Source organism: Rattus norvegicus, chromosome 5 (genome assembly GCF_021556685.1).
Source record: "Rattus norvegicus strain SHRSP/BbbUtx chromosome 5, alternate assembly SHRSP_T2T, whole genome shotgun sequence".
Classification (NCBI taxonomy): domain Eukaryota; kingdom Metazoa; phylum Chordata; class Mammalia; order Rodentia; family Muridae; genus Rattus; species Rattus norvegicus.
The window spans coordinates 61,195,572-61,266,876 of record NC_141538.1 but is presented as its reverse complement, the minus strand read 5'-3'; the positions used below and the strand labels follow the sequence as shown (position 1 = coordinate 61,266,876).

Here is a 71,305-nt window from a genome sequence, read left to right as displayed (position 1 = left end):
GGTTTTTAAAGTCACTGGCCAGGTCTCTAAGGCTTCTCTGCCTCTCTATCCTTGCCCCCTCCCCCCCAAACATCCCCCACCTTCCTACCCTGCTTGCAAACATATTGAGGCTGCCAGACTCAGCGGTAGAATCTTACAGCCTTTTTGGCAGGAGCCCGGCTGGCTCCAGAGAGCAGGCTAGAGGGAAATGTAGTGGATCACATTTCTCCGGCTTGTACCAAATATTATTCAGATGTAGCTTTGTCAGACACACAAATTGCTCATCCAACAAACACAGAAGGGCTAATCCCAAGGCATTTGTCAGAGCCGGGAAAGCCTAGGAAGAGAATAGCCACCAGAGGCCTTTGAGGCCTGGCCAGGTGAGGTTGGCCTGAGGGGAGATGGTGAGACCTATGTGTATTCCTGGGGTTTTTATTCCACAGAGGGCCTGAAACCTAGCACCAGGGCTTTGGGACTTGCTGTCATCACGGCATTCAAAGCCTACACTGGCGTGTACACTTCCCAACGATGAATGGCAATGGGGAAGTCCACACGCACCAGGCTGCCTTTGTAGGTAGACAGACCTTGCCCAAGTAACAATGGTCAGGTAGAATAGCTGGCTGTAAGGACTGTGTAAGCTACCACCACAAAACACACACTGCACTTATGCCTTTTGTAACTCCTCAGAACTCCCCGTCTCTCTTTAGCTTTGGCTGGCACGTGTGAATATGGTGGCTAGGATAGCAGGTTAAGGGACTGGTCTACACAGTGGCAAGCGGCAGAGACATGAGGTCTTCTGTTCATGCCAGAAGACTGGTCGTGCAGCTCGAGTCTTGCCAGCTCCTTCCTGCTGAGGCCTTATAACGCACTCTGGGAGCTCTCCCCTCTAGGGACTCAGCCCAGAAATGAGAGAAACCGGGCCTTATTCTCAGACCCAACATCTGCAGCCAGAGAGAGCAAGATGAGAGGAGGCTTCTGGAGACAGCCTGTGTCTTTCTCATGGCCTTGCCACAGGGTCTGCCTCACTACTGGTATCTTGACATATACTGAGGGGTCGGGGAGGGAGAGGCCTCTCCTGGAAGGAGGAGGCAGTGACTACAGCAAGGTAAGCAAATGAAAATGATTGCTTGGTTAGACATGGTAGTGCATTCATTTAATCCCGGCACTCTGATGACAGAGGCAGACAGAACTCTGATTTTGAAGCCAGTCCTGTCTGTCTAGAAAGTTCTGGGTTTGCCAAAGCTGCATGTTGAGACCTTGTTTTAAAAACAAACAAACCAAAAGGAAACCACAAAAAAAAAAAAAAAAAAAAAGCACACTCCACACCTGTGACCACCACCAGAATAATTGCTGACTTTTCTCTCGTTGAAATATCTTAAGGACTATATACCCTTTGGCAGCAATAAGGTAGAGAGAGCACTGTGGCCTGCAGATCTGGGGGAGGCAAGGGGTGTCCTGGTGCAGGTGATTCTGACCCAGTCAGGAAGACCAGGAGGGATTCCCAAGGTTGTTTCTACAGGACAGGGGTGGGTATGCTGTTCTTATTACTGCTCAGAGAGAAGAGATAGTATTTTAGTCTCTGTTCTATTGCCATGAGGAGGCACCATGGCCAAGGCAACTCTTAGCAAGAAAGCACTGAACTGGACCTGGCTTACAGTTTCAGAGGCTCAGTCCTTTACCATCTTGGCGGGGAAGGTGGGGGCACTCATGGTGCTGGGGGAGGTTTACAGAGCAATTTCCAGGACAGCCAGGATTGCACAGAGAAACCCTGTACTATATCCTGATCTATAGGCTTGGCATGGGCTTTTTAAACCTTAAAACCTACCATTGGTGACACACTTCGTCTAACAAGGTCATATCTCCCAATCCTTTCACAATAGGGGCAGTTCCTAGTGACCAAGCATTCAGATATATGAGTCTATAAGGCCTTTTCATCCAAACCACCACAGGGACTGAAAAGCCTGAGGGTAGGATTTGGTATGGCTCAGTATTTACCCCATGTGTGTGAATCCCAGGGTTTACTCTTTGGTGCTTTGTAAAGCAAAGAAGAATTATGTCCAAATAAGGCTCCGAGAAGCGGGGTCATTTGTTCAACTGAGGTCAGCCAAGTTCTGATGTGAGGCTTCTGAACTCATGCTCTGTTTAATCTTCCTTCCTCCCCCTAATCCTTAGGTTTTTTTGTTTGTTTGTTTGTTTGTTGTTTGTTTTTGGGTTTTGGAGACAGGATTCCTCTGGGAAGCCTTGAATTTCCTGGGGCTTACTCTTTATAGACCAGGCTGGCCTCAAACTCACAGAGATCTGCCTGCTTCTATCTCCTGAGTGCTTGGATTAAAGGGACGTGCCACCAGCACCCTTGGAGACACGATCTCATATAATGCAGGCTGGTCTCAAACTCTCTTCAAACACTAGTGCGGAAGAATCTATGCTGCTCTTAGTCTGACCGTGCCATGCCTGCTCTATTGTTACAAACTTCTGTAGAGATGTAGTTAGTAGATTCAGGAATCAGTTTAAAACTACCCAGAGGGGCTAGGGATTTAGCCTCGTCAAAGAACAACTGCCTAGCATGTGTAGGCTGAAATGTTTAGTTCCCAGTACTACAGAAATTCCCAGTTATATGACAATTCTTAGAATAGCGGGTTTGGGGTTTTGCTGGTCTTGAGCTTGGAATGATACCGTTTAGGGGACAATATTCAGGCAGGTTTCTCCCGACACCCTCAAGCTGTTGTAATCATCTTAGTTTTCCTGATTCGGAGAAGAAAATGGGATGTTGGGCTTTCTCCCTTAAAAGCAGGGTGGTTCTGGGTAAACCAGGACAAATTGTTTATCTGTCGTGGAAAAATCTTCAGTTCTGAAGCTCAGTTAAGCTTCGTCCCCCTCCACCTGTCTCAGTATAGGGACTCAGAAGGTGATATATTGATTATAGATGATAGGCAGAGCACCAACCCCTTGGGCATAGCTCTTTATAGGTACTTGGGAAAGCCAGGCTGTAACTGCATGTGGCAACAAGGTCCCCAGGGCTTGATGAAAACAAGGTGCCTTTTAGAATGGCTGGTGTTAACAAATCCAGAAGAACTGATGGGAGTTACCAGTGCTAACTGCCCACAGGAGGTCAGAAGAAACCTGGTAACACCATAAAGAAAGCCCAGAAATAGGGTGTAGTCATCTCTGTCTGTGGGAAGGAGCAGAGCCTAGCAACTGTCTTCCTTGGTGTCTGAAACTTTACCCCAGTCAGGAATTGCTCCCACATTCTCACCCGAGGGACCCATGTTGATGTGTGCTCCGAGGCTTGATCCACTTCTCCTCAGAGTTTGTTCCCATCTGTGAGATTCTATCTATTTATCATTCTCTCTGGATTTGAAGATTTGAAACTCCCTGACACGACACCGGCGGCATTTTAATACAAGGAGGTGATATATAATGTGCGTGTGCTGATAGGAATCAAATCCAGGGTCTTGCCCCTGCTAGGCAAGCCCTCTACATTTGAGCTCTATGTTTATCCAGGAGATTGGGTGCTGAAGCTCAAAGTCCGTGGGCAGAAAGGTTGCTAGGCCTCAAGAAGAAAAGGGGGAGGTGGGGACCAAGCAAACTTCAGGAAAACAGGCAAGGGCCTCTCTCTTCCTTCTCATGCCCACTTGGCTTCAAGGTCTGTTTCTGTCTCTCAGCTTTCTTTGCTCTCTGCACACTGGCAGAAGAGGTTTTTCATCTACATGACCATCCACAATGGCTGTCCTGAATTTCAAATCCGAAGACACGGTATCGAAGGACTGACCATCTGATTGGCCTAGCTTAGATTAGATACCCTCCCCTAGTATGATCAGCTGTGGTTGGGAGTGTGAGGTGAAAAGGGAGAGAGAGGAGGAGGGAGGGAAGAAGGGAGGGACAGATCGACAGACAGAAACAGATAAAGACAGAAAACTACCAAGACCCTTTCTCAGAAGAGAGCAAGCTTTAAGAGAAAGCATGTGCCCTGAGTTTCAGGACATGATTCCTCTGTCACATTACCTAGAACGTCTACATAACTGTGCCTTCACTTCTCAGAATGTCTCCATTTTCTCTTGGGTGCCAGTGACTGAACCCAGCAGGGCCTTGTGCACAGTTAAGGGAGGGTCCTGTTGCTCAGTTGCAGAGCCAGTTCTTCCTTGTGTCAGCATTTCCTCGTGTCTCCGTCAGTGCTTGGCCAAGTGTTAGTCTCACTTCAGAGTATTTTATGGTAGTTGCTGTAAGCTCTTCAGCAAGCTGGTTCTTAAGCCCTGTGATGCATTACTTAGAGCACCCTGTTATTTTCTTCTCCGTTTTACGGTTTAGGGCCTTGTAACTTTATCATCCACGGACACCTAAGTGTCACCTAAGTAGTGTTAGTAGCGCAGAAGTCCAGTCTGTAATCCCAGCACTTGTGAGGCTAAGGCAGGGGAATCTCAAGTTTGAGGTTAGCCTGAGATACCCAGTAAGTTTCAGGGTAGCCTGGGATATACAATGAGATCCCAACTCAATAAAATAAATGAGCGAGGCTGGAGGGATGGCTCAGCATTAGCAGCTAAGAGCACTTGTGGTTCTTGCAGAGGACTTGAGCTCCATTCCTAGCACCCACATAGTGACTACAACCACTCACAGCTCCAGTTTCAGGGGAATCAGTGCCCTCTTTTGATGTCCCTGGGCCCCAGGAATGCACGTGAGTCATACAGACACACACACAGGTAAAACACTCATACATATATAATAAAATAAAGAATTTTTCAAAAAATTCAAAGCAAGTAAAATCAAAGCAAAACAAGGAAATGAACAAAAGATGCTGAAGAATTCTTCCCGGGCCTAGGGAACATTGTCTGCATTTAAAAAAAAATAGTGTTACATTTTTACTTATTTGAGATTGTGTGGAGGTCAGAAAACAACTTGCAAGAGTATATAGATTCCTTGCTCCCACTGTCTGGAGTCTGAGGACTGAAGAAGGCAGATAGATGTGGGGGCAAGGAACCTGCCGAGCCACCTAGCTGGCTTTTGGTGATGTTTTAAGGAAGGTGACAGAAGCATGGGGCATTGCTCTTCTCTCTGCTTGGGATACTTTTCAAGCCTAACAAGAAAGAAAGAGCAAGGGCTAAAACACTGTCAGGGCTCAGTCTTCTAGCTGCTCAAAATAAATATGTTTTATAGCCAAATGAAGTAATCCAAGGCACTAAGCCAACTTGCCAGTGAAATTGCTCAGTCCTGTTGGGGGATTTGGGAAGTGAGAATAGCAGAGGAAGTCTGGAGCACTGGCCATGGCAAAGATTTTCCTAATTCTACCCAAGGAAACATTGTAGCTTGTTATACTGTTACTTCTGATCAACTTAATGAAAAAGGGGAGGGCAATTCTTGTAACAAGTGGACTTCAGGGAGTCCCCCATGGCCTAGCAGGGCACTCTTCTCTTGCCTCTTTGTTGGCTTTGTTCTTGTTGGGCTCCTTCTACAAGGTGGCTGTAGTTGGTTACATAGTGAATTTCCAAATTTTACCTTATTGAAGACTTCAGAATTGCATTCATCTGAAAAGACCATCTTTGCAAATGCATTTGTTAGTTGAGGATGATGTCATGCTAGATTAGGGTAGACCTCCTCAAACATCCTTATTAAGTAAACGTGAAACTGGGTGTGTTGTGAACAGCTTTAATCCCAGAGCTCAGGAGACTGATTTGGGCTGAAGGACAGCTGGGTTTACGGAGAAGACCCTGTCTAAACAAAGCAAGAACTCGAGCAAGAGTAAGAAATGGGGGGTGGGGGTGGGGTGGAAAGAGTAAGAAATAAAAAAGAAAGGGACAGAGAAAGGAGCCAAGGACACAGCAGCAGAGTTCTTCCCAAGAGTTACCCAAGAGTTCACGATTCAGCATGCTGTGGTGGGGTGTCGAGTTAAGGGTTGGGGACTGTGATGATTAATCTCCATTGTCAGCTTGGTTGGATTTAAAAATGTCCTCGGAGGCAGGAATCTCACCGGGCCTGGGAGGGTGCTTCCCTGTGGAGGAAAGACCCATCCTGATTACGGGCAACAGTCCCAGACTGAATAAAAAAGAAAAGTCAAGCTGGAGACCACCATTCTCCCCTCTCTGCTTCCTGCCTGTGGAAGCACGTGACCAGTCTCATGCTCCCGCTGCCCTGCCCACCTTGCCATGGGGGACTCCACCCTCAAATTGTGAGCCCAAAGTTGCTTTTGTCGGATACCTTGTCACAGCTATGAGAAAACTAATTCAAGAACCATAAACAGGAAGAAGCCGGTGGACATGAAGACAGAGGAAGAGCCTAGAAGACTGAAGCTACAAATCACAGAAAGCCAAGGATCCCTGAGAGCCACCGGAAGCTAGAAGATGCATGAGGGGGTTGTTTTTTAAAATTATTATTGTTTTAGATTTATTTGCCTGTAGGGGTGTTTTGCCTGAATGTGCACCATGTGTATACCTGCTTACCCAAGAGTTCAGAAGACAGCATTGGAGTCTCTGGACTGGAGTTACGGATGATCGTACCAGCATGTGGGTTCTAGGAACCCAACCCAGGTTCCTTTGAAAAAGCAACATGCATTTTTTTTCTTTTCTTTTTTTCGGAGCTGGGGATTGAACCCAGGGCCTTGCACTTGCTAGGCAAGTGCTCTACCGCTGAGCTAAATCCCCAACCCTGCAACATGCATTCTTAACTCTGAGCCATTCTCTCCAGCCCAAAGGATTCCTTGTCATGTTTAAAAGGACTACGGTCTTGCTGCCACCTTGACCTCAGACTAGACTTCCAGAACTGTGGAAGAATTATTTCTGGGTTCTGCTTTTGAGACAAGGTCTTACTGTGTAGCCCTGGCTGGCCTGGAGCTTGCTTTGTAAACCAGGTTGATCTTGAACTCAGAGATCCACTTGCCTCTGCCTCCTGAGTGCTGGGACTAAAGGCCTGCGGTACCATTGAATTTCTGTTGTTTTAAACCAGCAAGTGTGTAGCAATTTGTCTCAGGGATCCTAGAAAGACAATGTAACACTCCACTTTCTCAATACTAGTTGCAGAAATTCTAAGGAAAGAATGGGCATTGCTTGTCAATCATCCTTGTGCATCCATGGTTGTTCCCTGAATTAATTACTATTGTCTGAGGGAGTTAGCATTCTATGTAATGTAGGTTGCCTGATCCATTCAGAAATCTATGCTCCGGCTGGAAATTTGGCTCAGTGGTTAAGAGCACTGATTGCTCTTCCAGAGGTCCTGAGTTCAAATCCCAGCAACCACATGGTGGCTCACAAACATCTGTAATGAGATCTGATGCCTTCTTCTGCTGTGTCTGAAGACAGTTACAGTGGACTTACATATAATAAGTAAATAAATCTTTAAAAAAAGAAAAAGAAAGAAATCTATGCTCAACCTGTCCTAACCATATGGAGAAGAGAGAGGTCTCTCTTTAAAAACGAGTATTGTTTTATGTGTATGGGTGTTCTGCCTGCATGTATGTCTGTGTACCCATGTGTGCCTGTACTGTAGAGACTAGAAGAGCACATTGGATCTCTTGGAACTAGAGCTACAGATAGTCGTAAGCCACCTTGTGGGTGCTGGGGCTAGAACCTAGGTTCTCTGTAAGAGAAGACAGTGCTCTTGACTGTGGAGCCCTCTCCTCAGTCCTGAAGAGAGGATCTATTAGTAGAAGAAGTAATAAATAGAAGTCAGACAAGGCCGATACAATGCAAAAACAATACTTGTCCTTTCTAGGGAATGAGTTAGTCAATTTTATGTTACCGTTACAAATACCAAAGATTCCGCTTATAAATAGAAAGCTCATTCTGGCTTAAAAATTTGGAGATTTCAGCCAGCAATTTTTTGTTGTTGTTGAGACAGGGCCTCATGTAGCCTAGGCTGGCCTTGGATTCACTATGACGAGAGAATGACACTGAACTCCTGATCCTCCACCAGCAGAGGTCACAGATGTGAGCCTTATGCCGAGCTCTCAGTCTGAGCTCTCAATCCGTAACCGACTGGACGTATTCCTGTGGGTCTACGGCAAGGCAGCAGGTCATAGAAGTTCATGGCCGAACAAAATCACAAACCTCATCTCCAGGAGTGAAAGAGGATGATGGAGGGGCCAGGGTCTCATAAATCTTCCAGGCCAACTCCAATTGCCTGGAGACTTCTAAGTAGGCCCTACCTTCTAAAGTTCTTACCTCCTGCCAGTAGCACTGAGCTAGGGGCTAAGTTGTCTCATACACGGACATTTTGGGGATGGATCCATACTAAAGTGGGAAGAAAAACTGATTCTGCAAACTTTACTCTTATAGGAAAGTAGGTTTTGAAAGATATCAAGGGAGCTGGAGGATGGCTTAGTGGCTAAGAGCACTGACTGCTCTTCTAGAGGTCTTGAGTTCAATTCCCAGCAACCACATGGTGGCTCACAACCATCTGTAATGAGATCTGATGAGATCTTCTGGTGTGTCTGAAGCCAGCTACTGTGTACTCACATACATAAAATAAATCTTTTTAAAAAATCTTGTCTCAAAAAATGTTAGTACAATGCTAAAAGGCTTTATATTTTTAAAGGAAGAAAGAAAGAAAGATATCAAGGAAGTGGAGAGTTCTCAGAATAAGCCAGAGCAAACATAATCACACTTCCTACTTGACAGGTCCCTGAAAGGACAGACCACAAAGGTCTATTTGTTTATCTGTTTGCAATCAGATGTGTTCATCTATTGACAGGGCTCTTTATCTCCGGCATGGTATTCTAACAAGTAAAATAAGAGAATTGGACCATGCTATAATTAAGAGGAAAAATAGTGGTGAATGCCTGCAATCTCAGAACTTGGGAGGTGAAGGCAGGAGGATCAGGAGTTCAAGGTCAGCCTTGGTCACATAGCCTGGTGTTATATGAGACTCCCATCACAAAACACCAGCTGAGAAGGGGCTTAAGAGATTGCTCAGGTGGGCATAGTGATGCACAACACCTTTGATCCCAGCATTCAGAAGGCAGAAGCAGGTGGATCACTGAGTTTAAGGTCAGCCTGGCCTACAGAGCAAATTCCCAGACTGCCAGGGCTATTTAAGCAATTTGTACCTTCCACACATTCCATAATTTCAGAAACACTATATGAAACAGAAAGACACCTGGCAATGCACAGACTCAAGAATTACTTAGTACTATTGTTTTAAGAAACTCACTTTTGGAGTCAGGCATAGTGGAACATGCCTCTTATATCAGGCAGAGGCAGGAGGATCTCCAAGTATGAGCCCAGCCTGCTATAGAGGGAGTTCTAGGACAGCCAGGGCCATGCAAAGAAACTCTGTCTTGAAAAGTCAAAGGAACCAGGGACTAAGCCACTACCTAAAGACTATACATGGACTGACCCTGGACTCTGACCTCATAGGTAGCAATGATCCTAGTAAGATCACCAGTGTAAGGGGAAGCCCTTGGTCCTGCTAAGACTGAACCCCCAGTGAACGTGATTGTTGGGGGGAGGGCGGCAATGGGGGGAGGGTGGGGAGGGGAACACCCATAAAGAAGGGGAGGGGCAGGGGGAGGGGTTAGGGGGATGTTTGCCCGGAAACCGGGAAAGGGAATAACATTCGAAATGTAAATAAGAAACACTCAAGTTAATAAAAAAAATTGGCGCAAAAAAAAAAGAAATACTCAAGTTAATAAAGATAAAAAATTAAAAAAAAAGTCAAAGGAAAAGGAAGGAAGGAAGGAAGACAGAAAGACAGACAGACAGACAGACAGACAGACAGAAAGAAAGAAAGAAAGAAAGAGAGAAAAGGAAGAAAGACTTGAATTTATTTTTGAGCTATCTATGATGGCAGCACTTACAGGTTAAGGCAGGAAGATCAAGAGTTTTGAGGCCAGTCTGGGCCTCAAATAGAGTATTCAAAACCAACAGTTTTTGGGATGGGGATCATTTGGGTCAGAATTTTTCTTTGTTTGGTTTTGTTTTACATAGAGATAAATCAAAGGTTGACAAACTTTTTTTTCTGAGGAAGATGAGATAGTGCAATAAGTATTTTTGGCTTTATAGGCATATGGTCTCCGTTACAACTCCCTAATTCTGCAGTGATGGTTTGAAAGTCCCTGCAGACAAAATACAAACAGAAGTGCACAGCTGAACTCTAATGCATTTATCAGTTACAAAAATAGGTGGCGGAGGCTCAGTGTACGGGACCTAATTTCCAAAGCTCCCTAGTAGAAAACGGACATGGAAACTGCAGCCGAGAAGGGACGCTTCCATAATCAAATCCTAAAGCGTGACAACTGACTTTGGGACTGGGAAGTTGGCAGAGTTCTGAAGAGTAGTGAGGACTGATTGATCAAAGTCTGGAGCTCAAACTGTTACTTGTGGTTATTAACTTAATTACACGTTGATATCATGCCTTAGCCCGAGAGTTTGTGGTCTGAATTCATAGGGATTTCCAAGTACAATATTCCAAGTTCCAGCTGAGGCCTTTTAGCAGCCCACAGACGAGTAGAGCCGTGAGATCAGGCCACACTCTACCCTAGCTTACTACATGCTGTGTAGAGCAGGGAGCTTTGCTGTTTGCTTGTCTCGTTTGGTTTCTGATATGAATTGCTCTAGGAGAGTTCATTTTACAGGCAGCTTTCTTCTCATTTTGAGGGAAATGGTTGACTACAGTCACTCAAGTGGCCCTAGATTGCCCTATCTGCCACTTACCACCCATCCAGAATGAACTGATTAGTGACTTACCTCTGGGACTAGAAAGGGGGGCACCTTGTACTTTTATTGAGACATATGGCCTATTAAAATTGTACTGGGTAAACTAGATTCAAGAACTTATGGGGCACACAGGATCGGAGAAAGGGTTTAATAGCTTCCTTTTCTTAACTCCACAAAGTAGTAGGTACCCAGCAGCACAGTGGCATGGTGCCATGCCGGCCTAGCACCCGATATCTTGTGTATACCGAGGACTCCCTGACTGAGCTCATTCTCCTACTGTTGAATAGCCTAGTGAATGACGCATCTGCTGGTCTGCCTCTTCCTCTATCTGGACCTGGATCTGACCTGCCATTTCCTGCTCTGGACTCAGGAAGCTGAACTCTGCAGCTTCTGCAGCCATTTCTCCCAGCATTGGTCTGGATCACCAGCCATTTCTCCCAGCATTGGTCTGGATCACCATCTTATCAATACCAACCCAATATCAATATCAGTATCAACATCAATATCAACTCACTTCTAATCTCTTGACCTCTATTAGCCTCCTTTGACATATATGCATAGTGCTATATGGGCATGTTTGCTGTGTGATTGAGAGAGTTAATATTCATAACTAAAGTTGGGATAAAGGAACTTATATTACCCTTGGCCAGGTGACTAGTGGAGAGATCTTTATCCCAAATTATTGTCATCTAAACTTCTAAACCTTATAAACTTACTGTCATTGAGTAACTTCGACATTGTGCAAGATGCAAAAAATGTGTTCATCTATGTTTTTAGCTTATTGGTGTTCATGACAACAGGAAGGGAAAACCTAATGGTTTGGCAAAATTTAAAGGAAGTAAAGAGGGCTCAGCCAGTACATTCTCCAGAGCTGGGGGGAAAGTAACTTAAAATTAGGGCAGAATAGGATGTGGCAACAATCTCTAGGGAGGTGGGGGCAGGAGAATCAAGAATTTATATATACAGTTCATGAAAAAAGAGGCCATGAATTTGAAAGTGAGGAGGGGTATATGGGGAGGTTCGGGGGGAGAAAAATGGAAGAGAGAAATGTAATAAAATTACAATCTCAAAGACTAAAAGAAAGCCTGGTCTACAGAGGAGTTCCAGGACAGCCAGGGCAACACGGAGAAACCCTGTCTTGAAAACAAAGAAAAAATCTATTTGGATACATTGAATTATATCTTTATGTTACATGTACATTATTATAAATATGTATTAAGGTTTTTTCTCTATGGGTTTATTGAAAGGAGAGGATGATATAATTGGTTTTCTGATATTAAACAATCCTTACATGCAGCAATCTCAGCAGACATGGTATATTTTTAAAAAAAAAGAGAAAAAGAATTCATAGATAGCCCAAGCTAATAACAAGATCCTGTCTCTAAAAGCCAAAAGAGACTTTTGTTAATTTATTAAAGATTAATTTATTGATTCTATGCACATGGTTTTTACCTGCATGTGTGTATATGTACCATGTGCGTGCTTGGTAACTTTGAAGTTCAGAAGAGAATATCAGATTTCCTGGAATCCAAGCTATAGATGGTTGTAAACCACCATGTTGGTGCTGGGAATTGAACATGGGTCCTCTGTAAGTACAAGTGCACTTAACTCCTGTTCCATTTCTCCACCCCTCTGGCAAAAAAAAAAAAAAAAAAAAAAAGGAAGAAAAAAAGAAAGAATCTTAAGGGAGCCTGATGTTGTGTCTCAGCTGGTACAATGTTTGCCTTGCTTGCATAAGGCCCTGGTTCAGTCCCCAGAGCTACATAAAACCCAGTGTGGTGAGGTCTGGACAGATTGCCTTGTGGTTAAGAGCCTTTGCTGCTCTTCCAGAGGATCCAAGTTCAGCTCCTGGTACTTATGTCTGAAGGTGTAGTGTGCAGTTTCTACTACCCCACTTTAAGCTCCGGGTGGACTGTGCTACTAACCTTAGTCCTGGTTCCCTTGGATCCATGGATGAAAGATGAACAACACACGTTAGCTTATTTTGAATATGCTTTTTAGCTTAATGGACAGGCTTTTTTAAGCCTTCTGTGGCTAATCTGCCCTTACTCCCAACTCAACGTCTCTAATTCTGCCCTCAACTTAGTTGCCTGGTTACCTTCTTCAAGCTCAGCACCTTAAACCTGCCCTCAGCTTAGTTACGTTTCTAATCCGCTGTCTGCTACCCAGGCCCAGTAGAGAAATCAGCCAATGGCCACTCCACCCAAGATCTCACATGACTGGCGACTCTCTCTCTCTCTCCCCCTCCGAAGCATGGCCAATTACATTCCTTCTTTGTGTCTCCTAGCTTGCCGTGGGAACATGGAAGTGCCCCCTCTTCCACCTAGTCATTAACTGCTAGCATCTTTATTGATCCATCAAGAACCAATTGGGGAACAGGACCTTCAGCATTCTCATGCAGATTCTCGATCAAAGCATCAGAACCACTCCCTACGAGAAGGCTTACCACCAGGGATGCAACACCGTCTTCTGATGTCCTCAGGTAAAGGCACACATGTAGTGTGTGTACAAGTCCCAGGCAAATACACAGGCATAAGACAAAAATAAATCTTAAGCAAACCATCAGTTGTGGGGATGCGTGTCTGTAATCTCAGCACTTGTGAGGGAGAAGCATGAGAAGATAAGAAGTTCCAGGTCATCCTTAGCTATCTAGCAAGTTCCGGGCCAGCACTGGATGCTTGAAGATTCTATTAAAAAAAACAAACAAACTGAAAGATACATGAACAAAAACCTCAAGTGTTTTGAAATTCACTCTCTGATTCGCAACCTAGCCTAAAAGAGGGAACAATTTCTCTTGAGATTTGAGGCTTTAGTTTTTATCTAATGAAGGAAGTGCAATAAAACTCAGAAAATCAAACCCCTACACACACGCACACACTCGTGAGTGCTCACACGGACTAAACAGGTTGCTGGATGAAAACATAGACTATTTCTTAGGAAAAAGGGGGAATCACTCAAAGAATTAGCTGCTTTCTGAGCCAAGCATGCAGCCATGAGCAGAAAGGGCAGAGGTAAGAGCCACGGAAAAACAGAATCACTGCCTCTGTAGCAGAGCCCAGGGGATTGTCCAAAGGAACATGATTGGTTTTCAGATTTACTAATGGCTGTTATGTGCTTCTAAATAACTTCTTTCTAAATGGAAGTTTCAATTGCGGTTTGCCTATTGTCTGTTTTCCCATTATATGCTGGATGTGCGAGAAAGATTCGTTACAGAAAAGTTTAAATATAAATGCAAATAATGTTGTGAACTGCTCGAGAGTGAGTTTGACATGATCCATATTATCCCCAAGGCCCTTTTAAGGAATTAAAATTCTTTACAATTTCAGACTCCTGTATAATGGATTTTGGTCATTTTCACAGCTCCTTGCCTCTCGTGCCCCTCTCACTCCCCCTAAGTTCCCTTCTACTTCCCTGTTTTCCTGTCTTTGTTGTTGTTCTGTGACTGCTGAGTTTAATTAGGTTTTCTTGCATGAGCATGGATATGTATTGGTTCTTGGAGCATAGGCAACTTTCTAGGCAATTGGTTGTACCAATGAAGAAAAAGTATCTTACCACTACCCCCAAATCTTTAATATAACCTTAATATAAATAATATAGTGATATGTTATGCATTATGTATTTATTGCAAATATGTATATATGTATATATATATAATCATAAAATTAACATCGATACAAGATTTTCAATTCTGTCCTTAGTCCACTCAGTTTCATTGTGGATATCAATACTATACTTGAGCAGAGGATTCACCTGAGTCCTGTGGTACATTTACTTGTCATTCCTCTTGATTTTTTCTTCAGTTAGAATGGGAGCAGCTTTCCAGATTTTCTTACCTATTGTGAGGTTGACATTCTGGAAGGCTCTAGGAAGTGGCCATTTCATAAAACATTTGGATTGCTCTGTTTCCCTTGGAAATGTTGGTATTTCGCGGAGCAGTACTTTGAGATGATCTACCAGACCTCCATGTGCTTATTTCTGTGAGTATGGGCTCCCGGTTTCCATTCTTCAGCTGATCACAAGCTCTTTCTGTGGACCTTTAACTTGATGCTCACCTCGTTCTGTACTCTTTGAACTAATGTCCTTTCACATATCTTCGTCTTTGATTTGATATGATTCATCTTCCTTTTCTGGACTGAGAGTTTTCAGTCCTATCTTGCCATTGTTCTGCTCTGTCAGAGTTAGGCGTTTAGGAGAAACGCCTGGTCCTTTTATGGGTTCCGAGTGACTAAACGCACTCCATCACTTTGGTGAAATTTCTGCTTCCAGGCACTCACCCCCCTTTTGTTTGTTTTTACTTTTTAGGGTTTTGTTTGTTTGTGTAGCCCTGGCCGTCCTGAAACACTGTAGACAAGGCTGGCCTCAAACTCACAGAGATCCTCCTGCCTCTGTCTCCTGAATTCTAGGATTAAAGGCCTGTGTCACCACTGTCCAGCTATTATAGGTGTTGGCACCATGCCTGGGTTATTCAGTGCTGAGGATGGAAACCCAGGGTTTCAAGCACACTAGGTAAGCACTGTACCCACTGAGCTACCCACGTCCCAGCCCTGCATTCATAGTCCTTCATTTTCCTTTTCCAGATAGGGTCTCATATAACCCAGGCTGGCCAGGAATTCACTGGACAACTCAAAACCTTAAACTCTGGATCCTCTGGCCTCCACCTTTCGAGCACTGCGATTACGTTTAAAATTACAACATACATTTGCTGCTGTCTCTTATCAATTTCATTCTCTACCTTTCACTTGAGGGGATGGGAGGCGCAGCTCACTGATAGAAACTTTGCTCAGCATGCCGGAGGTTCTGGGCTTCCAACACCGGCAAACGAAAACGTAGTATCTCTAGACGGGGAGTCGTGAACTCTTATCAGCTTCTCTCATTCCAAGCAAGTATCGAAAGATTTGTTTTAGCTTTTGCTCTCTGCAGTTACCGCCCACTGGCATACGGTTGAGGACGTGAGTAGCTCTCCTTACCTACATGCTTACGGGGCTTCTTTTTAAAATGGGCTGCCTGTATTTAATGATGTCCTTTCCTCCCTTGGGCTACACACCCTGATTTGGATTGCTCTACTTTGTACAGGCGTTTCTGTCAGATCTCACACACACACACACACCACACATACACACACACACCACACATACACATATACACCACACACACACACACCCCCCACACATACACACACCACACATACACACACACCACACATACACACACACACCACACATACACACACACCACACATACACACACACACCACACACCACACACACACACCACACATACACACACACCACACATACACACACACCACACATACACACACACAGCACACATACACACACACCACACATACACACACACCACACATACACACACACCACACACCACACACACACACACCACACACACACACCACACATATACACACACACACCACACGCACCACACATACACACCGCACGCACCACACACACACACACACCACACATACACACACACCACACACCACACACACACACATACCACAGGTCCTGAGACCCTGTGGTGCTCCCTTTATTCTGCTTGGCATTTGCATTGTGTAGGCTGCTGTCCTCCTTACCCAGCTCCGTCCTCCTCATCCTGGTTGGCGTTTGCCAGCCTGCTCATGCCATTGAGACTACCTATCTTGTTTAACTCTAGTGATTTCTAGGTCAAATTTCTCAGAAGGGTGTGAAGAGGAAGAGGAAGGGGATTTACTTTATAATTCATAGGTTCCTGAACTTGAGGGACTATACCTGGAACTGGTTTGGATGATGAAATTTTGCACTTGAATGAGCTTTGGGGGCAGGGAGAGTGAAGGCCAGGACTTGAAACCTTATATATACAATACTACATATTTCAAATGTGAGAAGAATCTAAAATAATTGGTAACTACTAGAAAATCTGATGTATGAACGATGCCTGTAAAATTCTTGCTTGTCCTATATCCATCAAGATGTCTCTTTCTTTCTTTCTTTCTTCCTTCCTTCCTTTTTTTTTTTTTTAAATTTAAACTGTCCAGTAATTTTCCTGTTCAATTTGAGACAGGGTCTTCTGTAGCCAGGTCCAGATGAGAACTTGCTATTTATTTAAGGATGGTCCTCTTGCTTCTGCCTCCCAAGTTCTGATATTACAGGTGCATGCCACCATGCCTAAGTTGAACAAAACAAAACAAAACTTGAGAGGAGAGTGAGAGCGAGAGCGAGAGAGCGAGAGAGCGAGAGAGCGAGAGAGCGAGAGAGCGAGAGAGAGAGAGAGAGAGAGAGAGAGAGAGAGAACACCCTTGACTGGCCTCAAATTCCATTTTCCTCTCTTCACCTTTTAAGTACTGCTAGAATTACAGGCACTGTGTGACCATGTCTAGCTCTGAAATTTATATTCAAAGAATTCTCTAAAATGTGATATTTTGGGGACTAACAACAGGTGAAAGTGCTTTCCATCCAGACCCAATGATCTGAGTTCAGTTGTCAGATCCCACAGTGGAAGAACTGACTTCTGAAAGCTGTACTGTGAACTTCAAACACTCGTGACATGTTTGAACACACACACACACACACACACACACACACTCACACACACGCACACAGGAGACAAATAAAAATTTTAAAAAGAAGTGATATTTCAAGGCCAAGTCTTAGGAAATATTCCTCCCTTTGTTTTGGGACACTTTTGATTTGTTTTTTTTTTGTTTTTTTTTTTTGTTTTTTTTTTGTTTTGTTTTTTTTTTTTGTTTTGTTTTGTTTTGGAGCTGGGGACCGAACCCAGGGCCTTGTGCTTGCTAGGCAAGTGCTCTACCACTGAGCTAAATCCCCAACCCCGCTTGGGACACTTTTGAAATGTGTCCTCCACTCTGTGAGGATACCTAAACCATTGCCAGCCTATGCCATTACATGGAAAGGCCTTTGGGGAGGGAGTTGAGGGGGTTGAGATGGAAGTTCTTATAACTCAACCTTATGAGCTCCCAGCCTCCAGCACCAATCACCAGGGCATACACAAGAGCTTGGAGAAGCACTGTGGGAAGCTGTTTTGAAGTTTCCAACTGTGCTAGTGCAGGGTTATTGCTACAGGAATCAGAACTGCCAGCCAGCAGCCTAGCATGAATGCTGCCTGGGAGCTGCGCTACTGTTAGAGATCTGTGACATAATTGCTTGCGTATCCTCCTCCTTCTGGTCTACTGTGGTGAAACAGTGATGCAAACTGGCAGGCATAAAAAGCCTTAGTCCTGGTGGGCTCTTTGTCATCCCATTCAATAGACAACTAGTAGGTGTCATTTTTCCTGTATTTCTCTGGCCCAAAGGGTCTTGGGATATACCTGTGGCCCTAATTCTCTAGTCTCCTGGTCATCATCTATACCTAGAAAGACTCGTCTCCATTTCCCTCTGCTCGTTTTTCAGGTATGGAATTCATATGCCTCACTCCCGAGCAGTTTCCCCAGCAGCATAGGATGGCAGCGTTAGTTCTTTACCCTGACCGACTCTCAGAAGATGATTCGTGACTTTGTGCCCTACAGTAACTTAGCAATAAAGGTTCTCTTTCCCTTTCCCTGTACTAAGATAACCGTTTCTAGAAACCAGGAATGGTGGCTCACACCTACAATCCCGGCACTTGGGAGGTTGAGGTAGAAGGATTGTTTATGAAAGCTCAAGGCCACTTAGGTTTCATAGAGAGTTTTAGGCTAACCTAGGCTAAAACTAGGAGGTGTTGTCTCCTGTTGAAAAGAAAGAAAGACAAGGAGAAAAGAAAAGAAGAAGAAGAAGAAGAAGAAGAAGAAGAAGAAGGAGGAGGAGGAAGAGGAGGAGGAGGAGGAGGAGGAGGAGAAGGAGAAGGAGGAGGAGGAAAAGAAGAAGACAGATGTTCACAGATATTCCTGGTCGTGATAATGGAGGCCTAATTATAATGTCAGTTTGTGATACTGAGGCAGGAAGATGTCAAGTTTGAGACCATCTTGAGCTATGCAGAGAGACCCTAATCTCAAACCAAACCAAACCACAAGCAGGTGGAGCAGATTTTGCAAGACTTATAGTGTAGTCCAAGAAGGTCTTTTCCAGAACAGGCTTTGATGTTGGGGAACTGGAAGAACAACGGTGCTTCTCTTTGAGGTGGATGAGGATGGAGGTAGGATGTAGGGGTTAGGTTACTGTGGGCGGGACTCATTCGGCTGACATGATACCAGAAGGCGGGGTGTTAGGGAAGAAATGTGGGCTGGAGAGAGAAAGTTTTGGTGTGTCATCAGCCTTTAGGTAATAGAACCACACCTAAGGAACAAGTGTAGACATAAAAGAGCCACAGGGACCACAGCTTCAGGGCCTATACAACAGACGGAGATGAGGAGGAACAGTCAGAAAGAGGCCAGAGGAGCGGTCAGGAAGTCACCTGATGATAAGTACATTTTGTATGATTGCAACCAAATGTCACACTGTTCAGTTTGTTTTCTCATCGATGAGTCATTAGATATTTAACAACCCCTATTTCATGGCATATACTGGCTAACAACAAACTCTCCAAATACAGGAGTGGCTAGAATTAGTTAGCGTTCCCCGTCCTTACCACATTCAAGGATAAATGGGTCAGAGGCCTCCCGCTCAAGGCTTCAAGTGTTTAAATCTCCCTGGCATTCCAGCGTCTACCTTCAAATCAACAAGGTGTAAAGGAGCGCATAGTGACAAAGTGTTTAGGAGCCTGAGTTCCACAGCACATCAGCTGTGAGATCTTACAGGCATCCATGCATATTCTCCCCCAAGGCCTAGAAATCTTTACTATGTAGTGGGGCCTGGCTCCAAACTCTGGCTCTTCCTGCCTCCGCAACCAGGGTCTGGGATTACAGGTGTGCATGCCGGCTCCTAGATCCAGTACTCTGTCGAATGGGGACTGTGTTCCAGCGCAGTGTACAGAGGGCTATTCTGTACACAGGCTTAAGAATTAATGCTCCATCCCCACAGCATGTGTCTTCTCCATATGGCATGCACTAGAGGCCCTGTTGCACCTAGAACCAAGTTGGGCAGTCTCCTGATATTCCCCGATCCGGCAAACACCAAAGTGGGAATAAGAGTAAAGCGAGTTGGTCACTTCCCTAGCAGGACTCTCAATAATCCGCTCTTCCTTGGTAGCCCCCTCATAGGCAGGAGGACCCAGTTAGGATGAGAGGATCTTTGGAACGCCCCAGAGGATCCGTCCGCTGGCCTCGCGGGGCGTCGAAGACGGTTTCCTAGACGACCTTTCTCCCCTCCAGTTTCTCACTACCCCAAGGCTACCTGGCCAGTCCTCTTGGCCTCATTAGTTGCTGTCCCAGGCCCATACCCGAGTCATTGGGTACGCCAGGAAGTGGTGGGGTCACCGGAGAGCAGCTCGTTGAATCAGAAGGCACGGTTTAGAGAGAATTAAGTTAAGTTCCACAGTGAACGCTAGGAGTAAAAACCGAGCGCTGGGCATGTGATGCCGGCTCAACCCCAGGCTGCAGTCGGGCTGGCAGAGCGCCACGTTTAGTCCCCAAGAGTCGCGGCGCCCTGCAACCCAACCTCCCGAGGGCCCGCCCCTTAGTGCTTGCCCCCCAGGCCCCACCCTTCCTTAGCTGCCAGAAAAACCCGGCTGAAGGTTCCGCCCCTCAGTCCCCTCTCCGAGCCTTGTCCCTCAAGCCCCGCCCCTCCGAAGACCCGCTTTGCGGCCCCACCCCCCAGACTCCGCCCCCTCAGGTTCCGCGAAGAGCCTTCGGAAACCGGGTTGAGGCCCCGCCCCCGGCCGAGGCCCCGCCCCGTGCCCATCCGCGCCTCTCGTGCCCCGCTGATCTCTCCAGAGTCCCGCGGCTGGGGGTGTCGACTTTCCGCCACAGGCGGCCGGTGCTGCGCTAGGTCCTAGCCCTCCCCCCGGTCCCCACCCCCCGGCCCCTCCTTCCATCGCTGTGGTCGGGTAGCGCCTGGCGGGCGGCCTGCGGGCGGGCCGTCCTCTCAGCCGTAGCCCACCCCCTCTTAAAGCCGCGGCGGGAAGATGAGGTTTCGTGAGCCGTTCCTGGGCGGCAGCGCCGCGATGCCGGGCGCGACCCTGCAGCGGGCCTGCCGCCTGCTCGTGGCGGTCTGCGCGCTGCACCTTGGCGTCACCCTGGTCTATTACCTCTCCGGTCGCGATCTGAGCCGCCTGCCCCAACTGGTCGGAGTCTCCTCTTCACTGCAAGGCGGCACGAACGGCGCCGCCGCCAGCAAGCAGCCCTCGGGAGAGCTCCGGCCCCGGGGCGCGCGGCCGCCGCCTCCTTTAGGCGTCTCCCCGAAGCCTCGCCCGGGTTCTGACTCCAGCCCTGATGCGGCTTCTGGCCCCGGCCTGAAGAGCAACTTGACTTCGGTGCCAATGCCCACCAGCACTGGATTGTTGACTCTGCCTGCTTGCCCTGAGGAGTCCCCGCTGCTCGGTAAGACCTAGGATCCGAGGACATGGGCTCCTCGGATTTCCTCAATAGGGTTCCAGGGATATTATCCTAAGATCTCTTTCAGGACTGCCAGCCACCAGGTTTTGATCAGAGTACTTAATCCCCAAGACGGGCTTAATCCTCTTTGGGATGACCCGAAGAGAGGCTGACTGGTGTCTCAAGAGGCTGGGACCCTGTTGGGAAGCCCACAAGCTCTTCTGGCCCCAGCAACAGACAAGGCCCTGGAGACACACTTTTTCTGGCCCAGGACTCAGGAAGTTTGAAGTTGGGGTCAATTTAGGGTAGACTCAAAAGGTTGCTTTGAAACCTTCTCTCCCTATAGCAACACCAGTAGCAACTTCTACTGTTTGAGTCCGAGACCGACAGTGAGCAAACCACCTCTTTCCCCACCACCTTCCTCCTCTCCGCCTTTGAACAAGCGACTTAACTTTCTCTTTAAGGTTTCTGGTAAATGGAGATAATAAACCACATCTATTTAGGGAGTTGTTTTGAAGGAGTAAATGATACACTGTAACTAAGTTTAAATAATGAGAATGAACTTTTAGAAAGTTGCTACAATTGTGGGATTTCGTCCTGTTTGTAGGTCTTGAACCAAGGGCCTTCTGTCTCCCACCCTAAGTTCCTCCTCCTGAAGGTTCCTCTTAACCTCCAGCGGCAGAGGGCCTGTGTACTCAGGGCACTGGAGGGCTAAAATTAACCAGATCAATGGGGGTACTTTTCCTGGCATTACTTGTTCAGCTGATCTGAACCGTGGCCTTCACCAGGCAGGGGCCAGATATATGAGTTTGTATTCCTAGTACTAAGAGACTGGCTCAGGGTAGGCCTTTGATCTGTAGATCACAGTTGTGTCAGGTTTGAGAGAATGTTGCTCAGAGTGAATCCCACCTCCCCAAAAACAGGCAGGCAGCGTGCCAGTAGCTCTGTTTCTCGTTCTCAGAAAGCCTTGGCCGAGCAGGCCTTCCTATAACCTGTTGCTCAATTTCTCCAGTAATTACTTCAGTATTTTCATATCTAGTTTGGGAGGAACATCTTGGAATTGGCCAAACATGAGCAGCAGAAAATTGAATTCCTTTGGACCTGGTTGTTAACCTGGGAAACAGGAATAGTCCTGTGGAAGGTGAACTACTAGTCTACTGATAAGCGTCTGACTTCAAGCATATTATGGTGTTTCTTCCCATGGTGTAAAGTGGACTTGTCTGTGCTTACCTCATGGGGTTATTTTTAGGACGAATTGAGATTGTGTACAGAGTGGGCACTCAGGACAAGATAGCAAGTAATCGACAATACAGTTTGAGGATCTGAAGTGGCGATTTCTTAGACCTCCGTGGAGATGAACTGAGCAACATAGAGGAGGAGGAGGAAGAGGAAGAAGAGGAGGAGGAGGAGGAAGAGGAGGAGGAGGAGGAGGAGGAGAAGTCCCCAGACTACAGAATGTCTGGCTGGGCCTTTTGGTTTTGTTTTTGATTGTTGCCCAAGCATTATGCAGAAAAAGACAAATTAATTCGTAAAGTACTCCAGAGCCAGGGACATAGCTCAGCTGGTAGAATGCTTGTCTATCATGCCCAAAGCCCTGGGTTTGATTCCAACACCATATAAAACTAAGTGTGCATGAGACCCTGTCTCGAAGAGAAAACCAGGCACCCAAGTTTCTCGTTGTTCGGAGGATAGGGTTCTTCCTGCTGAAATATGAGGGACTGTGGTAACTGTAGTTCCGCTCGGTTTGGTTTGGTAGTGTGGGTTGCTAAATTGATCCTGAAATAGGCAGCTCAAAAGGACCTTGCTGAGAGAGATCATTTTAGATTGGAGTCAGAGGCCTTGGCCTCTTCTGGCCTCTTCTAGCCTGGCTACCTTCATGTGACTTGCGTGGGACTAATGTTTAGGCTGCTGCTGAGGCCGCAATCCCAGAAACAAGAGTAGAAGGTTAGGTTTTGTTTTTTTAAACTGAGCCCTTAGACTTGAGTGCTTAAGTGTAGCTGTTGGAGGGCTGTTCTCGGCCAGGAGGAAGCTTTATGTGTATCCGGGCCTCTGTGTGTGTGTGTGTGTGTGTGTGTGTGTGTGTGTGTGTGTGTGTAGTATCAAGCCCATCTGTTCCGCAGGACAGGTGTCAGCCAAAGCCCTTGGCCGTGGTTTTGAGGTTGGTGGGAGAAAGCATCCCTGGGGGTTAGCACAGTGGCCTTTTCACTATTTGCAGTTCCTTTCCCTAACTTTCCTCTGCTTTCTAATGTCCAGTGGTCTAAGCCAGATGCTTGGATCTTTTTCAGTTGATAGCTGGTGACTTTGAGGTGGTAAGGGACCAGACTAGGCTGCCGATGGGTTGCCGTTTGATCTGTTTTCGGTTTGTCAGAATATTTGAATGGACTTTAGATAGACTGAGGTTGGGATCCTGCTTAGGCAATATGTATGACTGGGGCAGACTGTATTGTTTGCAGTACTAGTGGTGGTGGGGACTCCTCTCTCATTGTGGGGCTAGTGTGAGTCTCTGGCTGGCTGTTCCGTCCTTCCCCAACCCGGTGTGGGCTACAGGGGTTAGCTGGCCTGGCCTGAGAAGTCCTTTTATTTGCCCAGAAAGAACTCTAGTTAGTTCTGGCTGTTTTCTGTAGCCCTGTGACAGGTCTCCAGGTAACTGTCACTGTGTACTCTACTGGCTGTAGCAATGAGCTCTCCTTTCTGGCCCTCTGAATGTTTGCCCAAGATGAGAGGAGGCACAGCCTTGTGGTTCTTTCCTGGAATGTTTATGTTTTTCCAGAAGGTTTTATCTGCTCGTCTTTGGCACAGCTCAACAAGATTTGACTGGCTGTGGCACAGACATTTTGGGTGTGGTGTTGGTGGAAAAGGGGATAGCATATCAGGCTGGATTGATTTGGGGAAGCAGGGCTGGGTGGCTTAGCTGGTGTCTGGAACAGATAGTACAGATCTTTCAAGAGGGCAGTAAATTCTGGTCAACTTAAACCTCAGAGACCCCTTTTACCCTTTGCTCAAAAGGAAGGTGTGTGTGTGTGTGTGTGTGTGTGTGTGTGGCTTTTATTTATTTGTATATGTGTGTTCATATGTAGACCCATATGCTACGGTATGAGTGTGGAGCTCAGAGGTTTCAGGGATGGAACTCATGTTGTCAACTTGGTGGCAAGCACCTTTACCTGCTGAGCTATCTTGCTGGCCCAGGGTTCTTATCTAGAAGCAAACAGCCCTGTTAGAGCATTTGTTCATTAGCCAATTTCCCTGGCTCTTTGGGGGTTCTTTTAGCTGAGCCCCTGCCGTGGAGTGTGAGTTGAAGATGAAGTACTGGGCTCTCGGCTCTCAGGCATTCCTCTTTATCGTGCTGTCTTCACCCACGTGTGCACATGCAGATGCAAGCAGGCCGATCAGAACAGCCTGTGCTGTGAGACTTGGAAGAGGGCTGTCCTTGAGCTACCCATTGTGGGATGGCTCTTGGGATTTAGGTTGGAATCTCATCCTGGGTCTTGGAAGAGGCACAGAGCTCTTCATTTGGATGCAGATCTTACAGCTTTGACTTTGGGTACCTAGCCCTTTAAGCCAGTTGGTCTTGCTGCTTTTCTCTGGAGGCAATAATTTATTGATCACACACAGACTGTAATGCCTTTCTTTATCTACCAGTCATATTGGACGTACCCTAACCTACATTCCACGAAAAGCATTAGAAGGCCTCAGCATTTCCCAACTTAGACATCGAGGTAACTGTAAAATGGAAACCCGATTGCCAAGGTCATTCAGAAATACCCTCCATGACAATCTGGATCCTTTTCAGGATGAAACCTGTTCGTTTCTCCCAAATAGGGAGTGGAAGTGGTCCCTGAATGACATTTATTCTACACTTGCTAGGGGTGTGGCTCAGTGGTTGCGTATACAAGGCCTTGGTCTTAATCCCAGCACGGGGGTGGGGGAAGGGAGTAGCCCAGGTTCTGAACAAGTGTGGGAACCACCTGTGGCAAAAGAGCAGGTAGATGTTCCTTGGGACATGGCAAACAGGAGCCAAATGTGGGATTGGCTTTAAGCCCTTGTCTCTTGGCTTAGCCCCCCTGGAGAGGGGTCTGGTATTCTTGCCTCAGGTTAATGCCCAGAGAGACTAGTTCAGAGGACCAGGAGCTGTCCTGATATAGTCCAGAGAGTGGACAGAAGATCCTTATAAGATGTGCTTGTGCATCCCTTCCTCTGAAAGGTCTTACACGGATGTTTGGATGACTGTGGTAACGTCACTCATGTACAGTGTGCACTGTGTGGAGTTAGAGCTATAAAGAAAACAAAATGTCTTCCTTGTAGCAACTAGAAGTTTAGGCAAGAGAGACTTAATTTTTTGTACTAATGTCTCTGAACACCCCACCCTGTGTGTGTGTGTGGGGGGGGGGTGTGTGTGTGCACGTGCCCTCGATCTCATGTTCCTTTCTCTAATATTCTATCCTATCTTCCTTTCATTCAGAAAGAAACTCAGGCTCGATGTTACCGTTCTTCCCTCCTAGTTTTATTTGATTGTGTGAAAAGTTTTCCTTTTCTTTCTGAAGCCGTACCTTAGCTCTGCTGGGTAATCTCAACTTGCTGCTTTATAATGATTATAATGAGATATCAACAGCCATCTGCCTGGGTATTATGGTCTTTGAGTGGCAGCAGGGTAGGGATTTCCAAGCTAATTTAGGGGTTGAGGATGGTGGGGCAGTTGATGCCAAGTCGGCCTAAGTCCTCCCACGATTCTGCCCTGGGACCATTCAGACTCCGGAAGCACAGTAAGCAGGATCCTCTTGGGATCGGTGGGCTAAGGGTCTCTGTGAAAGGGGCATATATATATGATTCTTTCATGTCCCAGTTATTTACAGCCTCTGTTCCTTGTCCCCATTCTCTGTTCCCTGTTTGTTCCTGCTAATTTTTAATAAGAAAAAAGTCAGTGTGTGTGTGTGTGTGTGTGTGTGTGTGTGTGTGTGTGTGTGAGAGAGAGAGAGAGAGAGAGAGAGAGAGAGAGAGAGAGAGAGAGAGAGAGAATATGTTTGCATGCTTGCCCGGTACTCTTGTGGAGGTCACAGGACAATTTCAGGCCTTAGTAGTCCTTGCCTTTCACCTTGTTTGAATCAGGGTTTCTTGTCTGCTGCTGTATACACCTCAGGTACCTGTCCCATGAGCTGTTCAGAATTCTCCTGTCTTCACCTCCCAATCTCCCTACAGGAGTACTGGGGATATAGACATGCTATGGTCTGGCTTTTACATGGGGATCCAAATTCAGGGTCTCATAATCTCACAGCAAGAACTTTACCCACTGGTCCCTCTCCCCAGCTCTGGAGTAGTTTTACGACAAACAGACCTCCCTTTTGGTCCAAATCCTCTGAGACTCCGGCACTATGATGATTTTATGTTTGATTCTGCCATACGTGATGTGCCAGCCTTCCTGTGTCTAAACTTGTCAAAGTCTCCTGAAAGCTGACTGTGGCTGTGGCTGAAAAGACCTTAGTTGTGAAGCCTTGTTTGTCTGGAACTCCGCAGGGTGAGGCGAAGGAGCCATCGCCCTGAGGAGAGCTCTCTAAGGCCTGTTCTGAAAGTCAGAGGTTTCTAGGTTTGAGGGCTGTGGTGGTTTGGCCCGAGGTGGTTCTGGTGAATGTGGCTTAAAGGGATTGGTCAATAGAAGACAGAGGGGTGAGTCACATACTCAGCATTCAGGTTCCATGTTTCAGCTTGGCCAGAGCCCTCCACTTCCTTATACAACTGAGGGCCAGGGGCTGTATCTTTTATTAGCTGTTGAATTCTGTGGCAGCGATTTTAAGTATGTTCCTGGTGTATTGTGTAACTAAAATGATTGGCCTCACAGGTATTGGGACAAAGGCTATATGGGTCTGTGTTTGCCTTTTTCTTTGTGAAGTCTTAGTAATAATTTTTGTGGAAAATAATGTGGGGTGGGAGGGTTTAACTCAGTGTAGAGCGCTTGTAGGACGCCCTAGGTTTGACGATCTTCAACTCTGAAAACATACAAATGAAAACCACATTCTTTTCACCTAACATAAACATGTCCCCCTGCTTTCTGCTGGACTTCTCTTCTTGCATGTTTAAGAAAAGAATACAGCTGATAACTTGTTCCTGGATTATTTTATTTTTATTTGACAATGTCTTGCAAGGTAGCCTAGGCTTTTAACTCCTGCCTCAAGTTGTCTGGGACTAGGACTCCAGTTATGGTGGCACCATACTCCATGTACTGGCTAGTTTTTATGTCACTTGACACATATTTGAGTCATTTGGGAAGAGGGAACTGCAAGTGAGAAAATCCTCCCACTAGATTAGCCAGTGAGGAAGCCCATGATCCATTTTCTTACTGATTGGTATATGTGGGAGGCACCCGGTCCATTGTGGGTGTGGGAGGCGCCACTCCTGGACAGGTCCTGGGTGCTAAAAGAAAGCTTCTGAGCAGACTGCAGCCTGATGATGAGGAAATCAACCCTTTCCTCCATGTTTTTGGTCATGGTCTTTTATGAAGTTATAGGAATCCTAACTAAGAGGTCTTTACAGGAGGAATCGACTGATAGGAATTTATGTAGGTAGCTTGGTGATCATCCTTTTTCATTTAAGATTCTGTTACAATCTTGGTCCTGCATCTTTAAAAGAAAAGCACACACACACACACACACACACACACACACACACACACACACACACACAAAGGTGGGATGGGGGTGGGGATGTAATTTAGTGGAAGGGTGATTGCCAGCAGGTGTGAGGCCCCAGGCTTGATCCCAACACCTTGAGAAAATAATAAAATAAAACTAACCAGTAAATCACAAGAGCAGTATCCTCTTGGTCAGCAGCATATGGCGTAGCTCTCTTATCCTCGGCTGTTAGACACATAGATGTGGTTTTTGTTTTCCTGGTGGTGTAGTGAGCCTTGTGGACAAACTCGTACTTTATTTTTTGGTGGTGCCCGTAGAACATTTTCCAAAAGAGAGAAAAGAATGAATGAATTCTTTTTGAGAAGCACTGAGTTTCAAGCTTTCTCACAAAGGGTTAAGTGCCTCGGGAAATTACAGGTTTGCACAGTGCAGTCAAATGAATATCACTTATGTGGAATGATATGTCTAGAATTCTAATCAAAAGGAGAGAAGGCTGAAGAAGTGCCTGGGGTAGGGCCAGAGTACAGCCCCCAAGCAGATCTGTAGATCCGTCTGAGCAAAGATCTGCTGTAAATGAAATTCATGGAGAGAGTGCTTCCTCAGTAACTTCTCTAGTTGTTTCCCTAGCTGCCCAGTCCCTGTATAGTTTATATGGCCTAATATGGCTCCAGAGCTAAGTGCTGGATGCATACTATTGGGCTAACCCAGTACTGCTGACATCATTGAGGTGTGACACAGAGGGGCGTTGGGAAAGGAGCCAGCAAATCAGATTCTGAAACACATGACATTCTTTTTCTACTACCACATGTTCCTGAGTTCCAGGGAGGGGCTGGGGACTGAGAATCTTTTACGTTTCCGGGAATTCTCTTAAGGGAAAAGCCTGGGAGAGCAACAGAGGCTGGTTTTCTACGAGGACTTGGTGGATTACGTCAGTAAAGCCTCAGGCTGCTGTTGCCTGGCTGTTCCCAAGGAGTGTATTTTGAAGTTACTCCATTTTGAATGTCATCAGTGGAGCTAGATTCTCTTCAGAGGGAATGTTTGGTGCGGAGAATCTGCTGAGGGTCATTTGGCACCGAGTCTTGGGAGTTAGAGCAAAGTTGCACTGAAGGGACAGGATTCTGCCAGACCCGCTTGACTCACACAGTGTCAGGGTCAGGCTCCTTCCTGCCGTTCCATATGGGCCTGGAGGGGCCCGGCAGGGGCTTCAGTAAAGGCTTGGCCCAATGACAGAGTTCATTCTAAAAATGTCTTTAGCATTTTCTTTAAAAGTTCCTTCCTGTTTTGCATAATGTCCTTTTGCCTTTGACATCCTAAAACCACAGAGCTGCTGTTGGTGTGACAGGACACCAACAGCTTGAAAAAAGACAGACAGACAGGCAGTCTTTTGAGGGAGACTCAGAGAAGCTGACATTTGTGTTAGGCAAGCAGGGGGACATGGCCTCTTACATTCAGGTTAATACTGTAAGCAGCCTCCATAGAGGCTCTGCTGGCCAGCATACTTAGAAAGACCCCCAAGGAAGGGGACAGACAGTGACTCACTTGCTTCTAGGGCAGGTTTTTAATGAAAAACCATATCATGCAAAGTGCAAGAGGTAGACACAAACAAGGTCCAGCCCTCTGTTGTAGAAGAGTCCCTTTACCGTGGGTGAATCTTGGCCAGCCAGATGCAGAAACCTTGCTGTTCAGAGGCCTAAGGGGCAGAGAGAAATGGGTGGTCTGGACTAGGGCCAGCATCAGACAGGGCCCCTTACACACACTGGCTCTGGAAACCCTGTCTTAGCCTGTCTGAACATTCTCCCATGTTGTGGTGGGCTGGGGTCTATTGCTGGAAATAGCCTGTGATTTCTTCTAGTTGCTGTCACACAGCCAACTATCCAGCTGTTGCCCTCCAGTTACCCATAGGGTAGGAGAGGAAGTGAAGGCAGAGGGAAGATGATGAAAGAGAGGCAGTGCTGCCTGCCCCTCAGGCTGCCTGGCAGGGCTGGAGGCCGCAGGAGGCCAGGGGACTTCAGTGAGGCCATGAAAGAGGGAGTTTCCTAGGAGTTTGCAAGACCAGCGCATTGTCTGTAGAGGGCAGAGTCAAGCCTGAAACACCGGTGGACTCAGAGTTCTCCTTGCGTGTTAGACCAATCTAGACTCCTTTAGGCCATGTTGCATTTCTGAAGTTCAAGTGAACTGTCTTTCTCTCCTTCTTAACTTCTAGTGTGGGGTCTGTGTGGAGATGGTAGATATAGCTGGGTCTGAAAGGCCTCAGGAAGTTCCTTGTGACGCCCACTACTTTCAGAGCATTTGTGGTGAGGCCTCTTCTCAGGAGTTTGTCAACACTGTCAAATAGGCATGATGATTGTAGCAGGTTCATGACTGACTGTAAGAAATGGAGCCTAGAGCGATGGCACAGCCATTAGGCGTGCACTGCTCTTCCAGAGACCCGAGTTTGGTTCACAGCCACCTGTAACTCTAGCCCTGGGATCTGATGATCTCCTGACCGCTAAGGGCACTTGGCAGACACAGTATCCACTCACACAGACACACAGACAAAAAAAAAAAAAAAGAAAAGAAAAGAAAATGACTTAAAAAGCGAAGTGAGGAGTGGCCCCTGTCTTACGAGAGGCAGCTGTGGGCTGTGAAACGGTTGTTACTGTCTCTGGGCCTCAGTGTTCTTACATATAAAATGGGGGTAGTAGTAATAAGAGAATCTGCTTAAGAGATGAGAGGTTTAGGGAGTGGCCATCATGGCCTAAAATACTGCCTAGCTCCGGTTTTGTTATTATTGTTGATAGTAGAAACTCTATACCGTCCCTTGAGGATACCTGAGGCCACAAAAATTGTACTGAAACCCATTCGCCCATGACAAACCTTGATTTATAAATCAGGCATAGTAAGTAAGAGACAATAGCAGTAAACATGGAGCAATTTTATAATTGTTACCAATGTGTTATAAGTTATTTATGAATGGTGAATTGCTTCTGGAATTTTCCATGTGGTGTTTTCGAACAGTGGATCTGAGTGGAATGGGATGGGAAACTGAACAAGGTGGGGAGGACTCTAAGTCTTACTTTCGATGAATTTCCCCCTTGTCAGGGGCCAGGAAATGAACTGGGAGCCTTGTATGTTCTAGACAAGCACTCTACCACTGAGCCACACCCCCAGCCCAGCCTCGTGTGTGTGTGCCTATGCATGTGTGTTTGTGTGTTTGTGTGTGTCTGTGATGCATGTGTGTCTGTGTGCATGTCTGTGTTTGTGTTTGTGTGTCTGTGTCTGTGCATGTGTGTTTGTGTGTCTGTGTGTGTCTGTGTGCATGTCTGTATGCATGTGTCTGTGTATGTCTGCGTGCATGTCTGTATGCATTTGTGTCTCTGTGTGTGCATGTGTGCGTTTGCATCCACATGTAGAGTCTGGAGATCGGTGTCTCAGTCTTCCTCAGTAGTTCCCCACCTTAGTTTTTGAGGTCTCTCATTAACGCTGGAGCTCACTGACTGGTCTGGCTGGCTACTAGCTATGGGATCCACTTATTTCATCCTTCCCAATACAAGGATGCAGACTTGTGCCACCATGCCTGACTTTTATATGATGCTGTGGATCTGAACTCAGATTTCCAAGCAGTCAGAGCAAGTACTTTACCCACTGAGCTGGTCCGGTCCCTTACCTTCCAAAGTGTAATTTTGCCTCTAATTAACCTGGTTATCTTGTGTTGTGGCTGCCTAGTATCTTTTTAGCTTTTTAAGATTTTCTTAAAATTCTTAAATATTAATATGATTTAAATTTTTTAAAGGCAGAGTTTCTCTGTGTATCCCTGGCTGTCCTGGAACTTACTCTGTAGACCAGGCTGGTCTCGAACCCAAAGAGCCACTCACCTCTGTCCCCTGAGTGCCACTCCCACCAGGCCTAATTTTTTTTCCAAGATTTTGTTTATGTATATGAGTGCACTATAGTTCTCTTCAGACACACCAGAAGAGGGCATCTGTGAGCCACCATGTGGTTGCTGGGATTTGAACTCAGGACCTCTGGAAGAGCAGTCAGTGCTCTCAACCACTGAGCCATCTCTCCGGCCCCTAACTTGTTTTTAATTACAAAATTTGACTTTTCTAATTAGATTTTTTTCTCATATGATATACTCTGGTTTTCACTATGTGGTCTAGGCTGACCTGAAATTCACATCCTCCTGCCTCAGCCTCATGCGTCTTTACTAACCTCACTGATGATTTCTTAGTGTTCTTCACTCCAGGTTTCACTGTCCTGATCTTGAACACATTTTGCAGGGCATAGCTCTTTATTTCAGTTGAATTACTTCCTTGGGATAAATTCTTGGAAGGAATTTGTAGGCCACATATGGTCATCTTGATGACATAGGTTCAAACTGCCACATTGCTTTCTGAGAAGTTTGGGGTCATTCAGAGACTTTGAAATTCCTGACTTCTAAAGAATGTGAAGCTAAACAGAGTGCCGAGTCTATCTTGAGCCTCATGTGAACGTCTCCAGCCTTCGTCTCCCTTCCTTCCTCCCTCCCTCCCTCCCGTGTGTGTGTGTGTGTGTGTGTGTGTGTGTGTGTGTGTGTGTGTGATTTCCCAAGTGAGACATTCTGTTCCTGACAGTAATTCCCTCTAGGCTGTTCCTGCCCAGGTACTCAGTATTCTAAAAAGGAGTCTGTTGATTCTTTGTACTCCATAAGTGGAGATGGTTTATACAATTAAGAGTGACCTTTCCTCCTTCCTATGTGTAACGCCAACCCTGCAGAATAGGATTAGATGTTAGTTATAAAAACCTGACACTTTAAAGTGATACTGATCTACACCTTTGTGAGTTGGTTGCTGGTTACACACCTGCATGCAGCCAGCCACAGAAACTGTCAGTAATAGCTTCCGATAGACTAGCCTGGCCATTTAACGTGGGTGGACAAATTCCCATATAACAGCTCAGGTGTACAGAATCTAATAACAGTGCTCAAATCAAAGAACGCTGAAATGATGTTGGATTAAAAATAGATCGACGCGTTGACTAAAGTCTGCAGGTCTGAAGGGCTCCTATTTTCCTTGCATGTGCCTTTTTATTTGGCTTACGGGTGGAGATTGCATTCAGTACCTCATGCTTGTCAGGACAGTCCTTTTTGGGAGACTAATAAAAGCCTGCTTAATCGCATAAATGATAAAGTGATTAGAGCCAGTGATTTCTTTTTTTTTTTTTTATTAACTTGAGTATTTCTTATTTACATTTCAAATGTTATTCCCTTTCCCGGTTTCCAGGCCAACATCCCCCTAGCCCCTCCCTCTCCCCTTCTTTATGGGTGTTCCCCTCCCCATCCTCCCCCCATTACCGCCCTCCCCCCAACAGTCACATTCACTGGGGGTTCAGTCTTAGCAGGACCAAGGGCTTCCCCTTCCACTGGTGATCTTACTAGGCTGTTCATTGAGCCAGTGATTTCTAATGACCCCAAGTTTATAGATCCAGGCGATAAGGCCATTCTCAACGTATAAGGGACACTATCTTTCTGTACTAGGCTCCTCCTGGGTCTTCTACCAAATTCACAGTTCCCTTCTAACTTAATGGGCACTCTGGGTTCATTGAATCAGGACACAGTTGGTTTTACCTACATGAAATGGGATCAGGTCTTTCCTTCGAGTGTTGACAAGAAAATTCAGTGGCATGAAGCATGGAATTATTGATCAGTACTGTTCCTTGGGCACAGGAGGAGTGCACCGAGTTCCCTAGGCTGGCACAGTAAAATCACTTCCAAATAGAGAGATGTGAGACTCCAAAGCCTAGGGAAGTGGAAAGCTCAGAGCTGTCACCTCCCGGCCTGGCCAGTGTGGACAGACCTACTCCAGGCCACAAGAAGAAGGGCTTCCTCTTGTTAAATCCACACTGGGAACCTTTCTGGAGTTCGTGCTTCCTCCGTGTTGTAGGTGTTCATGGCTGTCTACGCACGTCCCTAGGTGGACGTGGTTTGTCAGTTTTCAGACCACAACAGTTGAATGTTTTGGGAAGAAGCCAGAAGGGAGTATTGGACTTTTTGTGGAGAGGTGATATTAATTTTAATGTTGTTAAAATTAAAAAGTGGGTGGAGAGGTGGCTCAGCGCGGTTAAGAGCACTCGCTCCTCATGCAGAAGACCCTGGTTTGATTCCCAGCATCCACGTGGTGGTTCCAAACCATCCGAAAGCTACAATTCCAGGAGCTCTGAAGCCCTCTTCTGACTTCTTTGGGTACCAGGCACACACATTGTGCACCTACATACTTAAAGGTAAAACATTCATACACATACAATAAATAAATCTTAAAAAATAAAACAGAGAATTCTACACAGAGAAACCCTGTCTTGAAACAAACAAATGGAGAACAAATATAAGTACCTTCAGCTAGGTGTACTTCTGGAATTTGGTAGAAAACCTAAGGCATAGGCCCGGGATAGACTTCTGTGTTGTACATAGGGGCTGGAGTTGAAATCCAGGATGCCCAGTTCAGATGTCATTTCTCTTGCCAATGTCCTGCAATCTCTGGGTCTCAGTTTATCACGAGGGTTTGCTCATTGGAATATCTTCCTGCCTGATGTTGCTAGAGTAGCCATGATTAGTTAAGAGGCTTCATTGTAAGATACTGGCGTGCTTACTAGTGCTGTCTTGTAAAGCTGGGGCAGTTGTCACTGGGCCTGGAGAACCAGATTGAGTCCTAACTGAAGAAACCCACACCTGCCCTGCCCTCACATGATGTTGCCCTTTACAAACTCTCACTTGAGAGCTGTGGACTTGAGTTACAAGATACACACACACACACACACACACACACACACACACACACACACACACACACACAGATGTTAAAACAATAAAAAGGGTGGTGAAGCCCCCTCCGTTCCTAGTCTGGTGTTTTTACCATTGAGAGGCTATGGGTCTTGACAGTGCTTGTTACTCATGTGAGTTTGTTTTGTTTTTGTTTTTTTGTTTGTTTTGTTTTTGTTTTTTGTTTTTCCTTTTTGGTCCATTATATTAATATATGCATATTTCATGTTGAATGATTTTAGCTATTGAGGCAACCTTGTATGCCCAGGATAAATATCACTTGGTCATGGTATTTACTGTGCTTATTTTTTGCTCGTTTGAGTTTGGTAGCATGTAGTTTTAGCTTTTTAATTGTAAGAAATTTGTCTGTAATTTTCTTTCCTTGTGACACCTTTGTCTGGCTTTGTATGAGGATAACAGTGCCTCAGAGGATGAGGGGGGGATATCCCCACCCACCTCTTCTGTGTTTGAAAGACTTGGTGTCCATTTGTCTAGCCCTTTTAAGCATCAGGTAGCCTTTTCTGGGGAAGCCACCTGGACCTGACTTTCCGTTTATATAGGAAGTCTCACTCATCTTTTAGTTTTATCTCTGCCATCTTTAGCTGCAGAGGCCCTCTGCTTTGTTGTCTTTCAGCTGTGACGTCAGGTGGTTTTCAGCATTGGGAAGGGCGTCATCACTCCTAAACTGGCACCCCAGCATTTTAATGCGCGTCCCTGGCACTGGATGGTGGGCAGAATGGCTGCCCGAGTGCTGGAGTTTCCTTGTGTCGTATCCGTGGGGTCCTTGGAAGTACCAGACTGCTGATCCATCCCATCGGCCAGTGATCAAAGTTCATCTGTGAAGGTCTATACATTTACGTCAATAGAGCTGCATTTCCCTGTAAGGTTGGGCGTTCTGGGGAATCTGGGGAGAAGGAAAATTAGCACCGACTATCTCTTAAGTGCCAGGCGGTGTGGTAAGAATGTGTGCATTCATAATGATCTCCACCCTTTAGGGGGAAACTAGAGATAGCTGCATTTATAATGGTTCTGATAGCTTAGTGTGGCCTGGAATTCGTGATTGGCTGATTGCCCAGATGGCCTATTAGGCTTTCTACAGTCTAAGGTTTGGTCCTGGGAGGAGGGACCCGTAAGTAGCATTGTAGGTCAGGAAATTGCATCAGGGCTCCGGGACTGATCAAAGGACCGATTTAGCAATACAGCTCTCCGTATGTACACGCTGGGATGCTAAGTTGCTGTTTTACCGGAAGAGTGGGAAGAGTAAAACTGCCAGCAAGTGCCTTAGAGTTCTGTGGGTGTGGCTGGCTGCACGACTTTGATCCCAGCACGTGGGAGGCAGAGGCAGGCGGGGATCCCTGTGAGTTTGAAGCCAGCCTAGTCTACAGAGCAAGTTCAAGTCCTGTGTAGTTCAGGGATACACAGAGAAACCTGTCTACGGGGAAAAAAAAGAAAAAGAAAAAGGAAAAGGAAAAAAAAGAATTCTGAAGATGCAGACAACCCTAGACAGAAAGTCAGAGTTTACTCAGGGAGCTGAGGAGTCAAAAGCCAGAGTAGAGAAGTAAGTTTGCTCTGGCCACAGATCCTGTCAAGCTGTCATGGCTAACATATAACTGAGACGAGAAGGCCTAGGAGTCAGATGCCTTCCTTCCACCCCCCACGGCTTGAAGAACACACCCTACTCTCCAAGGTCACTTCTTTCCCATCCACTTACCAGCCTTCAGTTCATGGCCCGTTATCAGCACTGCTCTATTGATTGGTTCTCTTGCCTTATTCATTATTGGTTGCATTTTGCCTTTGTTCTCATTTCTGTCATCAAACCCACAATGAGCAGTGCCACTCCTGTGTTTGCAGCACACGTGTTTCCATGTGCACAGAGAGACCACTGGAGTGTGCATGTATGCACTTCTAACTTAAAACTTTTTTGGGTCAACATGCAGTAAAGTTAGCTTGTCATGTAGCTGTATGGACTCAAACATGCGTATATTTGTGTAAGCATCACCATAATCAAAACACAAATTTAGTCCCTTCCAAAGCCCCAGTTACTAGTCAGTTTCCCATCTTGAACTCTGGAAAGCTCTGTTTTGTTTGAGATTAGGTCTCACTGTATAGTGCTCATTGTGCAGGCCAGTCTGGCACTGGAGTCTTCCTCTGTCCTAGAGTCTTACACATGATAGGTGTGAAGGGGGGAAGGGGGAGAGGAAGAGAGTGGGGGAGGGGAGAAGAGAAGAGAAGAGAAGAGGGGAGAAGAGAAGAGAAGAGAAGAGGGGAAAAGAGAAGAGAAGAGAAGAGAAGAGAAGAGAAGAGAAGAGAAGAGAAGAGAAGAGAAGAGAAGAGAAAAGAGTGTGTACATGTTTTGAGACCAGGTCTCTGCTATATAGTCTTGGCTGGTCTAGAATTCATGCTCCTTCTCAGCTTCCTGAGTCCTGACATTAGATGCATCACTATGCCTAGCTCCTTACAGAGACTCGTCTGTTGTACCAATACTGTGGTTAAATCAGAAATCATGTATTGTGTTCAGCCTTCCCGTCTGGCACAGTATCTCAGACTTCCTTTGTACTTTGGCAGAACCTTGTTGAAGAGTACAAGCCAGTTATTTTGTAGACGTTTCCTCGGGTTTGCTGTTCATTTGTGATTATTCTTTTTGTATATTTTGCGTGGACAGGGTCTTACTATGTAGTCCAGGCTAGCCTTATACTTGTGTTCCTCCTCAGTCTATTATTATGTAAATATTCTATTATTCTCCCGCTTTTCTTCATTGGACTGTTGTTCAACATCTGTAGCTATTTATTTTGTTCCTGAATCAATTACTATGATGGTTGATTTCTTTGTATTTGTAAGTTAACCCCCCCCCCAACACACACACCAATTCTCTTTTCCTCTACTCTTTGATTTATAGGTCAATGCAAAGTATGAATTCTTTTTATAAATTCTTTTTTTAATTATAATATAATTACATCACTTTTCCCTTACCTTTTCTGCCTCCAAACTCAAGCATACACCCCTCCTTGCTCTCTTTCAATTCATGGTCTTGTTTTTTATCATTAACTGTTGTTGTTGTTGGTGTGTGTGTGTGTGTGTGTGTGTGTGTGTGTGTGTGTGTGTGTGTGTGCATATATTTCTAAATACCTAAACAACCCGCTAGACTGTTGATTCTTGGATTTTACTTTATTCCGATGCTTTCTATCCGGGGCTTACCAGTGGGATTTTCTCCCACTGGCTAGCTGTTGTATCCTTTTTGATATAGTCTGTCATTCTCAGAGCAATTCTTTCAGGACAGACTGAGGTATTCAGGAGGCTGCTCTTTCCTTGGCTCTGCCCTGGCACCAGCCATTTCTTCAGTGAACCTTATTAGTTCTTTTCAGAGAGAATGTGTTTAGAAAACTAGAATTAGCTGCTACGGGTTCACTTTGGTTTTTAGGGTCCATTGCTGTTACCACATGTACACTTAGTCTGTTGATTCTGACTGTCCAGAGATACCCCATGGTATCTACCTATTCTGGTTTTCTCTCCTGTCTTTTCCTTAATGGCGAATATGCTCCCCATACTGCTTGCCCAGATATCACTATGCAGAGCATCCTCACACAGGACATCAGGATTAGACATGTGTGCTCCAAGCCCAGCTTTGTGTGGGACTCAGGTCCTCATGCTTGTGCAGTAAATGTTTTATCCACCGATCCACCTCCCCACCTACCATGGGGTTCCTAGGGGTCTTCTTTCTGGGATTGACAGATAAAGGCAGGTACACTTTATACAAATCCGGGCTAAGGGTAAAGGAGGTAAATCTCTGTTTAGGATTGCACCACATGAAATAAACATTCATACTTGGATTTCCTCCACAAAGGTGAACACCAGACTAACTAATTGGGCCATAGACATTCTTGACCTCTAGCCACAGACTCTGAATCCTAGAGGCTAGGATCTTCTGTTTTCAGTGTTGGTGGAAACCTTTTTACCTTTGAACAGAAGTAAACTGTCAGTTTACTCTAATTCTGGAATCTCCAAGACTTTCCCTGCACCATCTTGTTCCTACTGCCATAACGAACACCTGAGAAAAGTTTGACTGAGTAAAATGAAGTAAGACCCAACTTTTATGTTGCCTCCCTCAGTTTACTCCCTGGAACTCAAGATTGAGAAGGGTTCCCAGACAGAGATAGGGCCTGGCCTGGGGACAGCAGAGGCAGGACTGTTAGGATCACCTGTCCTCCGCTGTGTCATGACCATCAGAACCCTAAAGGTTTATTAAAGGCAAAGCAGGACAGCTTTTCAGATCCAAGATTGCTCCGGAGCAGTGTCGGCCCCTCTTGTCTTAACTCCCTTCGTGTGGAAGAACCGTGGTATCTCCTCCAGAAGATACTGGGCAGAAGTCTTCAGGATCTGCTTTGAGATGGGTTCTGACCCTTCAAGGTGATATAATCTGGTCATATCTTTGGTCTTTGTCCCCTTACGTGTATTATAAGTCTTAATGCATTTAATGACAGCTCCATGGATTGAATGGCCAAGACCGAGGCCTTTCTTGTCATCCCATGGCCTGAATCAGATTTAAGATTTGGAGATTGGGTTTATTCTCACAGGAAGGAATAGCGTAGGGTGAAGAGCGTGGCTTGTATGGCAGGGTGAGGCTCCAAAGAGAAAGGCAATGCATTTCATTAGGCTAGTCTGTCCTTCTCCACAAACTCAAATCCTAGGCCTGTGGCCTGGAGAGAATTTAAATTTAAAATGTAAATTATTTTGAGCAGTATCAGCAGCTGATGAATCAGAAGCTGTGCCTGGAAACCAAAAGCTTGCTGAGGAGAACAGAAATGAGTATCTTTGCTCAAGGAGAATAGAAGTGAATGTCTTTGCATGGGAGAATAGAAGTGAGTGTCTTTGCTATACGAAATGCTGTCTCAAAAGAAAACTAAATCTAACCAACCAGTCAAGCAAACAAAAACAACCCTAGCACTCATATCAAGATGCTGGGGAGATGACTCAGTGGCTAACATTAGCTGCTACTCTTCTAGAGAACCCGAGTTCAATTCCCCGCATCCACATGGGGACTCATAACTGTGCAGAATGCCAGTTCCAGGGGATCTAATGTCCTTTTCTCAGTCTCTGAGGACACTAGACACACATGTGGTACACATACATGAAAATAAAACACTCATACACATATAATTAAAGAAATTTAAAATAAAATAAAAATAACAGATGTGGCTTTCTGGGCTACTCAGAATATCTAGGCGAGTAGACACATTTCCCAGCGTGATTCTCCCTTCACTATACAGCTTGAGTGTGGCTGCAGGCTGGCTTTCTCACCACCATTTTGAAAGCCAACCACACAGTGCTTGAAGGCTGGGGAGGTCTTTGATAGCCATGTGTCACTGTGTGAGAAATGGCAGTTCCAGAACTTGGTAGCTCACTGTTGGTGAAGCCACTTTCTGCACCTGGAAGGTTACAAAGTGGGGCTCTGTGGGCTTGTGACAAAACTGTCCCAAGCAGAGAGGTGGACAGAGGAGGAACCCTCCCCACAGTGATGCAGTTTTCTGGCTTTGCTATACGAAACCCTGCCTCAAAACAAAACTAAATCCAACCAACCAGAGAAGCAAACAGAAACAACCCTAGCACTCATATCAAGATGCTGGAGACACCTTCTGGCTTTGCCTTGTCGGTCTGGTCTGGCAGGTTCCTTTATTTTTTGATCAAATAGTTTGTTTTGTTTTGGTTTGTTTTGTTTTGCCTCTAAGTGTAGAGTTCTTATACCACAGATGTGTTGTTTCCTCTTGGCAATGGGCTCCCCACCCCCTCCAGCTCTAACAGTGATGGTGATGGCAGAAGGAAGAGTGGGTGTGCAGCTTGTGTTCTCTGCATGTGCCCAAGACGTCATATAGGGAGAGAGAACGTTTCCCATAGCCCAGTCTAGGATTTGAACGGGCAGAGTTGTACACACCTGGAATCCCAGCGCCGAGAGGGAGACTCGGGATCAGTTCAAGGTCATCTCAGCAACACCATGAGTTTGAATCTTGTCTGGGTTGTGTGAGAATCTGTCTCAAAATAAAACACAAACGATATGGTTCGAATCTTAATTTTTTTGCATTTGTTTATTTAATGTGTGTGTGTCTTTGTGTGAGTGTGTGTGTGTGTGTGTGTGTGTGTTCCATGGCACACTTGTGGACAACCTATGGAAGGTGGTTCTCCTTCCCCCATTAGGCAACAAGATACGTTACCTGTTGGGCCACCTTGCCAGCCCTCCTTTGAAATCTTTATGTTGAAAGATATTTTCTCCGGAGGTGGAGCTAAAAGCTGCGATCACCTTTCCTGAGTTTAAGTGATTTTTAGCTCAGCGTTAAAGACACGCCCCAAAGGTGCAACAATGACAGGAATGTATGCCTTCAGAAGTAAATGCTGCTGAGTGTAGTGGTGCACACTTTTAATCCCAGCATCCTGTAGAGGCAGGCAGAGCTCTGGGAGTTCCAGGTCAGCCAGGACTGCAGAGTGAGACCCTGTCTCCAAAAGGGGGCGAGAAAGATAAATCATTTGTAGTGCCTTTGAAATCTTTTGAGACTTTAAATTTTGTTAAATTAAAAATTTAAAAGGACATTTTATGTATTTGGTGTGTGTGTTTGGGGAGCACATATCATGCTTGCACGTGGAAGTCACAAATTGTGAGTGATAGTCTCTCCATCCGCCTCCATGTTCAAATTCAGGTCCTCAGGCTCGGCAGCGGGTACCTTCATCCACCGAGCCATCCCACTAGCCCGGCTCTTGAAAAACAAACTAGCCTGTAGCATGTCTACTAGTTTACGTGATGTGGGTTTGTGTGTATGTGTACACGTGCCACAGCACGGGTGTAACAGAGGACATACCTGAGGAGCCGTTTGCTCCTTTCATCGTGCGGGTCCTGGGGATCACACGCGGGTCTTTAGGCCTGCTGGTGAGCACCTCACCCTCTGTGCTGTCGCAGTGGCCCTGGTTAGATTTAAAACAAGGTACGAAATGCTTCGCAGAGGAATTGAGAGTCCATTCTGATGGTCTTCACTCCACAAGTGCGTACAAGTCTTCACCTGGGGTTACCGGTGTAAGTGTGTTGTTTATGTCAGTAGCAGAGCAGGAGGAACCGTGTGTGTGACCACTTGGGTAAAGATTTTTGTTTCTGGTTTTGGGTGGGTTTTGTTTGTTTGTTTGTTTATGGTATTGTTGTTGGTTTATTGATCAGTTGGTTTATATGTTTATGTGTTAGAAGAAGAGGGAGCTCACTTTCACGTGGTTACAAATCTGTCCCTAGCTGAGCTAGTCACTTGTCTGCACTGATGTTGATGTGCCCTCTTTGGTACCAGTTCACCATGCTCACATTCCCCACCATAGTCTGCTGTGCAGGTCTTTCCCCAGCTGCCACACCGAGGGCCACTGGCCACTCCTTAGCCCACCCTCTGTATGCCTAGTACCACTGGTACATGGTAATGAGGTAAATGTCTCCGTGAACTTGGCATTGTGAATACTTTGAATATGTGGATGAAAATAAAGAACAAACCTCCTGGGAAAGCTTCCTGAGGGGTCATGTTAGAGGCATGAATAGCTTTGGTGATAACAGTCAGTGCGCATGCCTAGAGAGCCCTCCTCAAAGGGCTGGAGGAAAGGTTTGGGGTGAGCTCTCTGTAGCAGTTAGTGCTCTCATTTCTAGTTTAAAGACCACCTGAGTTTGTTTGTTTGTTTGTTTTGGGGGGGGTTGTTTTAAGATAGAGCTTCAAGTGGCACAGGCTGGTCTTGATCTTCTGATCCAGCTGTACTTCCCAGGTGTGAGATTGTTGGCTGCATTAGCCCTGGCTTCATAGTATCTTTCCCAATCCCAGACATGCTGTTGGCTGCTAGCTTCTGGTGCATTCCTGCCCTTTGGAATCACAAAGCCACAGAGAGGAAAGGTCCATCACACACACACACACACACACACACACACACACACACACACACACACACTCTCTCTCTCTCTCTCTCTCTCTCTCACTCGGTTGAACAGCACCTCACTGGGGGATAAGGCCTAGACAATGAGATCTGAGACCTGGCCCCAGAAGACAAAATCATAGCTCTTAGGGTGATTGTCTCCTGGCAATCCTACATGTTCTCTTGTATGTTCCCCAAATGGGGGAAGCTTCTTGCTCAGAAAATTTCCAGAAGAAATTTAGGGACCTGACCCTTGAATATCAAGAAGGGTATTTTAAAAGTAAAATTTTAAAAATCAACCCACTATCAAGATGCACCATGGTTTCTGATTTTCCTGGGTGTGGGCGGGAGACATTTGAACAGACCGAGAAGCCCTCGATGTGGAAGGCTCCACTAGTGGGGTGTGTATGGCCCTGGTCTCAGCATTTCGTGTGGTCTGGTCAGCTGTTTTCCCAACTCAACCTCAGACTAGGGATTATTTCCTTACTCTGCGGTTGCTCACTGGTCTGTCGGCCGGGAATCACTGAACTGGACGTTCCAGCCTGTTCTGCAGAAGTTAGAGGAACGAACCAGTGCCCAGCCAGCATGGAAGTTTTAGGGGTGGTTTAGATTAGCCCTGCTTTTGTTGTTGTTGATAGGAAGATTAAAGGTAGATAACGGCAGGTTTATTAGGAGGCAGCTCTGGGGTGGGCTCACTGATCTCACAGGTGGGGCCCAGTGAACTCACACATGCAGGCTAAAGCAAGGGGGTCACACATGCAGGCTAAAGCAAGGGGGTCACACATGCAGGCTAAAGCAAGGGGGTCACACATGCAGGCTAAAGCAAGGGGGTCACACATGCAGGCTAAAGCAAGGGGGTCACACATGCAGGCTAAAGCAAGGGGGTCACACATGCAGGCTAAAGCAAGGGGGTCACACATGCAGGCTAAAGCAAGGGGTCACACATCCAGGCTAAAGCAAGGGGGTCACACATCCAGGCTAAAGCAAGGGGGTTTTACAGAGCTTAGGCGAGGAGTGTTGATATGCCAGCTACGAGCTGGGGTGGTGTCCATACACGGTCAGAATCTGAGCCCCTGGGCAGGCACTCTTGGGTGGGTTGCTGAAAACCTATAGGGTGATGGCTTGTTAGCCCGGAGCTTTCTCCAAGCGGGCAGGGTTGGTAGAAGGAGGGCAGAAGGGGTTTCCCAGTTTGTGTAGGAGCTGAGCAGGGGTTCCAGCCTAACAGTCGGTGTTGTTTTGTTTTTTCAAGACAGGGTTTTTCTGTGTAGACCAGGTTGACCTCCAACTCAGAGAGATCCACCTGCCTCTGCCTCTGCCTCCCGAGTGCTGGGATTAAAGGTGTGGCCACCTCGGCTGGTTTAGCTCCGAGTTAGATACATACATGGGCATACGTGCGTTTCGGTTTGCTGTATCCTTCAAAGAAGCAGTGGAGTTTACAAAGTCGAACTCACACATTGAAGTTATTGAGCAACTTACACAAGAGGCCATGACCCGAACTCCCAGCTGCGAGGTCCACGTGGCAGTGCTGCTTGGGCCTGGGGAGCTGAGGACAGCTCACATCTGTGCTTATGTAACCCTGCTTCCCAGCCTTCAGAGGCAAGAAAACACACAAGCCAGCCCAGCAGGGCTGGGAGCCTGTAGAAAGAAGCACACGCCGTGCACCGTCACACAGCCGAGTGGGCGCGAGTGCCTTGGCCCAGCCTGAGGGTTACCATGAAATACTCAGGCCTCTGCTGCTTCCTAGTCCTCTTCCTGCGCTCATAGGCAGAGGTCCCCTGTTTGTGAATGACATCAGTCCTTGCCTGCCTGGAGTCTTGTAACTTTACTTTTTTCCAATCTTCTTTTTAATTATGGTTCTTAAATGCTTTAACGTCCTTTGTAACCCACCACCCTTCAGGGGTAGTGGAAAAGAAAGGATTCAGGGTGGTGGGGACCTGTTTAGAAAGACTCTTTGGAGCATCTCCCATCTGTGCTGTCTGGAAATCGGCAGCTCAGTTCACAGGTCAGCAGGCAGCGGCAGCTCGATCCACTTGCAAACACCTCACGGATACACTAACAGTTTGGCTCAGTAGAGTCAGGTTAGCAACAGCGGTGACACAACCTAGCAGAGACAGCCAGGCCTCAGCCTCCGATTGAGTCAGCAGGAGGGGCCAACAGGAACACTGGAGAAGTTTTCTGCTGCACCTCTCTCAGGGAAGTGAAGATCAGCAAAAATGTGAGACCCACAAGCATTGCACAGCTAGCTGTACCAGCAAGCCGAGCTCTATCTCCGTCACTCCGTGGAGTCCCATTTATTCCCTCCAAGCATCATGTGTCCTCATGGGCCTTGCCTCAGCACCGTCTTGCCTCAGCACGTGCATCTGATCAGCCTGAATCCTTGGAAGCTGCAACAAACTACAGCACACCGGAAGTTCTTTGTTGCATTTCTCTCTATGGTTTCCTGAAAAATCTTTCATCACCTGTCCTTTCACATGTTTGCTTTAGCAGAACATCCTCTCTCCTGTGTCTGTTCACGAGTCTGCCTTAGCCTTTCACACTGTGTCCACTTTAAGGAAATGTTCCTTCCCATGTTTGCTCCAGCAAAATGCCGTCCAACTGACTTTCCAAAGAGCCCTTAAGTTTCCACTCCGGCGTCTAGTTCCTTGGATTTTTCTCCTTGAGGTAGAGTGGGTGTGCAATGGGGGCTAGCCCCTACAGTATGGCAGAAGGCCTGCAGCTTCCTGACGCTGGAGTCAAGGAGACATTCGCCTATGGGCCTGCTGCTGCTGGGCACTCTTCACTGCAGAGGTGTGAACTGCAGGATTCCCAGAAGGTGGGGGTGTCAGGGAGGTGGGGGCGGGGGAAGAGTCGCCCTGTGGGAACAGGTGTGGGGTAAGGTTCCCTCCATACCTTGGGGATATGATGAACTGTGGGAGCGATGCAGAGGGGAGCAGGGACGTGAGAATGGCTGATCCGTGGCCAAGCTCTGTGGCGCCATTGGAAGAGCATGTTCCAGAGTGTTTACATTTAGACTTAGTACATACCCAATGAGGAGCTTGTGGGAGGTGAGGACATTCTTGTCTGGGCTCTTTCTCCTGTCCCCTCAACTCACCCTTCTTGAGCTGGCATACAGATTGGCACTCAGTCGGTACCCAGAGCACTGGCGACACAAATGCTCTTATCAATCACAGGGAGCGTTTGAGTGAAACAAATGTTTCAGAATGAAAGCTGGGCTTGTTCTTGGTAGGGTCCCAGGGACTTGGTCAGCTTGTTATTGATACCTCTGTGTGTCTGCCCGTGAATGCATGTCATATATATGCATTTGTGTGACAGAGGCACACACACACACACACACACACACACACACACACACACACAGTGGGGGGGGGCGGTGTTGGGAATGGAAGATAGACTGCCCATGTTTGCTCCCTGGCTGGGTAGACAGCAATGTTGCCAAGGGATCGCTGGAGGACAAATAAGTTTGACAGGAGGTAATGAAGGGCCCCTTGAATAGGTGTTACTTGGGATAGGTTAATTGAGGTGTCTGTGGTACCTAGGTGGCTAGCAGAAAGATCGGGAATGGTCATTTCACCTGGGTGAAAGGGACAGTGATTGTTACCAAGGGAAAAGGCTGAGAAAAGGTAGGTGACAGGTAGGAGAGACATGAGTGGGCGTGGTGCTGGGTGATTAAGTTTTCTTCTTACCCATCTACCCATCTAGGCTATTCATTCTTCCTTTCTGCTTGGTCATTCATGCCATCTTGGGAGCAAGAAAGATGAGAATAGGGGTTCTCAGAAGATGCTAGTTTGGGGTCTGTTCTTCCTGACTTTAACCAGCGCTCTAAGATTGTCAGGAGTCCATCTGGCCCAATATTTGCAATTTATGAATGGGAGTAGATGGAAGTTATTCAAGGATCATCCAGTCACTGATGCGGCTGCACCAGTGACTCTTTATTTGGGGCTCTTTACCTCAGCATCTTTCCACAGAGGCAGCACAGGACACTTTTGGCCCTGCAGGTGTATACTGCGGTGGCTTGGCAGACCACATGTGAACTCCTGCCTTCTGGGTTGGTTTCAGAAAGTATCGGCAAGTGGGTAGGAAGGCAATCCAGCTGCCTCTTAGGGTCTTGTAAATGGGGTTTATGTTTTTCAATACCTCTTCAGATGGCATGGGGCCTTCTGAGGAAAGAGGAACCCAGTGGTGGGTCATGAGTCCACTGTACCTTGGCATCTCCCAGAGGTCTTGTGTTAGGGTTGAGGAATTGAGCTCCTAAGCTTACTAGGTCTCAAGAGTGGGACTCTCTAAGGACCTTCATTGTTTGAAAGTTTGAAGGCTTGTGAAAATGAACCACCAAGTTCTCTGTTGTCCAGTTTACCAGAAAGAGTTATTTGGGGTCTGGAAAGGTGGCTCAGTCGGTCAGGTGCCTCCCTTACGAGCATGAGGGCCTGAGTGCAGATCCCTGGCTCCGAGGTTTGGCTGCAGACATCTGCATCTCCAGTTCTGGGGCAGGGAGCGGGGACAGAGACAAGCAGATCCCTAGAGCTCAGCCTGGCTAAGTCACTGAGCTCCAGCTTCAGTGAGAAAATTACAGTGTCTCAAAAATTACAGCAGAAAACAATCAAGGGAGTGTTGACCTCTGGCTCCGGACCCACCCCTCTGTACACACTCATAGGAACACATATACACACAGCACGTGGACACATTAAACCCAAAATCTTTGGGCTTTTTGTTAATGTCCCTCCCAAGATCAGCTGAGTTGGCTGAGACTGTGTATCTGGGCCAGTGTCCTCATGAGATCCTCATGATAGGATTGAGATCTGCTGTACCAGGTGACCGGTGACCACAGACACTGTCCTAGAGTATAGTGCCCACTCACCACAGGGTGTCTTGGGAGGTCAGAGCTAGGACAATAGCACTGTTGTTAAGAACTGGTTCTGCGGGGTTGGGGATTTAGCTCAGTGGTAGAGCGCTTGCCTGGGAAGCGTAAGGCCCTGGGTTCGGTCCCCGGTCCCCAGCTCCGGGGGGGGGGGGGGACAAAAAAAAAAAGAACTGGTTCTGTAAGACCCCTGACCTCAAAAGGGAGGTCACAGGCTGGGTTCAGGGAACAGCTTCTTTTGAGTTTGAGGCTGTCCTTCCTTGCCTAAGCTCTGTGTTTCTCAAGGAAGTCAGAGGATGAAGTTCTGTGGAGGCTTGCCTGTCAGTTCGAAAGTTAGTTGGTTCGGGGAAGTGGGAACGGCTAAGGAAATAGGCAGCCAAGCCAGGGAAGATGCTGGAGTGGTGGGCCTGTTGTTGAAGGTGGCTGACTTCGCTTTGTGCCAGGCCACACAGCTTTCGCCATGAAGGAGGTTCAATCAGAACTGTCTCAGAAGAGAATGAACTAATGGGAACAGGCCCTGTGGTGAAGGAGCAGGGAGATAAGATTGAGGAGGATCCCCGGAAAGGGAGAGAAGGTGACAGCTGTCCAGAAACACTTACCAGACAGGAGACAAAGGACATGGCTTCCTTTGTTAGAGGTAGATTTTAGGAAGGGAACTGCTCCCTGGGCATGTGAGCTGGTTTTTTTTTTTTTTTTTTTTTAAATAAAAAGGACAGATTGGAGCCTGCCCAGAGGTGGGTAGGTGTGCGTGTTTGTCATTCGTGTAATTCAGGTGACTCTAATCTGCTTAGCGTCCCACCTTCTGTGGCTTCCTCCCTGTGTTCTAGTGAATCCGGTCACCGCAGAATAACAGTTCCCCAAATGACAACATCAGTTCAGTGATGATGTAGTCAGGCAGTGGTGAGATAACTCCAAGGGACTTCTTGGCTGCACAGGTTTTTTTCAGTGTCCTTGGGTGCTTTCCAGAAGCAGGATTTAATCTACATGGCTGCCATCTTGACTTGTCCTGAGCATCTACTGCATCTTGCTGGGGCTCGTGTTTCTGGAACCTATTGAGGATGTCTGAGGAGTGTGGAGCACTAGGTCTGAGCGTGCAGTCGTGGGTCTCTGCCTGGACCACTCTGTGTTCTACAGGCTCCTTTCCTCCCTTTGCTCTGACCATGTCAGAATCTGCTGTCTGCCTTCCCCTAGTCTTTAGAGCCAAGCACTTTCTTTTTTTCCCCTTCCTTTCTTTTTTTTACATTTTAAAAATATCATTTATTCCTAAACACTTAATGATTATTATTAATTAATTACCATCAAAAGCCTAGGGCCTAGTATCAATCCCACCTCTGCTGCTGACTATGCTTCTGTCCCATTCATTCATATTCATTCTCTCTCTCTCTCTCTCTCTCTCTCTCTCTCTCTCTCTCTCTCTCTCTCTCTCTCTCTCTCGTTTTTGTTTACACTCCAGATCTTATTCCCCTCCTGGTCCCACCCATCTCACCAGACCTCTAAGCTCCCTGGGGCCTCCAGTCTCTTGAGGATCCCTCTTCTCTGACTGAACCCAGACCCTGCAGTCCTCTGATGTATATGTCATGGGGGGGGGTCCCAATTCAGCTGGTGTATGCTGCCTGGTTGGTGATCCAGTGTCTGAGAGATCTTGGGGGTCCAGGTTAATTGAGACTGCCGGTCCTCCTACAGGGTCGCCCTCTTCTTCAGATTCTTCTGGCCTTTCCCTAATTCAACCACAGGGTGAGCCAAGCACTTTCTTGCTGATCCATTCTCCTTCCAGGCCAGGAACTCTGGAGCCATCCTGATCTCGCCTTCTCCATTCTTACCGCTACTTTACCAGCCGTTATTTCTAAGTTTTGTTTTTTTCTTTGAATGATCTTTCTCGCTTGTTCCTTTTGTGTCTCCTCCTTTTCCTCTGGGATCTCATAGCCTCCATCCTTCTCCTTTGAGTCCCTTCTACTCCCCGACTGGCTTCATTTTGAATCTGATTTCCTCTACAGTGATTCGCCCACACCACACCCCCTCCTTCCCTTTCCCCAGTTAGATTAGGTTTAGAAAGAGCCATGTTAGTTGTTTGTGTAAAACCACACTGATGGCAGGTGGCAGAGCTCAGGATTTCTGAGAAAGTGCTTTCTCCTCTGTACCACACAGTCAAGTGGTCCGAGCAGAAATTGATTCAGTTTTGCAGTGCAGCCTGAGAGGGAGGGTCTCTTGGGCGGGGAGTGCTCCACTCTCTGGGTTTGCCCAGTACTGGGAGTTCCTGGAACAAGGTTTCCTGAGGTGGCTGGTCACACTAGGGCTAGACACGAATGCCTTTTCTACAGCACCCTGTCTCCCTCTTCCAGAAGGAGGAGCTGTCCCCTCTGTAGCTTTGGTCTGGTCAGCTAATGCAGTCTGCAGCAGAGTGGGCCCTGTGGCTGGCTAACTTCTTCCTTCCACCTCTCTAGTTGGCCCCATGGTGATTGACTTTAATATTCCTGTGGATCTGGAGCTTTTGGCAAAGAAGAACCCAGAGATAAAGATGGGCGGCCGTTACTTCCCCAAGGACTGTATCTCCCCTCACAAGGTGGCCATCATTATCCCATTCCGTAACCGGCAGGAGCACCTCAAATACTGGCTGTATTATTTGCATCCAGTCCTTCAGCGCCAGCAACTCGACTATGGCATCTACGTCATCAATCAGGTGAGGTTTGGGAAATGGGACAAGGGAGGTAGACCTCAGGGACACCAATGTGTGCTCAGTTAGTGCTGAGTGATCTCATTTTACAAGGACGTGCCAACTCTGTCACTGCTGCTGTTCTTCTTTAAACAGTGTGGCGAGCTAAGTGCCAAATGGTATGCTGGCTTGTTAATATAGCCAAGAGAAATAGATACGGTGTACTTGGCTTTTTAGACGTAATCTTCCAGCAAAAATGAAAGAAAAAGGCATCTCCAATGATCACCAAGTAAAACACTGATTATTACCATTTTTAGGTTGCTATATAATAATAATTCCAAAACAATCCATTTTTGTTTCAGACTTTTGGGCAACTTTGAAGTTTATCCAGCTGGGCAGTCAGTATCTTTCTTCTGGGGCATCCATAAGAGACCATGTGTATGTCTCTACAGCCAGCCCTGGGTGAAAAGTCTGGGGAGCCCTATTCTAGAGCCTCAGAGAGTGATATGGATTAGGCTGTTTCCTGCTGCACCTCAGACTGTGTGTGTCAGGCTCTCATCTCTGAGGAGACAAATGCTGAAAGCTTACCAGCCTCTCTCACCACAGCCCAGAGATTCAAATAGATCTAAACCCTGTAAAAGGTTCTTTGAGGCAGGGTCTGACTATGTAGCCCTGGCTGTCCTGGAACTCATTATGTAGACTAGGCTGGCCTCGAACTCACAGAGCTCTGCACCAGCCCCTCCTCCTGAGTGCTAGGATTAAAGGTGTGCCCCGCTGCCTGGCTCACAGCTGTTTTACATTGTTAACAAACTGTTTGTGGCAAAGTCTTCACCTTCCTCATGTGGGCTGGATGCTTCAGGATGGCAGCCTCTTACACTTCCTCAGGCATGGCGTTAGCCGCTGAGGCAGCCCTCGGCTATCCCAGCTTCCCTGCTGAACATAAAGCCCCTGACTTTGATGGAAGCAAAAGGAAAAGAGAGAAAGAAAAAAAGAAAAAGAAAGAAAGAAAAGAAGATAGTAGCGATCTCACTGCCTCAAACAGGCTCAAAGTTTATGTTGAAGTACAGAGGCAAACAGTGTTTGCAAACACATTTCAGTGAGACTTGGCACCCAGGTAAGTGAGACTCATCAATGCACCTAGGTTACAGATATGTACATGAACTTCACTATCGGGGGTAAACCTGAAGTACCACGTTATATTCATGGGGAAAACAGTAGTGCTCGTTAAGCATACTGAAAAAAAGCAAAGTTTTCCATTTTTATTTAATTCATTTATTATTTTTAAGTTCTTGGTGCGTGCCTTCAATCCCAGGCCTCTGGAGGCAGAGGCAAATGCTGATCTCTGAGTTTGAGGCCAGCCTGGTCTACAGATCAAGTTCCAGGACAGCCAGGACTACACAGAGAAACCCTGTCTCAAACAACAAACAGTGTGTGATTGGACAGTGATTGGACAGTAAGCTTTAGAAGCTCAGAGGAAGGAGAGAAGGCTATGCCCCAATATATTTAGTACAGGAGTTCCTAAATATTCGAGGAAGGCAGATCTCATTGTTATAGAAGCTTCCATGCCCCGGCACCCGGTGACTTCCGGAAGTACTTCCTTAGCTAGTCTAGACAGAGAGCAGTTTTCCAAGAATCACCTCCAGATGATGTGTTCTGTGAGTCACATTTTGGAGAAAACAACCCTAAATTACCCTCTCTCTGCTTCCACCTACTTTTCCTGGGATGCTAGGAACTCCCCCTTTCTCTTTTTTTCCCCACTTGCACCTTAGCATCAGAGAAGGAATCTCTTAGGAGGCAGGGGGTGTAGCTCAGTGGCGGAGTGCTTGCCAAGTATTCATGGAGCATTAACTCTGAGTGCCAGCCTTGAAGCAAAGCGAAAAAATAATTTACTTCCTCATCGCTGTTTGCTAGGGCTTGCCCTAGAGGGGAGGGAGTAAAAACTCCCGCTCTGTGTCAGAGAGAAGAAATAACCAGTAGAGATAAGTACTGGATGCATAAGTAACAATGGGTTGCAATGAAACTCCACTTAGGTTCTCAAGTTCTATGGTGTCCTCCCACTGGGCCACAATAGTGCTTTTGGAGGCCATTTGTCCTCTTCCTGGTGTTTCTCAAAGCCTGGTCTCCAGGGCTGTGAGTGAGCCTCATACCCGGAGAGCCATTTCCCAGTCTGTGATCATAGGCAGGCCTCGGAAGCCCTCAACTACTTAGTAAACACGAGCTGTTTTCCCTCCCCACCCCTTCTTGGCTGTTGCCTCTGCCTGGTACCTTGCTGATAAATTCCTTACTGTTCTTCCTGCCTCCTGCTTTAGCCCAATGTAGTGCCAATATCAGGGTCTTACCTCCTACTTGTTAGGGCCTCTGTGGGGTTAGAAGATAATGAAAATCCGTGTGAGTCAGACGACAGGCCCTCAGAAGACTCAGGGCCATGCCTTAAAAACTTCTTTAGAGGAGCTTGCATCCGAAGTCCAATGAGTTTTTATGGTTTATGTTTGCAGTTAACTTTGTTCAGCCATTATGAGACTTAAGCTCAACAGAAGTGTGCTGGAGGGATGTGTGGGAGGCCCTCCCCAATTGTTGAAGAGAGGGGCAAAGGTGTCCTTTGGGTTTCTGTCTCTCCTCTTGCCATGCATATGCAAGGCCTGCTAGAGTCTTAGCACATCCTACTTGGCACTTCCTACTCTGACACTTAGGTATCTGGCTAAGTCCTGCACTGGGATGGACCATGTTGTGGAAGTGATTGTCAAGGTGTCATATAGGAAACAGGGAATGCATTCTGTTGCTCACACTTCAGTTAGGAAAGCACAAAGCCAGGTAATAGGAAGGCTGGCACCTCGTAGCACCAGCCTTAAATGGAAAAGAAAGAATGAAAAGCAGAGGTGAGAAGCTTTAGAGAACGTCTGTCATAAACTACAGCCAGTCACGCCCACTGCGGTGCTTTGTCCCAGAGCTGGAAGCTGAGAGTTCTTTCCCAGCATCACTTACATCTTTGTCTCCTCAGCGTTCTGACTCTGCCCATGCTGTGTCTTTAAAGCCTTCAACAACTTCCCCCAGCCATAGGCAAGGGCCTGAGTGACCTGAAACCTTAGCATGTGATGCCACCTGGGGACTAGCCCTGACCTACCTCCAGCCACTTCTCCTTGTCACCCTTCATACAGTGACCACAGGCAAGCTGTCCGTCATCCTCACCCGGACACTCGTCTCCTTCCCCTTGTGCCTCTGCTTACTCTGTGCATGGGTCTCCCCAGTGGCCTTTTCTGGATATTTCTCAAGCCCCTCTCCTTTACCTCATTAGCTCTGTGAAGCCCCTGAATAGAAGTGACCTCTCTTTCTTCCCTTGGTACAAGGGACAACTATCATTTTTGTGCCTCATTTTGGTCCTTGATCCTTGGTTCCTGGCCAAACTCATCCCCACATGCCTGACCATGGATCTCCTCCACAGTCTAGAATGGACGCTGCCACGTTTGGAACAGGGAGATCTTTCCTTGAGTCCTGCTCATTTATTGATACCCACACTCAGGACCCCCTGCCCCTGGTTCCTAGCTGACTCCACTCCTGCTAGAAGCAAAGTCTCCTCTCCTAGCTTGGCCATATTATGACCCTTTCAAAACTGACACAGTCCCTCCTCAGGGCCCTTCAGCCGAAGTCCCTGTGAATTGCTGACTAGGGCATAGGCTGCCTGTGACAAGACCTTTGGGTAACCTTCCTTTTGGGAAAAGAGACATGTGCTTCAGCCCTGTGTTTGATCATAAAACTCTTTTGGGTCAGACATGATAGGTGATTCATATCTCTAATTGTAGTACAAAAGAGGATTGCAAATTTGAGAATAGCCTCACTACATACTGTGCTCAGGGCTAGCCTGGGCAACATAGCAAGCCCCCAAACCAAAAACAAAGTCTCGTGTGTTCCTTTGTATTTTGACTTCTGTAGACCCCAAGTGAGGGCTGCTTCGAAGGCTGCACAGGCAATCAGATCGTGGCCAAGCAGGCTGGGATTAGACAGAGGGGTAAGGAATGTCCCCATTGCCATGTCTGTATATTGGCCATGCCATGAGTCTTGCTAGATTGTGTGAGAGAGGCAGCTGCTTGTGAGCAATAGCTGCCAAGCACCCAGGAGCCTTTGTGGCTTGTGATGCTTCCAGGAGACCTGGCTGGACAGGCCGTGGGGAAGTGAGAGAGCCAGCCTGTGCTAGGAGGGCAGATGGTGCTTTGTGTGGCTGTGAGTTTGTTCTGGTGTGTGTGTGTGTGTGTGTGTGTGTGTGTGTGTGTGCGTGCGTGTGTGTGCGTGTGTGCGCGTGTGTGCGCGCGTGTGTGTGTGTGTGTGTGTGTGTGTGTGTGCTCGCATGCATGCATGCATGCATGAGAGAGAGAGAGAGAGAGAGAGAGAGAGAGAGAGAGAGAGAGAGAGAACAAGAATGTAGGTGACAGTAGAGACCAGAAGAGGGCATCCATTGGAGTTTGAGTTATGGTGGGCAGTTGTGAGCCTCCTAATGTGGGTACCAGGAACCAAACCCAGGTCCTCTGCAAGTGTAACATGGATTCTACACCACTGAGCCATCTCCAGCCCCTCCCTCCAGGAGGTCAGGATCAGTTGTAGTAAAGCAGATCCAGAGAGTGGCTGCTTCATGGCCCTTGTGATGTGGCTTCTCTCTTGAATATCTTTATGTCACCTGTCACCTTCTATTTCCTCTTCCAGCTGTCAGTGGATATGTAGGGGGATGGGACTTTAGGGGGGAGAGGGCTCAGCAGTTGACCCTCCCTTTCCTTGGGGCATTGCTGGCATGGGGATGGAGTGGGAATGGTGGGAGTGTCTGTCCCCCAGTCTGAGTGCCACCCTCTGCTCTGCTGTCTCCTCTCTGACCACATGTGTGTATTCTCCTGGGGAGTGTCATGGCACTTACTGGCACTCAGACATTGTTCTAGGAAATGCCATTTTTCTCTACGTGCCCTTGGTTCCACAGAAAAAGGAATGATGGTTTGTTTGAACTTGGCCTTATTATGAGGGTGGTCCAAGGAGTCCTTTCCCTGCTGCAGCCATCTCCTTTGAGTGTACCTTTTTTCTCTCGTAGCGGGGACTTTTTTACCTTGTCAAGCCTGTTTGTAGCAAAGCAAGCTGAAGGAGGAGCTCCTATTTGTGGGCGACTTCTTACCTTTCACCTACCTTCTCTTCTGTCCTCTGCCTCCTCTAAAGAAAGAAAAGTCGACTCACCTACTGCTGCTCTCCTAACTTCTGCCACTGCCACTGCCACCGCCGCTGCCACCGCCGCTGCCACTGCCACTGCCACTTGGGTGATGTCCTCACATCTGACGCAGTGCCGGGCCCTTCTGTCCAGGGGGAGCTGTGAATAGGCCCTGTGACTGTGCTGTCTTCCAGCTGTGCTGCCTCCCATGCAAGCGCAGGGCTGCCGTGGGCTGGGAAAACATGGAGATCAGTGGAAGGAAGCCAGCTCATGGGGCAGAGCCCGAGAGACTTCGTCGACCTTAGATTAAACCCGGGTAGAGCCCCTAGTGTATGTATATGAATGTTTACATCCTTGTCAGGTCCACATCATTAGCATCTTCCCATGCTGTTTCATAGTCTCCATGTTCATAACCTCAGTGCCTTCATAGCGGCTGATCGCTGAGTTCTACCACAGTTAATCCTCTCCTTTATTAGAAGCTGAATAAAAATAGCAAACATCCTCAAGTCTCAGGTTAGCTCTGTGTTGGCTTCTTCTGCAGTCAAGATTGTTTCCTCAGGCTAGATTTTCACACATAGGATTGTATGTTAAGAAATACTTTGCACATTTGTATAGTTAACTGGTACGAATAGACAGATTGCTTTTTGAAAGAAAAGACTCTTTTCAGCCTGTGTCTTACACACCCTGGAAGTGCTTAGTGCTACCTTTTACTGTGGGACTTCTGCAGGAAGTCTCAGTACCTTGGGCCCAGGTAGAGGCAGGCCTTCTGCTCTGGCCTCTGGAACTGGAGTTTTAAGATGACCTCTGCCTACATCACCCCAAATCCCTGCATTGCTCTCCCAGCCTGTGTTCAGAATTGCCTCCCAAGAGTATGGGACCTTATTCTAAAGAGCCTGTGTCTTTTATTTACTGAGTGAAAAACTTAAGTCTCAGATTCAAGTTTTCTTGGTGACTGTGTCTAAGCCCAAGGCCACCAGCTTATCAGGCATAAAAACTAGAACCGGGTTGCTAGGAACCGAAAGAATAGGTATTAGCCCACCACAGATTCAGCGTCATCCCGGCCTCTCACCTCACTCCTCTGTGCACCACCTCCAGCCTGTCTGCTGTTCTAAGATCCACACTGGGGCCTGCAGGAATGCCCAGTCTGAGCTTCTTCAGCTCTGAGCTGTGCTAGCCTTCTCACAACCCACTCAGCCGAGGTCTTCTTGGCATCTGAGGAGGCACAGAAAGACACTTGGGGGCAGGTCAGCAAGTGCTATTGGCTACAGACCTGCCCCTAGATTTGAAGTCAACTGTCTGTGTAGGAGTGGCTTTGTAATGGGGCCGCCTAATCTCTCCCATCAGATATTCTGATTCACAGAGATATCTTTGTTGTTGAGCTGTCTGTCGCTGGAAGAGAAGCGTATTTCAGGATGTGTCTCCTGGTGACACATGTAGACCTGCATCCCTGGAAGACAGAATGGTTGGACAGAATGAATATTCTAGGGGCTGTTGAGACTTGGACAGGGTGAAACATGGCTTTCTTTAGCTAGTCCTCTGGCCTTTGTTTCAACCAAAGGAAGTCACTTCTGTCCTCCTTAGCTGCACAGACTTGGTGTTCCTGGACAGTAGACTAGACTCTGGAACCTGTTCTGGCCCCTTCCCCCAAAAGGCTCTCATGAAGATGCATGGTTAGGGCTAGGTGGGCATGAGGAACTCTGGCTTGAATTCTTCCTTTAAAGAGGATTTAAAAATTTACCCACCATGACTTCCTAGGCCTGCCTGTCTTACATGAATCATACAACAGCTTACGAATTGAGCTGGTCTCCCTGCCTTTTCTGGAATTGAGACACAAATCCCTCTTGACATGTGAAATATAGCATAAGGCTCACTGTGGCCTAGAGGGCCCACCTCTACCACTGTTTTGAATTTTTGTTTCTAAACTGTTTTTGTCTTCAGAGTTTTTACAGATTTCTTACCACGTGATGCCTCCCTCCCCAGCCCAGTCTATCTCCTCTCACCTGCATTCTCAGCCGTTTAGAGTTTTTATCAATTTGAAGGCTTTTCTTCTTTCTGCCTGTTTTCTCCCTCATGTGAGAAGCCCGCTTTGAAAAGCTGGGTTGCGCTCAGCATGGTGGCAGTGCATGCCTTCAATCCCAATAGTCAGTCTCAGATTTTGAGGCCAGCCTGATGTACACAGTGAGATCTTGTCTCAATTCCTAAACAGACAAAAACCAAAAACCCCACACCAAAGTAAAACAAGAACGAAAACGAAACAAAAAAAGCTGAGTCGTGTTTTAAAAAAAGATATGTGCTTCGGTGTGAAGAAGCTTCTCGTCCCCAGACTTCCCCGTGGGCATTCCCACACTCCACCTCACTCTCTAAAGGGTTCTCACTTTCTTCTGCGGCTAGAGGCCTAATCATGTGAGCCACAGCCTAATTCAGTTAAGCCTAATCCTGTTTAGAAATGCCCTGTCTGCCCGAGAGGCAGGAATCGAGGGGGACTCTTGAAGCTGGTAAGAAAAACCGTGAGCATATGTTAAAGATGGCGGAGTCACAGGAGTGTCATGACCCGGCCGGCGCAGGACTCAAGCATTTTGATAGTCTGATAGATAGTCTGATAGCTCCAGATGGAGGAAAAACCTGTTGCCATAACCCTGGTAGTGGCTGTCACTAGGTAGGCCTTTCTTTCATGCACTATTGTGACAAAGCAGGGAACTGAGACCAGAAGTAGAAGCCACCCCTTCACTTAGCCTGTAAGTGGAGAAACTGCAATGAAATTATCTGTTTTGTCTCAGTTGTGTGTTTGGCCTGGTCTGGCTCTAGGTGCTTGTTAAATTTTCGCTTAATTGAATGAAGCAGTAGATGGTGATGGGGTGGGAAGGAGGCTTGAGGGGAGGGCGTCTTCTCTCTCTAAGGAGGTGGAGTACATCTTAGAAAAAGATCATTGCCTTTGCATGCTGTCTTTCTGACCAAGAAAGGAGAGCATTTCACCCATGGAAACCCGGAAATTACTTGACTTTCCTGCAGTCTCAAGGAAAGAAGAGGAAGATACATTTTGCCTGTCTTCCCATTTCAGGTTCCTGGTGGGCCACAGCACATCCGCTGGCTCGTACCACATTTCCTTCTTCCTGGTTCATAGCAATGACGATACTTAGAGAGGAGGCCTAGGAGTGAGAGTGTAGTTCAGGTTACTTGGGAAATTGTCTGACTAGTTCTGAATGTAGTCCAGACAGCCAGAGTCTTCTGAGTTGAGGAACTCTGTACTTCTTCTATTTATGGGCTGTGGGCATGTTCACGGTTCCAAATTTTGAACTCCTGGAAAGTGAACACTGCATAATCTTGAGCAATGCTTAGATCAGTCATTGCCAGCAGGTCCTATGTGGTACAGAGAAGGCCACCAGGATCCCGCACCCCAGATCCTGGGAGTATGCTAAGAGAAAGGGGATAGTTATGTGTTTGGGGATACCCTTAGGATATCGAGTCTTTGGAGATTCATCCCTTTTACTTAGTAGAAGAGTGGTCATTGAGGCTTTGTGTTCCAAAGTGTAATTTGGGTTGGGACGATGGCTGTTAGAAACTGTCAAGATGATTAAGTCATATACCACAAGGGCAGAAGCCGTTACTGTGTGTCTTGTATATGGCATCCCCAGTGGACATTAACAATATGTTGTTACAATTACAGTGGTTCTAATAACTGCTTGGTTTTCCTATTCACTTTCTACTCAGTAGACTTTTTTGTCCTATGGCTTACATGGAATTAGTTGAACTCAGAATTTCAGATCAACCCCTTGGGTAGAGCAGCCAAGGAACACAGTGTTCTTTTTGTTCTGCGTGGTTGAAGGGCTTTGATAGAGCTAGAGAAAGGAGCTCCTGTGTGCTAGGTGGTTTCTTAATTTATTCATTGTTTTCTGACTTCCTGGTACCTCCCTTTTCCTAAGTATCTGGTTTCTGTATTATCTACCTGGTGGACCTGGTAGCCCATGGAGTGCCACAGTTTTCACCCAGGCATGACAAGGGAGGAATTCTTATCTATGGGCTACAGGCCCTTGTGGGACAATAATACTCAGAGTGGAGGCACCAATCCTTTGATCCCCAAGAGTTTCAGGGAAAAGAGCCTTAGTGAGTGAGGATTCCAAAGTGTGGGGCCTTCACTGCTTCACGGCATTACTAGGAGGTCAGAATGAAAGCACATGTTCAAGAGGAGCCTTTGTGAACTGCTAAGGGGAAAGGGCAGGAGGACCCATGTTGGGACCATCTCTGCTCACCATGGGCCACAGGAGCCAATAAGAATCGACACCCTCCCCCCCCCAGAGTGATCCTCAAAGAGCTCTGGTTGGAACTTAAAGTGCCATCATCTACCATTGTACATGCTTAACTTGTTCTTCAGTCTGTCTGTCCATCAAATCCATCAATCCATTCGTTCGTCCATCCGTCCGTCCATCCATCCATGTATCCATCCATCCATCAAGCTAGACAGCAACTATTACACTTTTATTTGATAACAGTGAGGCACTAGTTGACTAAAACACGGAAGTGTGAGTCTTTGTGACATGTATATTTTCATGGGTGATACTGGAATCAACAAGGTAAGTCATTAAAACACGAATGATCTCCTATCAGGCTTCACAGCCTGTGCCCATCAGCTGGGCCTAAAGCAGTGCTTTGTTTCTAAATCTATCATGTGTATCTGACTGCTCCCTGCCGTACACTGTGAGCGTTATGAAGGCTAGAACTGAGTAAAGTTCGCCACTTTCCTCCAGCATCTAATTTTTGGTCTGATAGACATTTACAAGTCCAACAATATGTCAATTAGACTGGAATAGATTGGAGGTGAAAAGGCACCCAGTTTTCACTACTTCTTGTGGATTGTAGTCTATATGCAGTAAGTGACATGTGTTTAAATATCTTTCACCTTTTCTTTTAGAGCAACATGGCCTCCCATGAATGCACACACACACACACACACACACACACACACACACACACACACACACACACACACATTTTATAAGAGTCTCGCTATATTCCAAGCTGCTCTGGAATTTGACTGGTCTCAGACTCATAATCTATATACTTCAGGCTCCTGGGTGCCAGATTACAGGTGGGTGCCACCACACCTGGCCTTTGTCTGACTGTCTGTCTGTCTATCTATCTATCTATCTATCTATCTATCTATCTATCTATCTACCTACCTACCTACCTACCTACCTATCTAACCTATTCATTATGTGACACACATGACTTGTTTAGCCAATTTCCCAGTGGTGCTTATGTAACTGTTTGCAGTCTGCCTATGACGCGTACTTCACAGTGAACAGTATCGTTCACCGTTTGTCACACACATGTAAGCTCTTCTGCTGAACAGACTCCTGGCAATGAGGTTGCTGCTTCAGGGGGTTGACACTCACGATTGATTTGTGAAGTAAGGGCAGAAAAACAAAGCCCAGCCATTAGCCAACGGCCATGTGTAGCAGAGCAGAGTGTCCTGCTCAACGACTTGTGGCATCTAATATCACTTCTTGTTTCTGCGTCAGGCTGGAGACACCATGTTTAATCGAGCTAAGCTGCTCAACGTTGGCTTTCAAGAGGCCTTGAAAGACTATGACTACAACTGCTTTGTGTTCAGTGATGTGGACCTCATTCCAATGGATGACCATAATGCCTACAGGTGCTTTTCACAGCCACGGCATATTTCTGTCGCAATGGACAAGTTCGGGTTTAGGTAAGACATACTCAGCCAGAGTCTGCTGCAAATGTGGTAGGCTGCTTAGGTGCGAACTAGAAAATGTAGTTCCGCTGTCTGTAGTGGCCTGGGCTCTGGAGGAGAACACCATCTCTGAGAAATGGTTGCTTTTTAAAACGTCTACAGTCATTTATTGCTGGAGAGAGTCCACAGTCCCTATAATTACCATGTATCCTGATAACAGTTTTTAGTATTTGACATGCTCTTAGGTTTGGGCTCCCAACAGTGGTTGCATCTCCTCATGTTCTATCCCCGCCTCGCCCCACGTAGTTTGAGAAGCACTGGTTCTGGAGATTGGGTATCTTCATAGATGTCCTTCGCACTGTCAAAGAAACATGGTTCTTTTTCTAAGAAAAGCATGTGTTCCTGCCCAAACATGGAACTCTTAACTTTTGTATCACCATACTAGGAAAGAGGGAGGGGCACTGACCTTCGTAGAAGATAGTCTTCTAGTCCACTGTTGAACCTTAAAAGTCAAAGGCCCTTGCAAAGTGGTACACACCTTTAATCCCAGCACTCTACAGACTGAGGCAGGTGGAGCTCTACTGAGTTCCAAGACAGTCAGAGCTTTATAGTAAGAACCTGTCTTTAAGAAAAACAACATTAAAGTCACTAAGTAAATAAATGTGCATTTTACTTCACAGTCCATCCTTGTTTGCATTAAAGGATTACTCATATTTGAAAAGCATCATCTTTCCCTTCCTCAAATAAGCCCGAAGCTTCAGGAACCTGTGTCGCAGCTACTTGAGTTTAGGCTGGCGGCAAGGATACTTGGCTCATGCAAATAGCCTCTGTGTGAACACAGCTGCTCTGTCAGACGCGGGTGTTCTGCCTCTCGTCCTCCCTCCTCATGGTCAGAGCCATTCAGGACCTACCCAGAATGTCCCATTTAGACCCCTCAGGGGCCAGTCTGTACCTGCTTGTCTTCCCTCTTCTTGAGTGTCTTCCCTTTACAGGTTTGGACTGTGACCCTCCTTATTCTTCCCCTGAAGAGAGATGATGAGGCTCAAGAAGCCACTGAGTTCTTACCATGACACCAGCAGTGGTTTACAGACACCCTGGGATGTCTGGTAAATAGAGCAGGGAGATGAGAAAAGTAACAGAGACAGCAGAAAACTGTATCTACTCAAGACTGCACACACCTCCACTGATGCAGGAATCTGTTTCTAGAATAGAAAACCACTGGCTAGTGAGACCTGTACCCATCTGTCAGCCTTTGGCTTTACCCAGTATTAAAGGAGCTGGAGGTATAGCTCAATGATAGGACAGTGGCCTGGCATGCTTGAGGCCATGGGTTCAGTCCCCAGTTATGAATTGGAGACCCCACCCCAAAAAAGGTGTGTGAGGTGTGCCAAAAATGGATAATTTGATCCTTTAGTGGTGTCATCTGAATCTCAATCCATTGTCCATTCAAGCAGAACCCCAGGGGTCTTTCAAAAATAGTCCTTCCAAACCAGTGAGGTGCTCTGTCCCTGAATTACAGCAACTGGGAGGCAGAGGTTGGGAGGATCGTCTGTTCAAAGATAGCCTAGGCAAGTGAGCTTGAGGCTGGTGTGTGTGTGTGTGCGTGCGTGCGTGCGTGCGTGCGTGCGTGCATGTGTGTGTGTGCGTGCATGTGTGTGTGCTCGCGAGTGCGCATATGTATACATGTGTCATGGGGGAGGTGGGACTGAGTTCCAGTCATTGTGGTGTGTAACTGTAATCTGAGCACTTGAGAGCCCAAGTAAGGCAGGAGAACGGTGAAATCAAAGCTAGCCCCGATACAAAGTGAGCCCTTTACTCCACACACAGCTTCCTCTCTGAAAAGAAAGGAAGCACTCCTGTTCTTCAGCCTCGTGTGCTCAGTTAAGTACGTGTGGCTTGGCCGGCATTTTCCTTAGTTCATGTAAGGAAACAAACCAAGATTTCAAACATTAACTTTAGAATTAAATAGGAGCCTAAGTGTGGTTGGGAGTTACACTTAGGGTAAGAGGGAACTGAAGCCTTTAGAGGGCCTGCCCATGGACAGACCTTTGTATGGCCTTCGGAGCAGAATCTATTCTTCCTAACCATACAGGTTTCAAGATATAAGAGGATAGAGAGGGACAAAAGGCCCCAGTGTCCCAGTGCTTGGAAATGTGGAAAAATAAACGTATCGGTTTGCTAAGTCGGAATAACTGGAGAATTTGAAGCAGTTCCCAGCGATGCAGCAGCCATGGTTAGGTTGGTGTTCAGACCTGGTGGCTTTGGGAGAAAGAAAGATTGATACAGAAATAAGACGGGCAAGGACGGACGGCGTGGCGGTGGCCGGGCTGCCTGCACAAGGATGTTTTTTTGTAGGAACAGGGTACATAGAAAGCAGATTTCAGAGGCACAGTTGGAAGAACTGGACTTAGCCCACCATCACTGACTGGTTTCCTGTGTGACCATAGGTTCAGTTCTGCCCCCTTAGAAAGAAAGAGTCTACATATCTGTATGTCTCTAAGATAATCTGAACCCTGACAAAAACACAAACTAAACACCGAAAGCTAAAGGGACCATTTTGGTTCAGGTTGGATTTGGAAAGATGGTAAGTAAAACAAATTAACTCGTGTATCATTAATCATTAATTTTTATATCATTTGGGGAGATTTCCTCCCAGTGTCTAAGGAGAAACTTCATAAATGTTCGTGTGGATCCTGCCTTTAATCCCAGCACTTGCGAGACAGAGGCAGGCAGATCTCAGGTCAGCCTGGCCTACACAGTGAATTCTAGGCCAGTCAGGGCTATGTAGACCCTGTCTCAGAAAACGCTGGGTGTGTTTCAGTCATCTCTTGGGGTAAACACTCACTAACCACGGGCCTCTGTCTCTGTGCCTCCTCTCCAGCCTGCCTTACGTTCAGTATTTTGGAGGTGTCTCCGCTCTCAGTAAACAACAGTTCCTTACCATCAATGGATTTCCTAATAATTACTGGGGCTGGGGAGGAGAAGATGATGACATTTTTAACAGGTAATGCTCAGTTTCTTTCTCTTCGCTTGGGCTTTCCTTCCAGTGTTTGAGTCATTGCTTGGTTATTCTGGAAGGATTAGTACCCAGGAGGGAGGGCAGTCCCCACTCAGCCCCTGGGCTTAGATCTATGCTCTTGTAGGTCTTACGGGGGCTTAGCAGAGTCTTTAGAAAAACCAGCCTCTGGGATTCTTAGAGGAGCTTTGGAAAATGTGAGATGGGAGTGAAATGGAGGAGCAGATTTACTTTGGCTTCCTATGTGAGCTTTCTGTACTGAAGAAGCAAACCTGTGTCCTGTGTAAAAGCATCGGCTGAGAGACGGCTTGCTATGTAAAGCGCTTTCACTTGCAAGCAGAAGCCATGTAGAGCTGTGGCAGTGTATGTATCTGTGACCCAGCCTGCTCTAGTGTGGTGTGGGACGAGGGGACAGGACAACCCCTAGATGTGAGACTCTCATTTTCAAAGACTTGCATCTCACTGTGGTCCTGGTTTTTTTTTTGTTTGTTTGTTTGTTTTGTTTTTGTTTTTGTTTTTATTTATAAAGCAAGTTTCATCTCACAGAATCTTTGTGTCATGGTTTTATTTTGAATTATTTTAACCACAAACAAGGAAGGACAGATTAGGGTCTGTAGCGATGGCTCAGCAGGTAAAAATACATACTGCTCTTGCAGAGAACCCAAGTTTTGTTCTCAGCACCTATCTTACAGGCGTCTCACAACTTCCTGTAACTCCAGGTACAGAGGACTTTTTTTTCTAGAGTTTGCAGGCATCTGCACTCAGATCTACACGCGCGCGCACACACACACACACACACACACACACACACACACACACACACACACACACAAATTAAAAATAAAATACATCATTTTTAAAAAGACAATAATGCCAGGTGTGGTGGCATATGCCTTTAAGCCCAGCACTTGGGAAGCAGGGGAAGGCTGATCTTTTATGAGTTCAGTGACAATCTAGTCCACATAGAGAGCTCCAGGACAGCCAGAGCTACATAGTGAGTGAGTCCTCGAATCAAAAACAAAAACCAGAAGGACAAAAAACCCAGGCAATAGTTTAGTGAGCCTGTGTGGAACCACCGGGTCTGTCTCATTCTGCTGTGGCCGGTCTTACCCTGTCCACACACCCGGGGCACTTTTAAGACAGGCAAACCTGTCTCCTGTAGGTTTGGGGGTAGTAAAAGCCACCTGGGAACCCATCTGAGCTTCTACCTGACTTAGAACATATTTGATGAGTTAGCAGAAAGGGTCTGTCAGAACATCTGTGCTATTCAAGGTTACCACTATGCGAGAACTTGCCAAAGCTCCAAGTTCTTAATAAGGGCCTTGACATAAACTTCATGTTAGAGTGTGCAAACTGGTTACTGAGCATGCACATATTGAGTGCCTACTGCATACAGAGCACTGCCAGGCCCTTCCAGCAGGGAAGATGCTAAGAACCGGATGCTGAACACAGGGTTCTTCAGACAGACACACCTGCCTCCACATAACCTGACCTGGGCAAGCCGTCTGGACTGCTGTATACCTCAGACCTGGGCAAGCCCTCTGGGCTGCTGTATACCACAGACCTGGGCAAGCCGCCTGGACTGCTGTGTACCTCAGACCCACCCGTATGATCAGGAAGGCTGGGGAGGGGGAAGGCATTGAGGGGAGGACTGGAATGATGGGTAGATAAGTACAGGGATGGAGTAGCTCTCCAAGAGATAAAAGCTTGATGCCTGCTTACAGTATGCCAGACACTAAGATGAGCCCACAGGGAAGACCTGGCAAGGACCGTGCAGCTCACCCACATAGCCAGTCCGCCTCTAGAAGGATATTTGGTGCCTCGATTTGGGGCCTTAAAGAGGCAAACACTACAAGTTGCCGAGTCTGTCAATTCAGGGTATGAGGAAAGAGTCTAAAATGTAACCAATGACTTTCTGGGCCGTGTCCCGGCATGATGGTGAGGGTTTGGGCTTAGGGAACAGCTTTCTGGTCCACAGATGAGGCCATACTCTTGCAGCTGGGCTATGACGACTGTCCCCTTACTCTTTGCAGATTAGTTCATAAAGGCATGTCTATATCACGCCCAAATGCTGTGGTAGGCAGGTGTCGCATGATCCGGCACTCAAGAGACAAGAAAAATGAGCCCAACCCTCAGAGGTATGTTCTCTCCGTGTGTCTCTTTTACTTATATGTTAGATTTATTTTGTGTGTTATGGGTGTTTTGCCTGAATGTAAGCATGTGCACTGCATGTGTGCCTGGTGCCCTTAGAGGTCAGGTTATCTGGTCCCCTGGCACTGGAGTTGTGATCCCGCTGTGTGGGTTTCCTCCCCAAGAAGAGACAGTCCCATCCCTCCAGCCCTGTGTGTTCCTGTGTTTCCTCCTCCTTTGAAGGGAAGAGCTGTGAGTCAGGCTTTGCACGGGGGCCCCGTAAGTCCGCTGAAGTAGAAGTACTCCATCTGGGGTAGCCACTCTGGGCAAAAGGGCTGTTGGGTAGGTACAGATGTTGACCAGTTTTGTAAGATTTGTTTTAACCCATTCCCTTTGCACCTTCTCTCCTGGTAGGTTTGACCGGATCGCACATACAAAGGAAACGATGCGCCTTGATGGTTTGAACTCACTTACCTACCAGGTGTTGGACATACAGAGATACCCGTTATATACCAAAATCACAGTGGACATCGGGACACCAAGATAGCATTTTGGTACAAATAAGAGACCCGAGGATGGCCAGAGACCTCAGATGTGTGTCTCTGCCAGTCGACTGGGCTGGTCCCTCTCATTTGTTCAGTCTGAATGATAGTTCTCCTTCCTTACCATTCAGACATCTTTCCAGATGCCCAGGGTGAATGTCACGTTTACCCACAACCTGGCTCGGCACTGGGTGAAATTCTACAAGGTGTTTATCAGTGTAAAAACGGTCAGCCTTTGGAGAGGTTTCTTGGACACGTCACCCCCAAAGAGTCGGAACTGTGCCCAGCTCCAACCTTAGTGACTGTGGGTCATAGTCCCAGTGCTGAAACTGCTGAAGTGTGACATGGGTAAGAGCTTTGCTTTAGTCGGCGATGTCCACACTTCATGACCAATGGAGGCTGCTGCTGGATTCGGATTCACAAGATATTCTTGCATATTTTTTTATACAAAAAATCAAAATTTCAATCAGTCTCGTGTTCTGTCCCTTTCCTATGTCCTCTCACCGGTATGCAACTATTACAATCACTGCGTGTGCGTCTTTTCTTAGCAAAAGAGTTTTAAAACTTGAGCCTGGAGCTTGGTGTCCTGTGAGTGTGGCTGCCGAGGCCTTGCCCTCAGAGCAGGGGCCGGGACACTCACTTCCGTGACCCGTCTCCAGATCCCTGTCTGATTTCTGAATGTAAAGAGGTTTTTTGTGGTTGTTGTTTTGTTTTGTTTTTGTTTTTAGAAGCAGTTTGTAGTATTTTAAAGAATAAATCAAGTTTTGATTATGCTATAGGTTGATTTTTGTGTTGATCCAAATTGGAATAGCTATTGAGTGTTTTAAGTCGTGACTTTATTTTTCTGGGCATGCTATATAAACTTGAATTTCCTATGTATTTTTATTGTGGTATTTTAAATGTGGGGGGAAGGGATTGAGTATTTTTTAGGGGGAAAAAATAACATATGCTGTCTCGGTCACAAAGGAGCCTCTGATGTAGCTGGCAGGCCAGGTTTGTAAAGAGCAAAATTACTTTTGGGTCCCTTGCTAAGTGTATCCTGCCAGACCTCTGGGTCAGCAACCTGGGAGATAGCATCTGCTTACCCGGCAGAGCTCTCCCTCCACTCCCCCAGGTGGGCTGGGTGGAGGACCCTCAGCCTCCCAGAACTGACCCTCATGGCCCTAGGCTGTGGGGTTGGAAAATCTTAGCAGTCAGGTTGTTTACCATCCCTCCAGCCTCCCCCAGCACCACACTCCCTGACCTGCCGAAAGTACCCAGCTCTTGCTTTTCTCTTGCTCTTCTCTTTCTTCTCCCCTCTCCATTCTCGCTCCTTTGCTTCCTTCCCTAAAATTCCCTGTGGCACTCAGGGTCAGACTCTTCATTCTCCGGCATGACTGTGCCTTTTCATGAGAGGTCTAGAACGTTCACCTGAACCCACACCCCGTTCTTCCTGAGAATCCTGGTGCCTAGATGGCCCCTCCGTCACCACTCAGGGTTTTAGCAGGGGCTCCCACTGCTCAGTCTAAGCCATGAGGGGTCATTCACAAACCCGCCTGTGCCAGGCAGTGTTCTGTACCTGCGGTGACGTGGCCCAGGGCACTCCGACTGTCAGGCTGAGAGGGCTTCCAAGATGAGCCTGGGTTGGGACCGTAAGGTTCAGCTATCTAATCCTAGAGCTAAGCCCTTTCTGCTGTGGCGGCCTGGACTCCAGCCCTGAGTATAGAGGTTGCGTGGATGGCTGCCCTGATCCTACCTGTGCCTTATTGCTTTGAGCAGCACAGTCTTAACTTGCTGCCTTCTCCGGAAGCCTTTTTATGTGTGGGTTAGAAACTTTTCCCCAGCCAGAGCAGCCAGGCTGTGCAAAATCTGTGCTCTCTCGGTTTCTCGTGCCTCTAGAAGGACATTAAAACCAAGACTGGATGAACTGAGAGGAGGTGGGGCTTTTTGTTTGTTTGTTTTGGTTTGTTTTGTTTTCTGTCCCCAGATCCTGACTTTTCCAAAGTGCCTTAAAAGAAGGGAGATCACAGACACATGGAGTGTGTCACTTCCTCCCCTCCTAAAGCAAAGCTCCACCTTTTCTCTGTGCTGTTCCTGTTGGGTTTGTTCACGTCAAATGTGTGGTTCATTCTCAGAACCAAGGGAAATTGTCTTGCCTGTTCTTTCCGTTTCCTCCCAGCATGCTTTGGGGCACCTCAGGCCCAAGGCACACCCAAGGCACTGTTGTTAGGCCTGGGCATTTGCCTGACCCAGGAGATGCCGTTGGGGGCTGGAGGATTGAGGGGGCAGGGACCATTTCCTTCACTTGGGAATTCTCACCCTGTTGTCCCATGCTGTGTCTTTCTCTGTCTATATTTGTGGTGGCCTGTGTGGCAGGGCCCTTGGGAAAGCTCAGAGGCACAGAAAGGCAAAGGAAACGTGCTGCCCTTTAGCCTGGCAGGGTCTCGGCTGCCCACTGGGCTGTTACAGACCTGTGATGCTCTGTGTGTATTTTGATATCCCATGTGTATAGATGTATTTACCACTGGGGCTGGGAGTGGGTGGCTGTCTCTGACCTTGATATTCAGAACAGACATCTGTATTTTTGCCTTTGAAATGCAGTAATATAACATGAATAAATGACCCTATCTTTGTAACTCTGGTTTCTTTTCTTTGTGTGTGTGTGGGGGGGGGGGGTAGGAGTTGGGGGAGGGGGGAGACAGCCGCAGGCTACACATGTCTCCCAGAAGTCAGAAGTGTCCCTATAGGACCTTGATTTTTCTTATCTGTAAGTGGGAATGATAACATGTAGAAACCGTTTTAGGCTTAAAAGGGATGATACGTTGAAACCAATGACCAATGCCTCACAGGTACTCAACAACATAATATCTATTCCCAGTTCAAAATAAAATGGTGCCTAGCAGTTCTCTGGCCACAGTCTGCTGCTATTCTCCACCAGTGTCAGGATTGTTGAGGATGGATCTGAACGCCATCTGTGCAAGGTATTCACAGTGTAAGCTAAGCTGTGTGCTACTATCCCAAACAGAGTTTCCTGCCAGGCCGGGAAGTTGTTAACCAGTGGCTTCAAACTAGTGATACTGGAGTTGGGGTGGGGGTGGGGGATCAGAACCTAAGGGCCACTTGCCCTCAATAAGCCAGTTAAACAAGTCATAGTGAAAAGCAGGAAATGGAGATGTATTCAGTGTGGGTACTGAGAGGTCCAGTGCCCCTCCCCCAAGTCAGTCCTAACATGTTTAGGATTAAATAGAAGGGAGGAGTCGTGTCCTGCAAAACAGTCCTTGTCACGGAGTGACAGCCTCCAGCTCCAGTCTCTCCTGCAAGGTCACCTGACAACATGCTAGCAGGGTGGGAAATCTCTTTCCAGGAGACATATTTCCTCTCTGGTTGACAAGTCAACCCTATCCTCCCTGCATGAGATTCCTGAGGACGGTCCAGTTCTCCTGGGTGCATTGTCACAAGGGTGTATCCCTCAAAGGAAGGCGAAAAATGTCTCCCTCTCTTTTAAAATTAGTTTTTATTTTTAATCGTGGTTCTCTGGGTGCCGGGGGCAGGGGGATATGTTATTCTCTTGGGCTTGATTGAGAGGAGGTTGGGAGCAGCCTGAAGGGGTTGCTGGGGAACCAAGTTTGAGTCTTCTGCATGAACCGTGTGTGCTCTTAACTGAACCATCTCTAGCCCCAAAGTGTCTTTTTAGCATAGTGTCATTGCCCCAGAATATTAGAAAAGGTTCTTAGTTGTTACCAGGTACTTAAAACAGTGTATTCCAGATGTGCCCTCTTTTACCTCATGAGCCAGGCACCACAGTCCCTCACAGGCTGGTCGGTAGACTTGAGAGAGGCCAAAGCAAGTCAGTGCACATGGAGAGGCTGCCCAGAAGAATGAAGCAAGGGAAAAGAGCATCCAGCTTGTCTACGCTGCTGGAGGACTCTTTCGTGGCCTTTGGCCTGAGCATCCATGGAAGATGGCTAGATGTGGCCTTCCCACATGATGTACTGGCCTTCTGACACGGTGCTCTTGGAGACTTGATGAAAAACCTTCTCACCCCTCAGAACTTCACACCTGACGCCAGGCATGGGCTTTCTCCTGCCAAACAGTCACTTCCAGTAGGATGGCCTCTAGGGTCCCTTATTCTATTACCATCTACCAGATTTGGAATTGCACGCCACAGGCTAAGGACTCAACCGTGAGATTGCCCGGTCTCCAACAAATACCATTGGCAAGCAGCAGGCTGTGGCCTGTGCTCCTGACCAACTGGCTGTAGGTTCCCAACTTTACTTCAGCTTCAACTAATTTGCCAGGATGATTCACAGAACTCGGGGGAACATACATTTATAGTTTATTATAGAGTGATGATTCTATCCAGGCATAATAGTTCAGGCCTATAATCCCAGCCACTCGGAGCTGACTCAGAAGGATCACAAAAGTCTGAGGCCTGCATGAGCAAACTCGTGAGACCCCTGCCCCACCAATCTCAAAAATATAGGGGGACAAAAAGGCCAAGGAAATAGCTCAACGGTAGAATACTCGCCTTGTGTGAGACCCTGGGCTCAATGATAAGTGGTAATAATGGATACCGGGTCGGGGGAGATGACTCAGTGGGTATGAGGGCTTGTACAAGCTTGAGAACCTGAATTTGAATCTCCAGAAGCCATGTGAAAAACCAGGCATGGCTGTAACCTCAGGGGCAGACTGAGGGAAGGAGAAAGCCCATGACATCCTCTGACCTTCCTGTATGTGCACGTGCTGGTTGGTGATCTGCCGAACCTTTGAGTCACTCCTGGGGATGATTGGACAGGGGAGGTGGCAAGTTTCCAGGTTCTCATCATGATTTTATCTTAATGGGCAATTCCCATCCAGGAGCCACCTTGCTAGAACAAAGGAAGGACATGCCCGTCCTGCAGGAGAGTTCAAGGAATGTGAGCTGCTGCGGCAGAAGCTGAA

General features: G+C 46.9%; 1 protein-coding gene across 2 annotated transcripts; it reads left to right on the top strand.

Moving 5' to 3' along the window:
* The first annotated feature begins 20,394 nt into the window (after window positions 1–20,394).
* B4galt1 (beta-1,4-galactosyltransferase 1) lies at window positions 20,395–67,264 on the top strand. Of its 2 annotated transcripts, NM_053287.1 has the most exon segments (6): window positions 20,395–21,027; window positions 49,624–49,859; window positions 60,525–60,712; window positions 63,579–63,701; window positions 65,747–65,851; window positions 66,258–67,264. In NM_053287.1, coding segments are annotated over 6 exon segments (1,200 nt in total). In that variant the 5' UTR covers window positions 20,395–20,612; the 3' UTR covers window positions 66,391–67,264.
* The last annotated feature ends 4,041 nt before the right edge of the window (window positions 67,265–71,305 follow it).

Coding starts and splice junctions, on each gene's coding strand:
- B4galt1 (XM_087660344.1), top strand. CDS start 20,613: ATGAGGTTTCGTGAGCCGTTCCTGGGCGGCAGCGCCGCGATGCCGGGC. Junction 21,028..49,623: donor TGAGGAGTCCCCGCTGCTCG/GTAAGACCTAGG, acceptor CCACCTCTCTAG/TTGGCCCCATGGTGATTGAC. Junction 49,860..55,019: donor GCATCTACGTCATCAATCAG/GTGAGGTTTGGG, acceptor CCTCCTCTAAAG/AAAGAAAAGTCGACTCACCT.